We start from the raw sequence: 72089 nt of genomic DNA, 5'->3' as shown, positions 1-72089 counted from the left end.
TTCCTTAAAAATCCACACGATATTTATTTATCAAAAAAAAATCTAAAAATACGCCAATTGAAAGAAAAAGGTAACATTTAAAAATTTCTACCAAAATCCAGACAATCTAAAAAAAATAAATAAAAATTTTAAAAAAAATAAATAAAAAAAAAATATTAAAAAAAAAAAATAAATAAAAAATTTTAAAAAAAATAAATAAAAAAAAATATTAAAAAAAAAAATAAAAAAAATATTATATGAAAATTTCCCCATGATTTAATCTGTAACCAAAAATTTTTTAAATTAACATAATTATTAAAAATATTCACTGAATCTTGATTAGAATAAAAAAAATTATTAATTGAAAGAGCATTTTTTGATGAATTTTCCCCAAAAAGGTATCGATTTCATCCATCCATTCATTTGAAGGATCTGCATGTGGTTGACCCTGTATATTTTCTAAATGGGCAATTAACCTTTCTTTTAGCAACAAATTTTGTGGCAGATTAATAAAAGGCCAATTGAGCTTAAACTTTGGGTAAATTATTGATGCCAATATATTACTGTCATCATACAGTGAAGGAAATCTATATTAATAAATGATAATTAATTTATTATTAAATAAGTGTTCATTCATATAAATCAGGTATCTGCAAATGTTAGCCCTTTAGATTTTACAGTCAGGCCTGACCAATTGTATAATATTGATTAAATTTAATAATTTTTAATGCCTATTAGGCTCATTAAAATTTTACCAGATATCAGAGGCTTAGTAGACCAGACCTGTTAAAAATATTTTACTAATTTCTTTAATAAATTTTGCAGATATCTGATATCTAATAATATAAGAACTTATGAATAAAGGGTTCAACCCAAATTTTGTTAAACATACTAAGGTATATTATTATTTATAAGTGGTTAAAAAGGTCATATATAAATTCTCTTAAAATACCAAATTTACAATTTTCTTCTAATATATGATTGTTATAATTAAGATTAAGATTAACACATAGATAAATATATTAATTATTTTCATAAATAATAATAAACTTTTAGATGTCTCTTTAAATTTGAGCTACTAATCTTTGAGGAGGAAATCTTGTTTTTGCATAGATCATTGTCTGGTTACTTCCATCCGTTTCACATAGAGTAAAATACTTACGTAAATATATCTACTGTCATATCAAAAGTAGTACTAGTAGATGAATCATCTTCTAAATTTATAATGGAGGACATTATTAAAACCTAGATTTATTTATATTATAATATGATTAAATTAAATTAAATAAATAAAACTTGTATTTGTAGGCTTTAAATCATTTCCAAAGATTGAAGAAATGATATTTTTGAAATATGGTGGAATGTTGGTTGATAAAATATGATGTAGATAAATATTTTTTTTTAATAATATTTTAATTTAATTTTCAAAATTTTTATTTTATTTGTTGCTTTTTAAGTAAAAAATTAATTTTTAAAAGCCTCAATTTGAGGTCAGGATTCCGAATCCAGGAAAATTGACAAATTTAGGATCGAATCCAGGATCGGCGATCTTTTGATTCGATCCTTTAACAACTCTGCAAATAATATTAAGAAATATATAAAAACATAGTATTATAAATAAGATATAATATACAGGCATGCAGCCAGCACCCCCCCCCCTCCCCCACCGTATTAATTATATTTGGAAAATATAAAATGTTTACTGAATTTGTGAAATGCAAATTATTCTATTTCAAATAATAGTTTATACTATTTAAAATTTTAGCAAAAAGTTCAATTAATTTTTATATTTTTTTTCTATCAAAATTTGAAGCATATTTTTAAACCTTAAACACTGATGGATATAAAAAAAAAATTATCTACCAAAAATCTAAATGTAATATAATTTAATATAAAAAATATATATATAAACCTAATGCCAGAAATCATGATAGCGGATTATTTATCTTCACAATCTGATGCACAATGATTGCAAATAAAAATATTAAACAAAATGAAGAATAAAGATAGATAAAGAAGAAATAAGATTTTCAGGAAATTATCAATCATTTGTTAATAAGAATTACTTTTAAGACTTCTTGTGCCACGAGAAAAAAAACTACAAAAAAAAACATGCTCCATACGATAGAGTCTTCGACAAAAAGTTGTTAGGGCATTTTTTGTCTAAAAGAGCCTATTTCGATTCCCTCTGAAGAAATATTAGAATGGGCTAGACAGATATTTCATCTTAAGCTGGTACATTGTTAGATTCGATGGCACATCCGATTTTTTTTTCACATTGGAATATGTATTAGTAAATTATATAATTGCCTAACAATTTATGCAATATTTTTCAAAAAAAGGATATGGATTCGGCAGTGATTACACGAATTTTATTATATTATAACTTGGAAAACTATGAGATAATATCTACCAAGAATTTAATGAGATTTTTGATTATTATGGCGAAAGCAAGATTATATGATTTTGAGATTCGCAAGCCTCGATTTGCATCTAAAATAATAATTCCAATTTAACGTGGACTCAATTGAGGATTATTATAAATAACCCATATTATTCTACTTTTGGATACATTTTTTACTCAATCTATGAACGATTTGGGTTCCAAAATGCCTCTATTCAATTTACAAATACTATTACTTAGAAATAAGTCTTAGGATATATTAAATCTTGATTTGAAATTAAATATTTTGTTCAATATTTATAGGAGATAAATTTACCTGAACATCATATCTGATTGACCAATTAATTTCAAAATTTAAAATTTGGTATGAAAGATTAATTAATTAATAATCCTCCAATAAATACCATGGAAGCATTGCATACTTCAAAATAAATTTTGTAATTTTTTTAAAATATATTAAAATTACGGTATATTTTGGCAACAAAATCATTTAGTATAAATATAGATGAAAGGACCTTTTCTTCATTATGGAGAATAGAAACCAATCTCAGAAGTACGACATCTGAAATCAATTGAATTATTTAATTAGATTGTAGAGATATTAGGAACTTAAATTGTATAATATAAATCATTTTAACAAAATTAGTTAAATTATTAAAAATATTTACGCTAGATGGCGTAATTTATTTAAAAAAAAATATTTAATGCATATTTTTTTTTTAAAAAAAACTAAGCAATACCATTTTTAAATGTCAATTAGTAATACTGCTTAAATCTGTCATAGAAAATATACAGAGTCAATCATAGGATCACCTCACTATGACTTGCAAATCTTTTATAGAATGTTCATAAAAATAGAAATAGGGAGCCTGACAAACTAATTTTTAAAAATTAGCTATAGCTTCCTTATTTTTATCTTACTTACCTCCCCTGTTAAGCTATTTAGATAGGAAGAAAAGAAACTAACAAGGATTCTTAAAGTAACGGCGAGTGAAATAGGAACAAGTCCTGTGTCGATACCATTTGTAAAGAGTGGGCAAGAAATGTGGAAAAGCAATATTCGATTGCTAGAGCGTTTTTCAAGTCTGTCTATTTATATATAAATAGACACCTACAACTTTATACTATCAGTCGCCACTATCACAATTTATTAATATATAAAAGAAAGAAAGAAGTTTTAAGTACCTGGTTTAGCAAAGTTCCATTGGCACCACTAGCTTTAATTAAAGATAATATCATTTAAGTTTATAAAACTTTGTCAAATTATAAAATAGGAATTATAACTTTTCCATAAAATTAAATTGTATGCTAATATATTTTTTCAAAATCTATTTTGTAAATACAAATATTTTTCAAATTTGATATTAAAATTATTTTATATCATCTATAAAATTCTATTCGTTATTCACATATAAAAAAACTGACATCTTCGTTTTCCTGCCCATTGGAAATAAAGGAATCATATAATGACCAGACACTTAGAATGAAGAGTGTCACAAATCAACCAACAGATATGCATAAAGAATACAAAAAGATAGGGGTACACAATGAGACATTATCTTTGTTTTTCCATTGCACCAGCAATAATAAAGGAATCGTATATTTGACTCAAAAATTAGATTTGAGAATCTTATGACTCAACCAGCTGATGTGCTTGTGCATAAAGAAAAGCACGATACAGTGTATTTTTCTCCCTTTTCAGTAAACTAAAAAATGTACTTCACACGAGGGATATTGAATTCTATGATAAGGGGGGTGGGGGGTGGGGAGGGGGGATATTACAGAATTGTTATTTGAAATTTTAGGGAGATTGGTAAATTTTCCTCAAATCATTAACAAAATTAAAGCATAACTATTAGAGTTCTGCATTATGCGGGTTTTTCCACCCAATGTTTTAAAATATTTAACCTGCCCGCCCTGCCAGTTTTCAAAAAAAAACCCGCCCGCCCATTAGTCTAAAATTCCTTACCCGTCCACCAGCCCATAGCCTAAAATTTTTTACCCACATTTATAAAACATTTTTAACCCAAGCTCGATATTATCAGATTTAATTATGGCCATTCTTTCAATTTTTTTAGCATCTAATAAAAATAAATTTCAGTACTATACCTTTACAAAAAGTTTTATAATTTAGGAAATTACTATATTAAGCAAATTTAAATTATGAATAATTTATTTGATCAAATAAAATATTTATGAAAAAAAATATAAATATAAAATTAAAAAAATATATATATAAAAATTAATAATATATTAAAAATGAATTAAAATGTATATGTATAAAAGAGAAATGAGATAAAAAAAAATTGTAAATTTTGTGAAATTTGTTATTTAAATAAAGTATCTCATCCACCAATATAAAATTTATATTCTTAAATATATATTTTTAGTATATTTTGAATTTGACATAAATTTTTATTTAAATCTTGTAATTAATTTATAATTGTATAATTTATAAAATGAAAAATATAATTAGTATAATTAGTATAATTAGTAAACGATTACGAAAAAAAAATTATAATAACAAAATATATATTTAAAATTATATAAAATATTTTAAATTTATATACGTAATTATAATGCAAAAATAATAATGAATCGACATTTTCTGGATTCAAACACGTTCTACTTTGTTCTAAAAACCTTTCAGCAATGCTAAATCCTCGTTTAGAATTACAGGAATTGTCAATAGTAGCTTTGGCAAATCTCTTTCTTGTCGTTTCCACCATAGAGTTTTATATATACAAAAAAGTTTATTTATTTTAAGAAAAAAGTTTTTATGATACAAAAAAAGGACATTTTAATTTTTAATATCCAAAAAGTTCATAAGGACAAATTTTTATTAATATTTACTTAAATGATTTTTAATTTTTTTTAATCCGCCCGCCCATTGTTTAAATTTCTTAACCCATCCACCCTCCCATAGTTTAAAAAAATTTCTTGCCGCCCACTTAGATGGGCGGGCGTGGGCGGGCTGGCTGAAACCCCGCCCAACAGACCTTAATAAATATTATGTTAATGCTGGCTATTTGTAAAAACTATAATTACAAAACCGAAATAGTATTTATCAATATCCTCTCACCAATGTTGGACGACCAAAAAAAATAAACATATTAAATCTCCTCTTTTTTCCCATTTGATTTCAATATAAATAATAATATATCTTAAAAAAAAGGAGTAATACACAAAATAACTGTCAAATATTTTAATTAAAACATTGAAAAAATAAATTAATAACTTGAAGAATCAATAGCGTAAAAATATCACCAAGTTCCAAAAAAAAGGGATATAAGGAAAATGTTTTATAAAGATGAATCCTTTGTTATATGTATAGCAAACATAAAAACAGCTCACCTTATCCTTGATTGATTTAATTGTATTAATTCAAAATTTTATTTTAATACAATATATATTTTTTTTTAATTTATCGATTTTGTTAGATATTTCAAGATTTTTAAAAAGATCCTTTTTAAAAAATAAAGATATTAATCTTTAAATATATAATTTATATTTATAATTAAAAAAGTAAACTAATATTCGATTCGAAATTATTACTCAACTCTTTTTGATATATTTAAATCACCATAAAAATAAATTGAATGCCCATAATATTTGAACTAGAAGATTTGAGGGAGTATAAAAGGAGTTTCAAGATTTATGCATTGAACGGGTCCCTCAATTGTACAATTCACAGGAATTTAAAACTTAAAACACTAACCACGATGAAGGTGTTCGTATATGTAGCCCCTATCTTACTAATACTAGGGATAATTGGCAATGCTCTGGGACTCTACTGCGCCATGAGGGACAAGATAATATATATCAGGGTTTATTTAACTCGTGTGTTTCATGCCGTAAATCTGGTTAATTATATTTTTATGCTAATTTATCCCGTTATAATGTTAATTGCCAAATTCCATTTGGTTCGTTTTATAAATCAATTGCCTTGGAATATCTATTTGGTTGATTACCATTTCTCTATCGCAAAAACCCTCATTAATTTTTCTTTCGGCATTTACGTCATATTCGGTATCTCCCAAATGATGGCCATTGCCTATCCCCATTATTATAAAAGTCATTTTACTCTTCGCAAGATTAAAATTATGATAGTGATTTGTTTTTTATATTACTCTGCTTGGTACATACCCTCAGCGTGGTGGTTCCAAATTTTAAAATTTAATAATGTTTGTGGGTTAGATCCCCAAACTTTCCTTTATATACGGATATTCGCGTCCTTCACAAAAACGGAAAGAAGGGAGTGGACGATTTTCGGAATTTTTAGGGAGATTTTTACACGATTCATACCTATCGGAGCACTACTATTACTTAACTATATTTCCCTAAAGCATAAAAGATTAAAAATTAGGTGGAGATTTGATCAAGTAAACTCAAATTTACAAGTTGCCACATCAAGTAACACAAATGAAGCTGTTATATTTCCCGAATTTGAGAGAAACAGCCGAAAAGAACTTACTGTTGACAGTATTAAACCAGAATTAACAAAAAGCGAACATAATGTTTCGCTTACTACGACACCCTCAAATATTAATGATATCGCTCTTATTGATCGGATTCGTAAAAAGATTGTAGATACCATAGACATTACCAATTCAAAAACCAGTTCTAGAATAATTTCGAAACCCGATTTTAAAACTGATTCTATAGGCCAACGTAAAGTAAAACAGATGGAGTTAGAATACAAGATAAGCATTCGAATGTTAGCTATATTAATGCTTGAATTCCTAGTTTTCTTACTTCCAGTATCCATTTATCTTATCCTAGTCGATTTTTTTGATTATCTAGTAACTGCTGGGGAATCTGAAATAGCTTTTGCCAGTTGTACTTTGATGGAGTACGCGTATATATCGTCAACCTTTTATCTCAACATGATTTTTAATCCCGCATATAGACAGGATGTCTACAGAATCTTTAGAAAATCTAAATTGGGTAAATTTTATAAAAAACACAAGAAAAATTCAATAGGAGTTGAAAGATCAAATTGAACTGAATAAAATTCATATTATACAAAAATAAAATTATAATGTTAAAATTAATATATAATTTTTGTAAATAATAGAATGTATTAATTAATTTTTTTAAAAAATATATAATTATTGGATAAATTTAACAAAACTATAAAATATAATGTATTGGAGAAGAAATATATTTAAGAGATTGTTAACATTTCTATACGCTAACCTGGGTAACTAACACCGTCTAAATAGCATCATAAAAAAATTTAAAAACGGCGACAGACTTTAAGGAATTCAGAATTTTTATTTTAAAAAAATGAAATCTATTTTCACCTCCCTTTTTAAGAAATTTGGTTCAGGTTCGAGTTTAATACCGTTTAAACGGTTAAGTCCAATTTCGATTTGGATCCCTGCAACACATTGTGTTTAACAAAATTAATATTATCTTCTTTATTAAAATATCTTTTTACAATTATACTAAACGTAGTGGTGTCTAACAATCTTTATAAGCTTAAATTTTCGTATATTTATTGTCGCGAGCTTTAACATCCAGACAAAAAAAATGAGACTGTGTGAGAATAACTTGTAATAACCCAAATCACTATATATTTTGAATATTGCTTTAAAAATTTTCTAAGAGCTAAAAGCAAAATTCCCAACTTTTCGCGATTTGCAATTAGTAACTTTATTTTGATACGTTTTAAATTAATTATATACCTAATGTATTAAATTATAGTGTTTAAAAATTGAAATATCTTATGAAAGAATAATAATATAAAGCACTATAAAAATCTTATCTAGAAATATTATGCTTCGATATTATTTAGAGGAAATTGGAAGAAAATTATTACAAATAAATCTTTTGTTGCGATCTGATATAAAAAATATTTAATCTATATAATTGATAATTTGACAAATTAATAATATAAATAAAACAATTAAAATGTCTTTAAAAAAGCGTTAATTGAATTCAGTAATATTAAATAATAATATATTTTACAATTTTAATTCTTCTGCTAAGAACTGATCATTTTTGGGGTATATCTTTATATGTCTTACAGTAAAAAGAGTCTTAAATATATATTCTTGCTAATTATACATTAACGACATCACCCGGCTTTAAAGATGATTGCTAAACTATTTTGTTCCATTTAAAAATAACTATCTTAGAATCTCTATATGATTTATTATCTCTCCATCATAAGTTTTTTTTACCATTTAATAATATTCGCTATGTCCCAAATTATCGCCATTGTGCAATGATCCATACTATAGCTTAAAATATAAATTTATGATGATGATTATATTCCTTATCTTTGTACCTAACATGAATTTAGTGGTTCGATTTAAAACTTAAAAAATATATAAGGGGTTTGCAAGAATTTATTAATTTATTTCATGGGTGTCATACAATTCGGTATAGGCCACTAAGACATTCGTTCTATCTACTCATGATGGTAATTATAGTATCAAACAATTTTTGCCTAAAGCACAAATAGGCTAAGTTCAAATAAAGATCGAAGAATCCTTTTTCAAATTTATAAGAAATCATATCAGTTAGCCTAAATAAAGCGGTTGTATTTCTAGAATTAGAGAATAATAGGGCTTGTCATATCAAATTCAATGCGTAAAATAGAATTTCCTGCTAATAACATTGAAAAAATCTATGTTACACCAAGCTGATTGTATGATCAAATGGTTTATCTCCCTTCTCGTAAGGGATAAAGGAGAGCAGGCTGACATGGTAAGGGCATGTGTTGAGAACTGTAACTCAACTAACGTATATAGGCTAGTTCTCGATCTTGAAATTAAGGATTAACGAGCAAGAGTGAGGCCACGACTGACTTGAATTTCTCAAATCCGCAAGGAAATTTTGGATAAAAAAGTTGCCGTTTATATAGCCCAAAGCCGAGCCACATGGAAGAATAGGATGTGTTGTTATAACCCGAAATAGTTTGAGGATTAACAGGATAAAAAGATGAAGATGGAGTTTTGAAGCAATCGCACCATTGGCCAACTTAACCAGGGATAAGACATTTCTATTTTGATGCATACATCTTAATTATTTACTTTTATTTGCGTGTTGTCTATTAATTTACGCTTTCTCCCTATATTTTATTTAAAAATATTCAAATTAGTTTAACCAGACTCTTACCAATAGAAACATGCGCTCACTATTGCCCATTGCTTCTTGGGTAATGTGGTGGTGAAACTACATGTTGAATCTTCCATCTTTCGCAAAATTTACTAAATGTTCAACCTTAAAAAGCTGAACCACCATCTGATACTAACATCTTCATTAATTCATATTTTCCTACAAAATCTTTTATCTTATTTATGGCTACTCTTGTTGAAAAACTAGAAACCTGCTGCCAATCTATTTATTTTGAACCTGCATCTACCATGATATAGTATTTTTCCTTCTGATAAAATCTACATGAATCCTTTCGCATGGAATGCCGATCTCTGGCCATTTATCTTCTTTGTTTCTTGCTGGTACATTAGACCACTTGTTACATGTATCATAACTCTTAGCAAACTTCTTCTGTCTAGCTACATCTTAGGCCATCAAATATACTCTCATGCTTTATTCTTCATTCTTTCTATGCCGTGATGACTGGCATGCACAGCTGCTAAAATATCTTTCCTTTATTAGGTATAACTAAATTATATCCTCTCATTACACAACACAATTGTCCTCTATGTTTAATTCACTCTTGGCGTTTATGAACAATTTATCTACGCTTTTTTTTATTCTATCACCTTTCAAACATGCTTTTATTCTCATTAATTCTTTATCTTGCTTAGATACCTTATCGACTAGCTCAAAAGTTATCAGCTTTTCTCTTGAAAGATATTATGATATTATTATTTAATTTATCTTCTAAGAAAAAATGCTATAAACCACTAATTCTGGGTTCTACTGCTTCATTTTCCATTTCCTTGACAAACAGCCTTGATAAAATATCTGGTAAACAATTTAGTCTACCCGTTCTGAACCGTATTTTAGAATCGAAGCTACCTAATAATAACAACAATTTTTGCAGTCTGGGTGAAATTAACTTTATTGTATTTTTAAACAAATAAACTAACGGCTTGTAATTCATGTATAATAAAAAGGTTTTTGCAATAAAATATTCTATGCACTTTGATAACTCAATTGTTAAATAATTTCTTTCAGAGCTATTAAAGCGCCTGGATAAAAATAATATCAATGGTTTGCAAGAAGGCTCTTCCTATATCTTCATTAGATGCTTCCACTGCTAATATAATATCTAAATCCTTGTTAAAACAATTCTGAATATGTTTATCTGTTATATTTATTTTAAGTATTTTAAAACTTGCATCTTGTTCTTTTTTCCAAATTTTTCTTTAACAATTTGTTAAACGGTTTAGCTTATGAAACTATGATAACAAGTTTTAGCTCCTAAGAAAGCTTGTAATTCCATTTTATTAATCGGTGCTCTCATGCTAAGCATAATCTTATCTTTATTCTATAAAATGGGATAAATTTTATTTCCCTTTATTACATGACCTAAGGACGTTACTTACTTTACTCCAAAAACACTTTTTTTTCATATCAACTCTCAGACCATTTTCAAATATTATATCTAATACTTTAATTAATCTCTATCATGCACTTGTTCTGTTCTACCTGATATCGAATAACGTCGTCTAAATAATACATGATTACATTAATCCTTGGAACATAGCCGCTATAGTACTTTAAAATATTGGGGCTGATACTTTTAACCCAAAAGGCAATCTGCAGAATGCAAACAAATCTTTATGCATCGTAGTCGTTAATTTCTTACTTGCTTTCTCATTTACTTTTATTTGTGAGTTGGCATTAGAAAAATCTATTTTCGAAAAATTGTTGCTCCCTTTAAATTAGCCAGTAATCTATTCTAGGTAATAGATATTTCACAGTCATTATCCAAGGGTTTATAGATACCCTATATATGTATAGTCTTAAATTGTTATCCTGTTTTTTTATAAGAACCAATGGTATCGCCAATACACTATGAAATATTGGTCTTATTATAACTTCTATCACATTTGCCTAGTTCCTTATCTATTACCTCTACCCAAGAAAAACCTAATCTTCTTATGCTACAAAATTTATGCTGTAATTTTCCATTAATCTTATATCTTTCTCAAAATATTTTAGAGTACCTAATTTGTCTTTAAAAACTTCATTGTACTTATGATATATCCTATATTTTATTACTGAACCTATTCTCAACAATGTCAGGTTCTACCTTATTCTTAATTCATTGTTACTTGACTTCAATCGACGTCACCTATATTGGCCTTATATCTCTTAATAAATTGTTTTCTTCTATGTTACTTCCATATCTAATCAAAAACTCTGGTGTTTGACTTCTCAGTTTTAACAAAATCATGTTTAATTTCTAATCTAGTCTTAATGTCATTTTAACCTAAGATAGGCTTTATCTTTAATGTTGTAATTCATAATTTTATCTCCTTATTTATATCTAACAATTTTATCACATAAAAATCTAAAATCGTTACAATACTAACGTCTAATTTACCTTTTATTCTTCTTGCTATGAAATTTCATTCTGAAAAACATTTATTAAAATCTTTTAGACTCATTAAAATAATCTCGGTACCTCTATCTAATAAAAAGAATGTTATTTCTGTTAAATTCTTATCTTCCTCAGGCATTTACTTCTCTTTATTATCTCTCCTAATTCAATTTTACACACATTTTCTGTTTCCATTTCTCTTCCAATAATTTTTCCATTTTTAAAAATATCTTTAATTATTTACATATTTAAATCAAGTTTCATTTATATCTAAATTCCTATTATAGTTTTTAAAAAAAAACTCAAACATACTATTAATTTTATTATTTATAACATTCTTCTTCTTCTCATTCAGTCATTTATTACATTTCTTTTGTGAATGCCCTCCTTGTCCGCATTTTGAGCATCTCAACAAACTATTGTCAAAAAACCACTGAAATTCGTAGCTACGTGACTATTAGTACACATTTCGCGCACTTAAAAGAAAGTAATATTATCCATATGTATCTAATAATAAACCCCGAAATTTATATAAATTAATTCTTTCCAATTTGTGTAAAGCGATATTATTTTTCCAAATTTTGTAAATTTCTCGAGTTAAAAGATATTAAATAAATTTTTATTTGCATAATATACATTATGATGTGCTCAACAAAGATCTAATTAGAAATAGTTTAAATGCTGTCACAAAATTGATTGAATATAAAAAAATTAATAAACTTAACAATAATATATATGTGGAATGAGGATTCGGAATCGGTGGGGATTCGGGATCTCCTGATTTAAATCCTTTACCGAAGGGCGATTTAAAATATTTTAAAATCCGATTTAACCGGATATATATAATATATAAATTATTGTTTTTACCTTTCTTTTTATTATTTTAGAATCAATTATCCTTTATTAGACTAAAAAATTTATAGGTATAGTGTTAACTAATTCAGCACCAGTGTATTAGTTCATACAGGTTAACCAATTAATGGAACAATTTTTATTTATTAAAATTTAATTATTTATTAACTCATAAATTTATTAATTCAAAATTTATTAGAAAATACAAAACAAAAAGAAAAAAAACAATGTTCGATTATAATATTTATCCTGTCTTTTATATTTCATTTCATTTGCATAATAAACATTGTTAAATATTCAAATACTAATTTATGAAAGAAAGAAGTTCTAAGTTTTAAGTATCTTGGTTTAGCAAATACTACTAGCATTAGTAATCAAAAATAATATTTAGATATATTTTAAGTTTATAAAACTTTGTCAAATTATGAAATAAGAATTTAATCTTTTCCATAAAATTAAATTGTATGATAATATATTTTTTTAAATTTATTTATAAATATAAATATTTTTCAAATTTGATATTAAAATTATTTTATATCATCTATAAAATTCTATTCGTTATTCACATATAAAAAAACTGACATCTTCGTTTTCCTGCCCATTGGAAATAAAGGAATCATATAATGACCAGACACTTAGAATGAAGAGTGTCACAAATCAACCAACAAATATGCATAAAGAAGAAAAAAAAGATAGGGGTTCACAAGAATAGTATATTTGACTAAAAATTCGATGTGAGTATCTTATGAATCAACCAGCAGATGTGCTTTTAGTAAATTCTTTCTCAAATCATTAACAAACTTAAGGCATAACTATGATGCTAAAAAAATGTTCTAACAATGTTTCATGCTAACCATTTGTAAAAACTATAAATAAAAATCACCGAAATAGTATTGATCTTTATCCCCTACCCTATATACTTGGCCCAAAAGATTAAATGTTGGACGGCGCGAAAAAAAAATAAAAAAACTTAATTTCTTCTTTTTTTTCACACTTGATTACGATATATAAAAAACAATATATAAGGGGGGGGGGGGTTAGTATACACAAAAAGCTAATATTTTAATCAAAATATTGTAAAAATAAGTTAAGAACTACGTTAATAAAAAGTGTTAAAAATATCACAAAATTAAATCCCAAAAGAGCACGATAATTATAATTATATTACAATTATATAAGGATATGTGTTTTATAGATGAATCCTTTGTTTTATATATAGCAAACATAAAAACGGCGTACCTTATCCTTAATTGATTTAATTTCATTTATTCATATTATTTAATATAGTATATTTAATTTATATTTTTTAAGATTTATTGATTTTGGTAAATATTTCAAGATTTTTTTAAGAAAATCTTTTTTTAAAAATAAAAAATATCAATCTCTAAATATATAATTTATATTTATAATTCGAAAAAAAAGTAAACTAATATTCGATTTGAAATTAGTACTCACTCTTTTTGATTTATTTAAATCACCATAAAATAAATTGAATGCCCATAATATTTGAACTAGAAGATTTGAGGGAGTATAAAAGGAGTTTCAAGATTCTTTTGTTAAACGGGTCCCTCAATTGCACACTTCACAGGAACTTGAAACTTAAAACTATAACTACGATGAAAGTGTTCGTATATGTAGCCCCTATCTTACTAATACTAGGGATAATTGGCAATGTTCTGGGACTCTACTGCGCCATGAGGGACAAAATAATATATATCAGGGTATATTTAACTCGTGTGTTTCATGCCGTAAATCTGGTTAATTATATTTTTATGCTACTTTATCCTGTTATAACCTTAATTGCTGAATTCCGTTTGGTTCGTTTTATAAATCATCTACCTTGGAATATCTATTTGGTTGATTGCCATTTCCCCATCGCGAAAACGCTCATTAATTTTTCTTTCGGGATTTACGTCATATTCGGTATCTCTCAAATGATGGCCATTGCCTATCCTCATTATTATAAAAGTCATTTTACTCTTCACAGGATTAAAATTATGTTAGCGATTTGTTTTTTATATTACTCTGCTTGGTACATACCCTCAGCGTGGTGGTTCCACATTTTATCACTTAATAATATTTGTGGATTAGATCCCAAAATTTTCCTTTATATACGGATATTCGCCTCCTTCACAAAAACGGAAAGAAGGGAGTGGACGATTTTCGGAATTTTTAGGGAGATTTTTACACGATTCATACCTATCGGAGCACTACTAATACTTAACTATTTTTCCCTAAAGCATAAAAGATTAAACATTAAGTGGAAATCGAATCAAGTAACCATCGAATCTACAAGTTGCCATACCAAGTAACACAAATCGAGCTGCTATATCTTTGGAATTTGGAAAAAGAGGTGGAAAAGAACTTACTGTTAGCAGTATTAAACTACCAGAACTATCTAAAAGCGAACATAATGTTTCGCTTACTGCGACACCCTCAAATATTAATAATAAAGTTTTTATTGACCGGAATCGTAATAAGATTGCAGATACCATTGACATTACCAATTCAAAAACCAGTTATAGAATGATTTTAATAACCGACTCTAAAACTGCGTTAGGCCAACGCAAAGTGAAACAGATGGAATTGGAATACAAGATCAGCATTAGAATGTTAGCTATATTAATGCTTGAATTCTTAGTTTTCTTACTTCCGGTTTCCATATATCTTATCATAGTCGATTTTTTTGATTATCTAGTGACTGCCGGGGAATCTGAAATAGCCTTTGCCAGTTGTACTTTGATGGAGTACGCGTATATATCGTCAACCTTTTATCTCAACATGATTTTTAATCCCGCTTATAGACAGGATGTCTACAAAGTATTTAGAAAATCTATGTTGGGTAAATTTTATAAAAAAAACACAAGAAAAATTCAGTAGGAGTTAAAGATCGAAGGAATAAAACTTGCATTATACAAAAATAAAATTATAATGTTAAAATTATTATATAATATTTGTAAATAAAATATAATTATTGGATAATTTATCTTCTCTCAGCATTAACAAATTATATCTATACATTAGAGCCATTAGAGTAAGTCCTGGAGCAATTAATACTGATACTTATAAGCTAAACCTATTTTGGTATGTTTTAAATGTTTGATTGAATTGGTATTTTTTTTCACATTTTTCTATCACGACCTTCTTTTATTAAATATTATAATTTTCTATTAATATTTGCTCATTTATTATATAATTTGTTTCTTAATAAATTTGGTTCTTTTGGTACTTTTAGGCCAAATGACATTTTGCTAGTATTTTTGCTAATTTACTATTACGTTTGCTCATTATTATATAATATGAGATTTGCTAATAAATTTTGTCCTTTGGCACTTTTAGGTGAGAAGTGGTAATTTGCTAGTACTGTTGTTATTTGAAAGCTTCTAATTTAGTCCTTTGGCACTTTAGGCAGGTGAAACGGCATATTGCAAATTTGTTAGGTACTTTTCCTCATTTTACTACCAAATTTTCAAATTTACTATTACATTTGTTCATTTATTAGATAACTTATTTTTATAAAATTAGTCCTTTGATACTTTTTTGACTTATAGAAGAAATGGCATTTTGCTAATTTGCTATTAAATTTTCTAATACTATTACATTTGCTCATTTATTATTATAATATGATAATTATTTGATCCTTTTTTTTAGTACTAGTAGGCGAAACAGCATTTTACTGTATTTTTGCTCATTCACTATTTATTATATTTTCTAATTTTTACTTGCTGTCAACCTCACCTTAAATAAAGTTAAAATTACATTTGTTCATTTATTATATAATTTGAGTATTTGCTATTAAACTTTGTCTTTTGGCACTTTTAAGCTAATCGAATGCTTGTATTTTTGCTTATTTTATTATTAAATTTTATAATTTACTATTCTAATTTATCAGTTAATTTGAATATTTACTATTAAATTTCGTCCTTTGACACTTTTTTTGGCATTTTTTGTCACTTTTAGGTGAAATAAGTATAAGAGCCTGTACTATCAAATTGGCGTTTAATTATTATAAAATGCTAATATTGGGTTATAAAAATGTTTTAGAAAATCTTTAAAAAAACATTTAAATTTATGTTATAATACTTAATAATAATAAGAATGATTTTTGAAATAGATATTAGAGGGATGATATTAGATCTGTTATTAACAGTTTTTGACCAATATCGATAATGCCAATCCAACTGCCTCTGTCTTCAAAAAGTGTGTATCTACACCTATCTTCTACAGTTTACATATAAACTATAATTCATAATCATAGTCTGAACTTAAATGTTTATTTCATATCACCTTTGAAACCTCAGGATAAACTCTGATGAGGATGGAGTATTCTCTTACTCATAATACATAGTCAGTTTTTATTTCATAATTGAAACATTTTATATTTCAGGAGGTATAAGCGTCATTTAATTGGTTGCCAAGCCAATGATATACAGTGTCTTAACTATCAATTTGTTTCAAAATATTCATACAGGTCACAATCCATCACAATTTATTCCCCCATCAAATGGACGCCAAATTGTCCTAGGTAACATATCAGGGGATTTGAATTATGAATATAGGTTCGGTTGAGGTTTGAATACAGATAAAAAGAGCGCTAAAAAGTTCAGCGTCAGGTTCAGATAAAAAGTAACGCTTCAAGGTTCAGGTTTGGCTCTAGTGTTGCTAAACTGCTAGATCTGAGCCGATTTTTAAAACTGATAATTCAATATTTTAACCAGAAAAATGTTATGTAAGCCTGAAGATTTTGCTCATATATGGCACAAAGATTTGGAAATCTATTAGCGAAATCTCAAGGTTTAGTCAATATTTTTCGGGCTAAAAAAAATATTGATGAGCCATACTTTATTATTATAATATGATTAAATAAAACCACGTATATAAACTAATCATAAAGCAAGTATATTATATATATAAATAAGATAATTTGAATATAATTTATTATGTTATGAAAGTAAAATTTAAAAAAAGGGAAACAAATGAACTCAAAATATTTTTAAAGTGTCGCTTCTGTAAAATAATATGTAAGAAAAAATAAATTTAAGAGATTGTTAACATTTCTTAACGCTATCCTGGGCAACTAACACCGTCTAAATAGCAAGATACAAAAAAATATAAAAATGACGACAAGCTTTGAAAAATCAAAACTTGTTTCCAACGACTTTTTTAACGAAATTCGGTTCAGGTTCTAGATTAATACCGGTTAAACGGTTAGATTCATGTTCGATTTGGATACCTAACATTGTGTCTAACGAAATTAATATTTTCTTCTTTGTTAAAATATCTTTTTACAATTATACTAAACGTAGGAGTGTCTAACAATCTTTATAAACTTAAGTTTTCATAATTTTTTTTGTCGCGAGCTTTAGCATTCTGACAAAAAGTTGACCATCACTAGTCAGAATAACTTGTATGAATATTGCTTTAAAAATTTTCTAGGAGTTACAAGCGGGATTGCTAATTTTTCACCATTTTTATTGGCACGATTTACAATTAGTAATCATTTTTGTGATACGTTTTAAATTAATACTATATCTGATATATTAAATTATAGTGATTAAAAATTGACATATATAATATAAAAAACTATAAAAATATTATGCTTTAATTTATTACAAATAAATCTTTAGCTGTGATCTGATCTGTAGTTAGATGTACAATAAAACGATAAAAAAACATTTAATCTTTATAATTGATAATTCAACATTAATAATATAAATAAAATAATCAAAATTTCTTTAAAAAAATCGATATGAATTTAATATTGAATTAAAAAAAATATTTCCAAATTCAAAAAGCTAGGTAACTGATGATTTTTGGAGGAGTATTTTTATATGTCAAACAGTAAAAAGAGTCTTAAAATATTGATATTGAATTAATCGGAACCTAATCATGCACTTTATAACTACAACCCCAGAGCTAGAAACATACCATTATCATCACTGGGTGGAAAGGGGGGGGGGGGGTAGTGCAGGGGCTCGAGTCCACTGAAAAAATTGAAAAGCCCCATTAAAAATTGAATTTTTTTATACTACTAAAAAGTTAATTTTGAAAATAATTTTAAAAAAATTTTTTGAGCACCCTGAGATTGTAAAGGCTAGTGAAGTCCCTGTCATACCTCTCTTATTCGAATGTTTAGTCATTATAATATAAGACCATTATTTTCAATATATACCATGTGAGTAAATAGTTAATACTACTCATAATTGGGAATCCTGTAGGATTATATTGAGGGAGGGACAAAATCATGTGTAATATATAAGAGTGTTATATTTATGTGTTTTATTCCATTTTTTATAATTAAGCGGTAATTTAAATATTTGAACCAGAATTATGTTGTTAAATAATTATTTTCGTTTTGAATATTGTTAATCGAGTTTTCGACGATTGTAATTTAATATTTAGACATATTTGAATATTTAAGTTTTTGAAATATATAATATATGATGAACTTAAATTTACTTTCAATTTTTTTTTTGCATATTAAAAATTTATATAAATACACAAAAAATTTTAAATAAAGTAGTGTTTTTTGATTTAGTAAATTTTTAGTGTAAATTGTTGAAACCTCGTGAATAAAATCTTTTTGGTGTTAATTGTTGAAATCTCTCGTGAATAAAGTCATACAATAAGTTCGATAATTTGCCTTGGAGCTTTTAGTTAGTCTCCCTTAAATCCTTCGATAAATATATTACAAATATACGGAATTGTAACAGGTTCCTTGTTAATTATACTTCACCGACAGCACCCGGCTTTAAATATGATTGCTAAACTTTATTTTGTTTCATTTTAAATTGGACTATCTTAGAATCTCTATATGATTCAATATCTTTCCATAATAAGTTGTTTTTTTTTCACCATTTAATAATATTCTCTATGTCCCAAATTATAGCCATTGTGTAATGATCCATACTAATATAGCATCATTTTTACTAAGAGCTTAAAATATAAATTTATGATCGGGCTTATATTCCTTATCTTGGTACCTAACATCAATAGATTTAAAAATTAAAAAACATATACAGGGATATTCAAGAATATATCAATTTATTCCATAACCTTAGGTGCCATACAATTTAGAAGAGGAGAGGTATGGTTAGATTGTTTAGGCCACTACATTTACGTTCTATCTACCCATGATGGTAATTATAATATCAAACAATTTTTGCCTAAATCACTTGTGAGTTAAGCTCAAATGGAGATCGAAGAATCCACTTACAAATTTATAAGAAATCATATCAGTTAGCCTAAATAGAGCAGTTATATTTCCAGAATTAGAGAAAAATAGGCTTGTGGTATCAAAATCAATTGAAGAACCAGGTTACAGTAAGCAGGATTGCATGATCAATGATAGCTCGAGAAAGAAGAATGGTACAGCTCTATTCTCGGAAAAGATAAAGGAGAGCAGACTGACATGGTAAGGCATGTACTGAGAACTGTAACTGAACTAAAATGAATAAACTAGTTCTCGATCTTGAAATTAAGGACTAACGAGCAAAAGGCAGGCCACGGCTAACTTGAATTTCTCAAATCCGCAGGAAAATATTTGATAAGAAAATTTCTGGTGATAGCCCAAAGCCGAGCCATTTGGAAGAATAGGACGTGTTTTAATAGTTTGGGGATTAACAGGATAAAGTAGAGGAATACGGAGTGTTGGGGCAATCACACCATTTAAAAGCGAATTTAACCAGAAGCCAGACTTTCCGATTTTGGCGCATACCTCTCTTTACTCTTATTTGCGCCAAAATACGTCGTCTCTTAATTTACGTTTTCTTCCTATATTTTATTTTAAAATATTCAAATTAGTTTAACCAGAAACTCACAACTCACACTGCCATTTTTTATTTTTAATTTACATATAAAACCTCTTTTTTTTAGAAAAAACGGAAATCTTAGAATAGTCATATTAATTTTTTAGAATTTCATTCCAATTTAGTATATAATAATATTTAATATCTTTTAATTTAAAAAAGAATTATTATGATAAATCAAATAATAATTTCTCCTTCTTATTCCTGTTGATGAAAATGATTCTTACGTAAATGTGAAGAGAGTATTTAATATAATTTTTGAAATTCAATCTACATAAAATGATCTTTTTGAATTTTAAAGTAATTCTGCATTAAAATTTTATATTTTTTATTAGTTAAGTAAGTAAAGCTATCTCCCTGCTAGAAATTTTATTTCTTTTTCAATTTTTTTCCATTTAATTTAAATATATATAAATTGCAGAGATTTTTTTAAAAAAAGCGTTAAATAGTAATATCTTATTACCTGGAATTTCACTTATTTGTAGAGAAGATAAAGAAAATAATTTCAAAACAAAATAGCTAGAAGTCCATAATGCAAAAACACTCTAAAATGATATTTAATTGCATTTTTATGTTATTTAAAAAAAATTTTAAATATTACTTATAATGGCTATTATCACTTAAATTTTTTAATATTTAGTGTATAATTCTCAAATAATTTAAGGCAGATTAAATGAAACAAGAAATATTTTTAGCCTTTTAAATTTCATTCCTTGAAACATCAATAAATAATTGTTATAGTTTTATGAAATTTAGAAAGAATAATTTTTAAAAATAAATAATATCATCTCCAAATCTAAGAAATTCATCTATTTGATTAGCATCTTTTAGTTATATATCAAAGAAAAAATATGAAAAATTGTTTTATATCCTATTTGGCTATAAAAAATGTAACCAAGTACCTGATAAAAAATTTTGGATAGAAGACCAACATCAGTAATTTTAGATGTTTAAAAATCATTATATTTTTTTCCAGTTAAATTGCTGTTATAAAAATAACGAATATTTTTTATTAATTATATTATCATTTACAATATAACAATATAAATAAGTAATATATTATAATTTTTTCTATAAAAATAAACATTTAATGAAATTCATATAGTATATCTATGAATAAAATAACCAACGCGATGTGGTTATACATAAAAATTAGACGCGCTATCTCTTGTGACTTGATGTTTTATTTGACGCTTTAGTGTAAGGAGGGGAGGGTTTAAGTGGGTCGAATCGTGATACTAGAGCTTCTCTTGGGTGGGGGTTTTAAGTTTTTATAAAAAATAAACGACTTCTACACTACATAACTACCCCGCCCCCACAGTTTTGATTTATTTATAATTTGATTTTTTTTTCAAAATTAGCGACCAAAAAATAAATTTGGGATACATTTTTTTAAATTAAGAATATCCACAATCGCAACAAAATACGACAGCCCTTTCTTCGAAAATCCATTTTTCCTCAAATTCATTTTGTAATTTATCATCACCGAGGAAAGTATTGTAATCGACTACTTCGTCTTCTATCGTTAGCTTATATTGGACCTCGTAATGACTCTCATCCTGAGTCAAATCTATGCAGGAAAACCCGGCTAGCTCTTTCCTATCTCTTTTGAGTATTTTTACGGTGAACGCCTTAGGGACGCAATTGTAAAAGGAGTAAAAGCATTTTTTGGACGTGCACTCGATGGTTCTCAGGTATCGGGGAAAGTAGTCCGGGCCCAAGTCTTTCCAAATCACTTTGGATTTACATTCCCAAGGCTTGAAACTTGCGCTCTTGGGTAAAGAAAATATGGGTGAGTGCTTGTAACGTCTCCCGCGAGTTTTGTTGGCTGTTTGATAATGGGAACGCTTGTTTCGCTTAGGACGCCTCGTCGATTCGTTGTTATAAGATAAAGATTGAGCTAATTTCGATAAAGATATAATCGTCGAGTTAGTTTGGGCTTTTTTATGGGTAGATAGGGAGAAGGCGGAAGATGTATCTCTTTTGATTTCCTTCTTATTAGAAACCCGAGCCAAATCCTTTGTGTAATGCGAACTGACCACGAAAGGTAAAAAATCATCCTGATCCTCGTCTGTTAACCGAAACTCTCCGTCATTGACAAAGTCTTTGATTGAGGACTTTGAAGGTACTATAGGATTCGATTTGGCTTTCATGTACATGGATGGTTTATTGATTGACATGTAACGGGGGTTGAAAGCGGATCCTAGCATTATGGTTAAATCTTTCAGGGAACTTGTTTTACAGTACACCTTTTTAGGGACAAACTGTTCTAAAGGTAATTCGGGTTGCAATCGCGCGTGTGATTTGTGACGTATTCTGTGTGTTTGATCGATGCTAGGAAAAATTTGAGGAGAACTGGCTTTGAGTAGGATCATTAAAAGGACTAACAACGGATTTGTTCGCTCCCATCTCAGGAATATTATATCTAAGGAGTTGATTTTTAGTCGCATTATTTTATCTTTTAATATTATTTATCAAATATAGATTTTGTCGCCCTACAAATAATTTTTTTTTTTTTTAAAATAATTCATATATAGTTTATACTTATAAAACCTTAAATTAGCAGTCACATGGCTTTGTAAGATAAGAAGGGGGGAGAAGATTGAGAGGTTGCTTCACCCATTAAAAAAATTTACCTCAAGGCTATCTAATTATATTTATCATAATGAATGGTTAAATGTGATTTATTTGATAAAAATTTCATTTGAGGATATTCTTTGTTATATGATCAATAGTTTCTGAATGGATGCGCAAATAATAGGTATGCAAGTGGGTAAAAAATAAAGGTATGAAAAACAAGCGGGTGGGTGGGGCTTTAAATATTTTACAAACGGAATGATCAATAGGGGGCTTAAAATTATTAAAAAAATAATTATTTATAAGTTTTTTGAGTTATAAAAAAGGAACTAAATCAACCAAATAATATTTAACATAAGTCATGTTTAAATTTTTTCGTCAAAAAGCGCGGATAGGGGTTACACATCCGCCAGTTGCAAAACCTCTAGTCCCTCATGCCCTATTTTTGTTCTTACCAAAAAATATAGAATGTTTGAGCAAAATAATTTTTTTTGATGCACCGACTAAATGATATGAGCTTACGCCACCTATGCAAATTGATATAGATCCTATGTGAAATAATTTATTCAAATAATGAATGATCAGAGATTTCTAGAATATCGAATGATAAAATATTCGTATTTGAATCGTAAATTTCGAATGAAAAAATTTGGTATTTTAGTAAACGAACAAAAAAAAATATTCCAACATTTTGGTGGATAATTCAGAATCCAAAAATAACTATTTTAAAAACATTCTTACAGTAATTGTGATTTTAGTTTTTGTAGTGTTAAACGGCTCAATTTTAAAAACAGCTAACCCCATATTTTAGTAAAGAATTAGACAAATCCTGGAAATTTTGCTCATAGAAGATAGAAATGTTTGGACATCTATTAACAAAAACTCGAGACTTGTGTTTTATTTTTGGCCAAAATAGTTGGTTAGCCGTTTATAAAAATCGAACCATTTAACAACACTATAAAAGTCACCATCATAATATTAAAAAAATATATTCAATAATGCAGCTGCTGGGAAATATAATAAATCAGTGTCTTTTAAATTAAAAAAATAAAATAAATTACCAATATTTGTAAAATTCAGAGATTATGTTAAAAAGTCCGATTTGGGTCTATTATTAACAACGGACCGAATAAGATTCAACCAAAACAATAATATGTAAGCCCGGAGATTATGCTCATAGGTTGCAGATAAGTATATCGACATCTCTTTGCCAAATCTCAAGGCTTATATTTTTTTTTTGGCTATGATCTTAATCGAGCCAACTACTAATTCGATAATTTTAGTTAAAATTTAACGAATAATTGAAATTTTTTTTATTTGTATATAAATTTTGGATTCATTTTCGATAGGTGAGCTAAAGCTTACTTAGACTTAAAATTAAATCAATAATTTTTTCTAAAAAAATTTCTATAGTTAATTTTATTTCATTAAAAGATTATCCTTCCATTATGCTAAATTTTATTTTATTTATAATTAATAATATTTTTTTAAAAAAAATAAAAATTAGATAATTTACCAAAAATAAAATTTACCTTTATCTTTATTTAATATTTTTTTTAAATACGCATAATTTTTCAAAGCGACGACAACAGAATAAAATAGAATGATGAAAGATAATGATGCGGCGATTTTTGAATCAATATTATTTTTTTTTGAGTTTTTATTTTCGAATAGGAATGAGAAATATCAGGTTAAGGAAAGAACTTATAAGATACAGAATCTTCAACAAATACTTGTATTTTAATAGTAAGATGTTAAATTTAACAGATTGTTATCAAATCAAATACTAAAAAAAAAATTAATTAAATTATTAATTTTTGGGTATAGAAATTGACCATTTATTAAAAAATATTATGTAAAATGTAAATGATAAAAATTGAATGGCTATTTTTTTTTGTTATAAAATAAAACTTATTTTGTATGTCTTTTTTTAACATGATAATGACAAAAATGATAAATACTATACTTTAAAATATAATTTTGTATTGTTTCTTAAAGTTGTTTTTTTCTTTCAGGTATTGAGGTGGGTGAGATGTAAGTAAAATTTAGCAAAAATTATTAATTTTTATAATATGATTTCTCAATAGTTTTTTTATACAATTAATTTTTATTACATTGTCCTTGTTTAGTTAGCGTAACAAAAACCATCATTATTTTTATTTTCTTGCAAGAATGTAATAATATCTTACTTTTGCTTCTTAACTCTCTATTAATTAGTGGAGAAATTCATTTTAACTTTTAAATATTTGTTAAATCTAATACACAAATGCAAAACATAATTTAAGAACCTTATTTTTATTTTGTTTGTTTTTAAGCAACCTCCGAAAAATTTGCTAAAAATTACTTAAATTTAAACCAATTAAAAAAAATATTATTTGTTGTTGTGAATAATTTATTGGTAAATAATATATATTTATAAATAAATAACAAATTATAATTTATCAAAAATAAACGACATCATTTTGTTTCGCGCTAAAACCCCATTCATTAAAAAATGGCGAATAAATTAAAAATGTTTTTATAAGTAAGATCATTTGGGATTTGTCTTGACGTGAAGTGCATGGTGGGGGATTAATTTGTTTGTCGGATGAAGTTTAGGAATTACAGCTCTAATCGCTTTTTCAACTTTCAAATTAAAAAATGACTGATTTTTTTTAGGGATATCATAAACCTAAAATTTTACGCGTGTAATATTGTTTTCTTTCTATTTTTAAACGTAAAAAGGTTTTGTCGATTTAGAAGTTCGTAACCTGCTAACATAATTTTTGAGCGACATCTTGTCAATAAGATTCAGCGTTAAAATATGAGTTAGTTTGACAAATTTGCGGGCGTTCGTAATATGTTCTTTCGTAGATTCGTTCAATCCGTTTTTAAAATTGACTGGAGGTTGAGAAATTATAACATTAACGTTCGGTTCTTTGTGCCTTACCAATACCCAAATATAGAAAGTTACAATGATCAGCGACATCGTTAAAAACACGATAACGAATGTCTCCATTATTATATTTCTTTTTAGGCATTTTATATTGATATCGGTGTTCGGTAATGTGTTCTCGTATCTTCTAGGCGCACTTCTCTTACGTTTAGTAGATATCTCGATCTTTAAGCTGTCATCTATCAATTTTGAGATATAATGGTTGTCATCATTTTCGATCACGTTAGATAATGACGTTTCATCGAATTTATAACGATTGATATCCAAGGCTAATATATCGGTCTCTGTTACCGCTACAACTAAGTACTTGGGATTCGTGTCCTTTGTGTCTCCCTTTTCGCAATACTCATTTAAAGTTGTCTGTTAATCATAAATAGATTTTTTTAAAAATATTTATACTCAGTATAAAAGTAAATAAAATAACAATATGTTAAATTTCGATTAGTGTTGTTAAACGGTTAAATATGAGCCGATTTTTACAAACGGCTAACTTATAATATTTTACCAGAAAAATATTATGCAAGCCTGAAGATTTTGCTTTTAGATAGCACAAAGAGATGGACATCTATTAGCAAAATCTCAAAGCTTAGGGCAATATTTTTCTCGCTAAAGCATTAAGTTAGTTTTAAAATCGGTTAAATCTAGCCGTTTAACAACACTAATGTAGATACCATTTTAAATAATCAAATTAATTTTAAAAAAAATTTTTTTAATTTACTAAGAGAAAAAAAAACCTGTTCTACTTCTTCCCATTTCCGGAAATTTTTCCGAAACACGATGTACACTATGGATTTTGCTGATTCCTCTATAAGATTCCAATGAAGGCACTGCGAATTATTGTGAGAATATTTCTTAGATTCGAATTCAATTTTTAACGCGCCATTTTTATAATTCCGTCCATCGATAAATTTTAACGGATTTAATTTAGTGTGTTTTGATACGAAATCACAAGATGTGTGGCAACCAGAAAACTGTATAAAAAAAAGAAAAAATGTATAAAATATAGATTAATTTTTTTTTTAATTAAAATGGTTATATAATTTTCTTACACAAATAGATGATTCTATGCAAACGTTTTTCCATATTGGTTGAATATATAACATTTCACAAAAATCCCAGCACTATAAATTAACAAAATAAATATAAATATACAAGCGTTAAGTTAATTTTTTTTTACCATCATCATATTGTCATGATGTGAGTCGTTGCCAATGCTAGTAGAAAGCTAAAATATATTTATGTAACAAATATATTATAATATAAATATAAGTAGATGTCGATTTTTTTAAAAAAAGACCCTTTTAAAATTTTTTAGCAAAAATGATATTATCTAAGCTTCGAGATATGGCGAATAGAGGTCCAAACATTTCTGCCATATATTAGCAAAATCTTCAGGCTTACATAAATATTATTTTTTGTCTAAAATCTTAATCTAGCCGTTTTTAAAAAAATCGGACTGTTTATAACAACACTAAATAAAAAAAAGTAATAATTATTATATATTTATATAATAATTATGATATTTTTTATAAAATGCCTTAATTTTCATTATATTTTAAACCTAACTTTTGTTTTAAAATAGGGTTTTCACCAAAAAAAACTATAAGAGGTGCGTTCAAAGTCGAAATGATTCAGGCATTTTTACATTATGCGACATAAATAATAAATTAAATGATATTTTTTTAAAAATAAAATTTTGACTTCCACCCTAAATTGTACCTTAAAAACCTTGTAATATCTTTTGTTATAAATTTTTTACAAAAATTATTTAACCTGATTCAAACAATGAGAGCGACATTTGCCGATTTCAATGCGGTTTACATCCAAGTTGCGTAAAAGAATTTTATCGGTTTTCGGATTTGTGAATTTTTTATCCTTGCAGATAATGGATTTTGTAAGCGATAAGAAAAGAATGATCAATGATATAACGAATATTCCTAAACTGGATCTTGGATTCATAATTTTTTTTTCTTTTATATACAAAATATATAATTTTTTTTCCCTCTTTTCTCCAGAATTTTAACAGAATCAAGGGTATCGCGCTATAGGTTATTTTTAAATAAAAAATTTTAATTAATCGTTGCAAAGAATTAAGAAAAAAATTATTTTATCTATAATATATATACGTTAAAATTTGTTAAATATTGAATTTTATTTTCTTAATACATACATATTTTTTGTGACACAATCGTGCGACATTTCTTTTGTTGTAATTACATAAGGTATAAGGGGTTTGTATTATTTTATTTTATATTTAAATTTCCGGCGGAATAAAAAAAAAATGAATAAACAATTTAAAATATTTTTTAATTGTCCGGGTTTTTTTAATACGTAAATTTTTATTTTATTTATGTTACCTCATATAGATGAAAAGTTAAAAACAAAAAAATTGACCGGATATTCATCACTTATTACTTTCTAATCCCTGAATTATTTCAATCAATTTTCCAGAGAGGAATGAGAGAATTATGATAAAGAATTTCGAATAAGGAATTTGTCTCTTTCTTCTTTTTTTTTCAAAAAAGATTTATATAAATTTTTTGCAAAAAAAAATAAATAAATATTTATTTGTTTAAAATTACAGAAAAATGTGGTCCAACTATATATATTTATCTTGAAAGAGTAAACAAAATATCCTAGTTTTTGCAGTGTGATTATAGTTTATTAATGGCATAATAATTCCTTTTTTTTGCTTTTACAATTAATATTGTATGTAGTAGTAACATATTCGAAATGTATTATCATAAAATGATGATATATATATTTTTTTAAAAAAGCATGTGTTTTTTAATGATAAAAAGATTTTTTTTTGATATATATTTTAATAACTGTAATTTTGTACAAGAAAGACATTAAAATAAAACCATACTTTAAAAGTTTTCAAATACTTAGGTAAAAAGGTCAGAGATTAAGAAGAACAGGTATTTTTTTCAATTGCTAAATGATTTTAATAATGTAAAACGTATTTTCATTTTCATGATTTTCACAGAACCAATATGGAGGTGTAAAGAAAATTGGAACTTAATGATACCCTCCCCATTACTCTTTTAATATTTCGAAATACAAAAATTTGGGAAAATTTTTTATGGGAAAGTCAAAACTCAAATTTCCCTTTGACTTCATCATAAATAAACTACTGAAAGAGTTAGCAGTTTAAGGTACGATGTTAATAATTATATGTACAAGCCAAAATATTTTCTTTTACAGAGATTAAACAAATAATTATAAAAAGCGAGATATTTTTTAAAAAAAATTAATAATATAAAATAAAATAGAGGTTCACAAAATTTGGGACAAGTTGTCTGGTCAGATCCCGCCCAAATTTTTTGCGACATAGCCAGTTATAGTTTTTTAGAAAATTTGCCCGGGCTCATTCCATCTTATGAAAAATTTACGAAATGACCAGCCCGTACCATCCCACTAAAATTTTGCGAAAAGTCCCCAGCGGCCTGTTAAATTTTTTTTTACACCAGTTTTCCGGACCATCACATTTCTAATATCTATATCCAATTTTTTTTCCAATGTCAATTTGGGCTTCTTATATATCTATCCTCTATGGTTATCTATTTCTATAACAACGTTTTTATAAATCAATTGTGCTTGTATCTGTATTGGGCAATTGTAAATGTATCGTATCATAGATAAATTGCCCAATTATTTTGTGAATATAGTATATTATTTATAGATATAATATATAGACAGCTCCTAAAATACAAAGAAATAAGCATAGGGTAATTTATTTTCAAATAGTATTAATCAAAATAAAACATATCAAAATTTTAGTGACCAGGCTGACCTGTTAAAATTACAAAAAATCAGAGATTTACGATGTTTGATATTTTATGTATAAATTGTCTGACCAGAAATTTTTTTGCATGTCTGGCCATTAAATTTGTAGAGCCCGACCCGACAAATTTCCCGCTCCACGGTTCGAACCTTGCGGATTTTTAATATAAAATATGATTTAAGAGAAGAAGAGAACGTTTAACGATGGATGGCGTGCAACTGTAGACTAGAGAGATATTTAGCGCCAAAGGGCCTGGGTAAAAATATTTTGTTATGGTCTCCTTATGTAATCATGTCTTTGCTTGTTCAAAAGTTATTCGTATTATTAGCATAAAAATTATTTAAAAAATATATATAATAAAAGAGATGACGCTAAATATTTTATTAACAAAATTGAAAATTAAATGCGATTTGAATTATCTTTAAATTAAAAAAGATGTAAAATAAGGTAAAATAAACATGTTTTATTTAATAAATGTAAATAGGTACGAGAAAAATTAGCTCCTATTTGATGCCTTATTAAAATAAAATCATAACCGACTAATATTTGGATTAAATAAATATTATATAAAAATATATAAAAAAAATATTATTTTGGTTAAAGAGGATTTACGGTACCTCTTGAATAAGCTAGAAAAAAATGCTTTTGTATTTTTCTTAATTTTTTAAATTACTCACGCAAATTTTCAAATAGATGGAGAAATTTGATGGTCTCCGTAAAGTTATAATTTCTTACTTTGTAGTGGAAGTCAATGCATTGATCCGAAAATAAACGACAAAATTCTAATTTATAAAAATATATAAACTGAAAACAAAAACCGATCCTTATTTTCCAACTTTTTTTCAAAATGATTATTTATAAATTAAAAACGTTAAAATGTTGAAAATTTTAATGCTGAAAAAATTTTAAAATTTTAGGAGATTTTTGGCGGGAAATTTCCAATAAGGGGAGTTTTGCGGGATGGAGATTTCTGCGTTTATAATAAAAATTGTGTGTGTTTTCCATTGTGGGGGAGGACATGGAAACTCGTCTAAATCTGAGTGGAAGGAATAAGGGGTTAATTTTTTTTAACTCAATATATTTCTTAACCTGATTTTTTAGTCTTCGTATTTTTGTTTTATTTTTCAAAAATCTCATAATTAGATAATAGATGGCGTTAAATAATTGTATGTTAAAATGGAAAATAAAGGCTGCGATTTAAATTATTTTTAAATTAAATATGTTTAATTAAAACATTTATCAAACATATTTTAATTAGAAAATATTATTAGGCAAAGAAAAAATAACTTATAAATGATGTACTGCTATAATAAATTCATTATAAACTAAAATTTGAACTAAATAAAGATATTATATAAAATAAATAGATACACCTATTTAAACCATTGCCTATACTTATTTTGGCAATTTCTGTCATCCAACTTGTTACTTTTCTTAATCCTTTTCTTATGATTGGAAGAATATGTTTTTAATGTTAAAATTTTTATTTTAAAAATTGTAAGAATTTTGTGATATAATTGCTCAATTTCATTTGCATCGCAAGTGCAAACACTTTCCTAATAGAACAGGTGATGTAAATAAAGTGGAAGAATTTCCTACAAATGAAGTTTTCAAGAATAAAAAATTTAAATTATATAGAAAGAATCTATAATTGGAAATATAATTGATATAAGTTAATGAATTCATATTTTGACAAAAGTTGTTTCCAAATCCTAGTTTATGGATAAAAGTGATGAACAAAAAGTAATAGTAAAGATAATATTTCGATTTAAGATAAACCAGGTCAAATTTAAAAATTTCCTTGAGACTTTAGGGAAGGAGAAGCTCTTCTTGGATTGACATTATTATAATTATAAATAAACAATTTGACATTATACAACATTTTTTAAATATTCTAAAATCCTTATTATTTCAAAATTCCGATCTAATTTATTCCGATCTAATTTATTCCAATTCAAAATTATTCCGATACATTGATAATAATAAAAATGATAATACAAATAATAATGAATAAATAAAACTACCAACAAGCTAACAGAGAATGGATAAATAACAAATTAGACAACAGCTTTTAACGACAACCGCGCACTTCAAATACAGCGAGGAGAACTCCAAAAAAAACAGGATTGTTAAAATATTAGATATTTAATTTAATAATACAAAATATTATTTAGTTATATTTAAGAATAATTTTTATACCATTTGTGGATATGTATAATATTCAAAAATTTAAGAAGTATTCAAATTTTAGTAATCTCACTTATATTTTGTTAATTAAAGTTTTGTATAGAAGTATCATAATGTAATATAAAAATAAATTTGTTTTTGTAAAAAAAAAATTGCGTTACCTTTTTATTAAATGTTAATTTTATCAAATTTCTGCATATCTTTTTATGGTGGTAGATGAAACTGTAAAGGCTAATAAAATATAATTAAATTCTATTTTAAAATAAAAATTTTAGATATAAAATTGAAACAACTAGATAATTTGAGGAGATGATACTTATATAATGGATAGTAGACACGACAAGATAAAGAAGCTTTGATACTTTCTTAGTCTTAATTCTTTTGGTTGGAATTTCGTAATCTTTACATTGGGTAAGATTCTTGTTAATTATTAATATTCAAACAAAAGCTTGTAAAAATTTTGACTGTCATTAATATATATAATTTATATTATATAATCAACAATATTTCGAGGTTCCGCGGCATGCCACCCCTTTATGGGCTAGAAGAATGCCAAGATTATTATATTATAACCAAAATATACGTTAAAAATATATTATAATGATATACACTAATTATACAAAGTAAAAAATAAAAATAATTTTCAACAAAAATTTATTTTTTTTATTCAAGGCAATAATCATTTTACCTAATATAATAGAATACAATAATTGTAATAATTGGTCTTCCCAGAGCATGTCTATTGTGGTTACTATTGGAGTGTTTGTCATTTTTTCCCCCTGATCGATGATTACAGGCTTCACATGATAACGCTCCCTGGTGTTTGGTTGAGACACGGAGGGTCTCTGTGCATATTGTCTACGAACTCCCGAGCGAAACGTTTGGTTGATACCCGGTTATTAGAATTCATGGACACGTGGGTATCGATTTTATTTTCGTTGGATAAGCGGATGTTGGGTTTCATTTTTTTGGTGGATAGTGGCATTGCTCAATCATGTCCTTAAATTAACAATTGTAACATCCTTTTTTTATAACATCATTTGTCGCTTCTCTATGTATGAAATTTCTGGATCTCGATCCTGGCTGGGAATCATTGTCAACTGATATAATGGGAGCCAAAATTCACAAGATACGACTGGGTTTGCATCGCATTAATTCCACAAATTGTGTTAGACATAAATTAAATTCAATTAATATAAAAAATATATATTAGTTTAATTATTAAGTTGTACGATTGGTGTGTGTTTCTTACAATAAAATTTTAATTATTAATTTATACAATAATAATGTGAGTTGTTACTATTATAACAAAAATATATTTATGGGCGAAAAAATTTTGGTAATCACTGATCATACAATAAATATTATCATACAATTACAAAATAAATAAATTGCATTTTGTTTAATTTTGAATTAATAGTGAAGCACGATTGCGATTTAGCCGCTATATCGCAGCGACCGATCAGCTGGATCGATTGCAGCAATTTTCTTTCATAGTGCAAAGCGATTTTATTAATTCATAAAATCATATTAGTCAAATTATTATTTTTATAAAAAATCATCATGGGGGCAAATTTTTTAATTATATGAGAATGACCAAAGTGTTTATTAATTCTATTTTATCTTTAATTCTATATTGTACAGGAAACTTTTAATCACATTTCTAAAACATGTGTAAAATCATTTTATACACAACACCAACAAATTTTATTAAATATCCTATAACCATTGAAGAAAAACTTATGGCTTCTCTTAGATAATAATAAAGTACTTTATTATTTAAATAAATTTTTTATCTAAGTATTTAGCCCTGACTCTAGGTATCCTACTTTAGCCTATTCCTTCAAAATTCAATCATTCTAAAAAAATATTTAAAAAGCCTAGCTATTTGGCAAACCTTAGATAGTATTCATTATTCATATGCCACCACTTGCTCTCATTGACTTTGTGAGATTAGCAAAGGTGTAATATAGTGTTAGTGTTGTTAAACGACTTAGCCGAATTGGCTTAACTATGATTCAAGTCAAGTTTTTAGTCAAAAATCGGCCTCAAGTTGTTACTTGAGTTTTGAACTTGAGTCGTGAACTCCATAAATAGGTTAATTTAAATTTTATGAAACTCGATAACTTATATAAGTGTTATTTATTGGTTGGTTGTGTATAACACAGATCTGGTGGGTTTGGGTCTAAAAATCGACTAAACTAGCTATGAGCACGAACCACGAGCACAGACCAGTGGTTCAGACCAATATATTTTAAGTTGTTATTTCTTTACCTTATTAAGGTATATAAATATATGGTTATTAGAGGTATCAATCGATAGAATTAGAACTATTGAATAATTAACAAACCAAGCGCCACTTCTCGATGGCTATTACTACGAAGGTCAGGAATATTTTTATCAGCACCAAATATTGATATGATGATGAATGGGTATCAAATAAGTCTAGTTCTACCTTAATGTGGTAAGTTTTACCTGGGAGCGGTAGTAAAATATAAATACAGTTACTCATATATTTGCTCGTGAAAAATTTTTTTTGACCATCGCATTTCTCTTAATGGGCATCTCTAGATCTTAACATTTTATTTTTAACTTTTGTACTATATTAAGAGAAAAATATCTGCTAGATTGCCATATTAGGGTTTAATTCGGGTTCAGGAATTTTAAACTCTATTTACCGAAATTTTGATAACATGAACTTAATCGAAAAAATCAACCCCTAAAATTATTATTCTTTGTTTGGAAATAAAGAGAATTCCTCGTAACATTACACAAAAGCGTTTAAAAAAACCTTATGTATGGAAATTATCTTATTTATTATTGACTAAGCTGTTTCCTGATTTAAATATGGAAGATTATAATCTTCAAGAATAGTTTTAGACATAATCAATTTAAGTTGAGGATTAGTTTAATCAAACTCCTAGAATTTATGGGCCACAAACTATTTTTCTCCTGAAATAGTGTCCTGAATTTGTTTAAGAATTTTAGTAATTTATTTATTTCTTCAAAACAAGGTACAGGAATTCGAATCCTTATTTTTTTCAAAGCTAAGTTTTGGTCGCAAGGAACCGAGGATCAAGTCCCTGAGATGCCTCTACCCGTGGTGCAAACATTTCCAGCTAGACGAGGGCGTAACCCACTTTTGTCAGGCCACGGACCAAGGAGACAAGTAAAGAGATATGTGAGGCCATCTGTACGTGATATTCGGGTGACACAGGCGCCATTATTGCGAAGGAGAGACTACTGCTATCTCGGGGATACAAATAGGAGACGGAAGTGGCAAATCTAGATAAGATGGAATTTGACATTTTCAAGGGGAGTGCCTATCGTAAAATGAGAAATAGTCAATATGATTTTATTATAAATTTTATTCGATAAATAGATATTTATTATGATTATTAATGATATTATTATTATCGATTTTCTTTTTCTGTTAATAGTTAGATACAAAATTTTCATTTTCATTATTATTATAATTTTTTGATTTGATAAAAATTAGAGAAAAGAATTTATCGTAAATTTCTCTCTTAAGAAGGTAATTAATTAAGAAAAATAAAGGAAAATTCAGATAGTTTGAGACATTATATATGTATATTATAAGATTTAATGTTGATATATATATATATAGTTGCAGATGTTTAATTAAAGAGAAAAATAAAAAATGTTTATTTATTTTCAAGAAATGTCAATCAGATTATTATTCTTTTATAATATGCTTTTATTGAAAAAATAATATTTATTCTTCAGTCGAAAAATTTATGGAATTAAGAACATGAATTTCTGTCATGATTATTTATGATTATTGGAATATTATATCGATTTTTATATAGATTTGTAAAGTGTTATATTTTTTGTGATTTAATAAAAGTGATTTTATAAAATATTTCTGTGTATGATTAACATATTAAGATTTAATATATTGGAAAAGCGTAGGTTAAGAGTAAGAAATAAAAACATTAGTTAAATGTTAGAAATAAAATAATTATAACTGAAAAATAATTTTAACTTTTAAAATATTAATAAATATATATCCAAAAGAGGGCGCTAAATAAAATATTATATAATAAAGCCCGATATTTATCACTTTTTGCATATTTGAGCGTAGATACATTCGGAAAACTTAAAATAAAAATTATAGGTGTCTCTGAATTTCTAATTTATAAATAAGTTAAGAATCGAAAAATAATCGTAAATTTATAAGGCGCTTTCTGGCGTTATTAATCGAAATCTCTTCATTTTTGCTTTCAAAGCTTATATTTACGTTGTAAAACATTATCCCAAAAATATTTTTAAAATATTGTGATTTGACAAATTGCCGTCTCAAACCCAGCTGATGAGACACTGCATTGCTGGTGATATCTTTTGAAAAATGTTCATTTTTATTTTATGTCACTATATTTACGTGTAAAACATTATTCCAAAAAAATATTTTAAAAATACTGTGATTTGATCGATAACCGACCCCAGCGTCTACATGACAGTATTTTAACTGGATGCAAACCCCACTCAAAAACGTATGACTACCCCCCTAAAAAATCTAGATTTGGTCGATGATCAGTAATATTATTGTATAATAATACGTCTATAATAATAGTATTAATTTTTACAGTAATATTCTTTGTCCTATTTCATCTCAAAATTTAGAATCCCCCCCACCAAAAAAAATTATCCTCCTCCATTAGAGTCGCCTACCCCTTACCCCCTCAAGAAAAATTGGATGTAAACTGTTCCTATCCTCCCCCGCTCAATGACTACTTATTGCTTTGCTGGTGTTGTCCATATTGAAAAATCTTCATTTTTTGTTTTCTATGCGTATATTTATTTGTTAAATATTATTCCAAATTGTCCATTAAAAAATATTTATTGTTGTTTTCTATACACATATTTATGTTAAGTATTATTCTAAAGAATATTTTTAAAATATTGTGATATGGGTGAATGCCAACTCCTAACTGACAGCTTACTAAATATTTAATTGACCAATGCTAGCAATATTGAAAAAGGTTCATTTTTGTTTTATGAGACTATAATTTAAAACATTATCCCAAAAAAATATTTCAAAAATATGGTAGTTTGACCGACAATCGACTTATACACTACCCTGTGACTAGCTGGGATTATCAATGGAAAAATGTCCATTTTTGTTTTCTATGCATATATTTACGTGTTAAGCATTATTTTAAAAAATATTTTTAAAATATTGTGATTTGACCGATAACTGACTCATAACCAACTCTATCTTTATCCATTGAAAAATATTTATTGTTGTTTTCTATACATATATTTATGTTAAGTATTATTCTAAAGAATTTTTTTAAATTTTGTGATATGGGTGAATGCCAACTCCTAACTGACAGCTTACTAAATATTTAATTGACCAATGCTAGCAATATTGAAAAAGGTTCCTTTTTGTTTTATGAGACTATAATTTAAAACATTATCCCAAAAAAATATTTCAAAAATATGGTATTTTGACCGACAATTGACTTATACACTACCCTGTGACTAGCTGGGATTATCAATGGAAAAATGCCATTTTTGTTTTCTATGCATATATTTAAGTTTAAGCATTATTTAAAAAAATATTTTTAAAATATTGTGATAAGACCGATTGCCGATTCAAAACAGACTTCTTAATATTTAATTGACCAACATTGCTAGTAATATCCGAAAAATGTTCATTTTTGTTTTATGAGGCTAAAATTCAAAACATTATTCCAAAAAATATTTTAAAAAGATTGTGATATAACCGATAACCGATTCATAACCATATTTTAATAAATCATTTTTTTTTCTATAAAGTTTTATTTTTAATATTATATTTGGTTGCTGATTCTTTTTTTTTATTAATGTTATTTTTTTATGCATTTTTTAAAAAAAAATATTAATATTGGATTGGTTCTTTTTCTGATTGGTTAATATTTTTTATTAAGATTACCATTGGCTATCTTTTATTTATTTATCTATCATATGATATTTTGAATTTTATTTATTTTATGATATTTTTTTGATTAATGATTTATTATCGAAACAATTGGTTGTTAATTTTTGCACATTATTTTTAAAGGAATTTTTTAAATTAAAATTTTTTTTAAAATGAAATATTTAAATTTTAATAATTTTTTTAATAGTGAGAATAAATGTTTAAAATATTTATTTGAAATTAATATTTTTTGTGAACCTGGTTAATAGAAGTATAAATACCCAGTCAATAGAGCGTCTTTAACTCGACCTCAAAATATGTTAAATCTGGGAGGTCTCAGTTTATGGAAGATTACATAGCAGCATAAATTAGAGAAAAAATATAAATCTATTGAATATCTTAAAAAATGTTTTCGAAGATATTTATTTCAAACATTCTCTATTATAAATATATAGAATACTAGCTAATAACCCGTCAAGATTGGCGGGGTTGAGGGGTAATTAGTTAGTTTTTCTCCCTACTTTTATGATAGTTGTTACCTGTTATTTGAAAATAATATCTTTTTATTCTTTATAACCCCCTCCCCCCTTCAGGACAGGTCCCCAGGCCTGCAAAAAATTTTAGGTCAATGTCTGATCCATAGTTGGTAATAGAATTCCCAAGCGTTCAAGCTGATAATAATTTTGAAAAATTTTCCCTAAGCCCAGTTCAATATAATTCATAAAAATATTTTTCAAGCCCAGCCCAGCCCCATCCATAATAATTTTAAAAAATTTTTCTCAAACCTCCAACGCGTAATAATATTGAATTTTTTTTCTCAAGCCTGGAGATAGTAAATCTCTAAAAACCATATTCATTTTTTATTCTTTTTAATCCCCCTCAATCCTACTTCAGACCAAGACCAACTCATTAGGATTAATAGTGAATAATATTTTTGTAAAAATATATTTAAATTAGCTTTTACCTGAGACCCACATAAATATTATGCCTAATATCTAATATAAAAAAATTCCCAACAGTTTAATGCTAATAATCATGTTGAGAAAATTTTCTCAAGCCCGCCCAAGACCATAATAGTATTTAAGAACTGAAATAAAATATGTAAAAGACATAACTCATTTAAAAATACAATCAGAATAAGAAAGTTCATGAGCCTTGGTTTTTTGATCAGGCCTAGCTATGTCTGCAAAAAAAAATTTGGCCAATGTCTAGCCCATATTTAAAATTCAAAAATCTTCAAGCATCTCTATTTTAATTATCCAATATGATTTCCATCACAAATTTAAATTTTGATATTTCTAATACTCTTATGTATTGCAACAATTTTACCTCTTTTTCTCCTAAATTTTAATATTTTTATAAAATTTATTAATAAAATATATTTAGTACCATACACACTAACTAAATAATTACCCTTCAACACCGTCAGCTAGTTATGGTAATAAACGGCAAAATTTTAAAAATATCAGCTATTAATTAATATTTTAAATTTAATTATATTCAAGTTGGTGCATGCGCAAAACATACGCCTTTGAAACGGGAGGTTTGTGGTTCGACTCTCGTAGATAGCAAAAAATTAACAATAAATTATATAGTCTCCTTAAATTTTAAATACATTAGGGAGATATGAAAACGATCGTGTTTTGATTATGGAGATTATATATGTTAGATATATTTTGTTCTACGTTTTTATATTTTAAAATTGAAAAATAAAGAATCAAGTAATTGAATGCTCAGATAATATGTAATTCAAAAAAATAACTTATATGTAATGTTATAATAAGTGACCATTGAAAAAGAATAATCCGTTAAAAAAATTTATAATTCATAAAAGTATGGAATCAATGTAAAAAAAACAACTGGAAAAAGTATCTAAATTACACATCTGCACGGCATCTGTATTATCCACAAAGACTTTTTCAACTAAATTTGTCCTGCCCTTTATTTAAATTTTATTCTGTTCATCTCGTTTTTATTTAGCTTTTTACAATTAATGGCTAAATAATTTTACATAATAAAAATCAGAGATCTGCAGAGGTACCATTTACACCGCCCGGCCCGGCCCGGTTTTAAATTTTTTAGGCCCGGCCCGGCCCGGATTTAAAAATTTCAGGCCCGGCTCGGAATTTTTTAAAATTATATTCGACCTGGTATATACAAAAATTCACCTATGAGGTATTTTACCATATTTTTCAGCGAGTATTATCGCTTATTATTTAAAAAATACATGTAAAAAGCTAATATTTTGAGAATATTATATTGAATTTATAAAAATTATAAAACTGTTATTTATAAAAATGGATATTTTGAGCATATACTATATTTTATATTGCATTTATAAAAATAAAACTAATATTCATAAAAATGGTAATAATATTTTGAGCATATATACTATATTTTATATTGCATTTAAAAAAAATAAAACTAATATTTAATTTATAAAAATGAAAAATATTTTGAGAATATAATATATTATATTTAATTTATTATTTAATTTATAAAATAAAAATAAATCGCTATTTAAAAAAATGCATGTATAAAAAATTTAAATAGTATTTTGAAAATATAATCTAATTGCACAATATTAATATAATTTATTTTATAATATAAATTTTTAACAAAAGAAGATAATTGTATTATATAATATTGTAAAAAAAAATTATTAAAATTGTTGGATTAAAAACTTTCATTACGGTAAATATAATAAATGCAATAAATATTTGACAGTTTGCAAAGTAAAAAACCAGCATGATTGACGAAACCCTATACTCAAGAAAGATATTAAAAATTCACAAAATATTATGAAGAAAGAGAAGCATATCTACCTTTTCAGGTTGAAGATTGCTTCTTCTTTCTTCAAGAATTCTCCCAGTAGTGGAAAAATTCCGCTCACAGCTTGCACTTGAAGCAGGAATTGCCAATACCCGTTTTGCCAATTTTGCTAAAATTGGAAATTCGCTTTGATGAGCCGCCCACCACTCTAACAAATTATCCACCTTAAATGTTTCATCTATTTTTTTATTTATGTAATTATAATATTCATCATCGGGTATTGACATATTACCAGAATTACTATTGCCCCATTTGTCATAAAACGATTCAGTTTGTTTAACAACAGTCGTAATTTACCTGGTCTATGGTATTTCATTTACTTCCTGAGCCTCTTGTAATTTAATATAATCTTTTATATAGTTTTCCGTCATCTTGCGATCTGTCCCTGACAACATACGTAATTGCTTGAATTTGGGACAGAGAAAAAGAGAAATAAAATGATACCAAATTTTTCAATTAAAAAATGCTTTATATTAAGTAAAATCAATTTTATTTCTCCTTTTTCGCTTTGAAAGGTATTACAAACTTCAAGAAGTGATATTCCTTTATTTGATTGTTTTGGTAAAATATATTCTAAAAATTTAGATATGAATTATAAAAAAATATATTAATAATACTTGAATATTGGGGCTTATAGTAATTATTCAAAAGAGAGGTTAAGAGTTAATTATCGGTCAAATTACAAAAATATTTTTTGGGATAAGGTTTTACACTTGAAACAAAAATGAACATTTATCAATGGATATTATTAGCAATGTAATCAAATATTTAGTGAGAGATCGGCTTGATGCGGCAATCAAAGGGAATGCATCAACAAGAAGTCCATTTAGGCAACCTTTTATTTAATCTTGGTATTCATTCCTATAAAGATAAAAATTTAATGTTCATATGAGTATAATGGTATATCTAGACAAAGTATTTTATGCGGCGATTTTTTTTAATCATCTAGTAATGGCCTATCATTAACTTTAAATAAATCCGAAATTTGCTTCCTTAGACTTCAATCGTTTACGACATTACCTCTTAAGGTTATTGAATATAGTAGTTCATCAGCGACTACATAAACGGTGGAAGTAGGAGCGACGTTCTTCCAAATATTTTAAACTGGGGTAAGGGGCAGCCATTATGGGAGTAGGATGAATTTATTGGGGGGAATCCCTATTACATAAGGCAATTTATTATGTGACAATTAGCAATATATTTTTTAAAAATTTACTATCATTTTATATTATAATTTTTTACCTTTCGTAAATATACTACAAATTTTTTTTGTTTATAAATTAAATTTATATTTTAATTTTTTCTAATAAAATAAATAGAATATTACAATATATTACTTACATTTCCACTTTATTAATTGAGAGACGCCTACATCTCTTCAATCATTCGTTTTGGCGACTTATGTATCCGCCCTCGTCTTGGCGTCTCATCCCATATGATAATTTTATTAATTTCTGAAAATGTTTAAGGTCATTATAATTATAAACTCAGTAACGAAACTTTTTATAGGGGTAAGTATGGTTATGGAGAAATTTTTTGTCAAGACGCTGATAGTCCATAATGCTCTGGTAACCAATCGGCGAATCAAATTTTCTCCAAATTTTTCAATAACATATTAGGAGAGACCTTATACGAATCTAGGTAGTATACCAATCAAAATATGAAAAAGAAGGGAAGCCACATCATCTTGAAAATATTATGGAGAATTTATTACGATACGTAAAAGATTCCAACGCTTGGTTCAGTTTCAAAATAGTTAAAAACCTCTAGTTAGATCCACAAAGAATTATCTCATTAAATTGACTTTAAAAAACATGTGATCTATATTAGTGCGCAAAAGCAATAGCCCTGATAAACGATACATTTTTATTTTTAATTAGATTTGAAAAGGAAAAGGAGGAGAAGTTTTTTTAGCGAGCATCTTACCATATACCCCTTATTAGCTTATTATGGGAGTACCTCACTCATTTTCTTGCGCGGATTATTGTATTACCTCTGAAAGCGGTTATGCAAGCTAGCCACGAGTCATTAATTTTTTTTAGTCGATGCTGAAGTCCTCTTCCAAAAAAAAACAAAAAATTATGTGAACAATGAATTTAAAGTTATATTTAATTATAACGATTTATAAATATAAAACGAACTATATGGTGATGATATTTTTGTGAGCAAATAATATATATTTTTAAAAGAACACTTAAATACGAGCTCACAGGTTGAAAAAACTGATATGCTTATTTTAAATATACCTTTTCGTCCTATCTCGGTATTTACAATTACATTAGGGAACCAATATAACTAATGAAAATATAAGGACAATTACTTAGAGGTGTGTACAGGATGCACTACCACTTACCAGGCTACTCTCACAGCAGCCACTCTCCCCCCTCCGCTAATTAAAATATTCTGGGTTAGATATATATAAGTAATTATAAAATTATCCAGAGGTCAATTTATCCCATAAGCCAGGGCCGGATTTTTCAAATTTTATTTTGCCCCAGCTCGGAGTATGCAGGCGTTATTTACATGATTTAATTTTAATTATTTTATTTAAAAAAAAAAATTTTCGAGCATTTTTATTTCGTTATTATGATTCAAACCAGCTGATTTTCATTTGTATATGAAATAAAAATCTTTGACTCAAAATTCTTATTTATATGAATGGCTGATTAATAAATATCTCTAGTAGAAAAGTTAAAAAGGTGAGATTGTTTTTCTGTCCAATCAGTTAGCCAAAAGTTTTGTTCCAGATATTTGTTAAAGTGTTTATTTATGGATGGCTGCTATATGCTCTCGTAAAACGTGGGATCTAAAAGCATTTTTGCATTCCTGTTTCTGTCCAATCAGTTTGCTAAGAATTTCATTCCAGATATTTTTTTAGAATTAAATTAATTAATAATCATTTTATTTTATAAATAACAAAATAAATGAAAAATATCTTTTTTTCATTAAAATATTTTAATGTGTTACGTCATTTTTTAATCATCATAAAACGGTATCTTATTTGAGAATTCAATTTAAAATTTAAAAAAATATCGTCTGGTTTTATTTTCTCGAAGAAAATGTCCAAAGCTAAAGTAAATATTGATGTTTATTTTACATTTTTTTTATAATAAGGTATATTTGTTATAATGAAACTTTATATAAGGAAATATTAGAAGAATGTTTACCCATAATATCGAAATCGATAAAAAATATAGTGCTTTTTAGCCCAAATAGCGAATTTCGCAAAAGCTGCTACGAGCTTTTAAAGGTAATTAATAATTTTATACGATTTAAACAAAAAAATTATATTTATATTAATTTTTTTAAAAGTATAGACAGATGTTATAACTGCTGATTTCCTGTAATTTGTAAGGGGGGTGTTTAACCTTTCATTTACATTATTATATAAATTATATTTTCTTAATATTGTATTAAAAATTTTTAACAATCGAACAACAAAAGTGTCAATATAAGATAACCAAAAATAACCAACAGTATATCATCTATAATTTAAGAAATTATCTAATTTTATATAATTTGATTATGAGCTAAAAAACGAGAATTCATATTAACCCCTCCTCATAATTTGGCTTCGATTCTGTATCTGTATAAAAAAGCATATGTCTGTCAAGTCTCTGTTTAAAATTCTAAGGCCTATCACATTTAATTCTTCAGACCAATAGTCCTTCTCCTTAATATTTAATTTCGTTAATATTACATAATATCGATGTATGGAATCGCCCCAAATCACGTGATATAACCTAAAATTTAATGCCAGAAATATTTAATATCAATTATTTAACTAAAAATATGGTGGTTTTATTAGAAAAGTGGAAACGCATACTAAGATTGTATATATGTAATGTATAATTTTAAAAAAAATTGTTTATTTAACATTTTAAAGGTAGATAACATAACTTGGTTTGAATCAAATATCAAAGAAATTTTGCAAAAGACTACCGAAAGTTTGTATAGAGTTCAACTAGAATTTCCCAATAACAATCTAATATCTTTAAGTAACGCGGTATTTTTTTTGAAAATAATATTTGCTTGATTTTTTGATTAATTAAAAAGTTTTAATCTGAGAAGAAGCAAAAATAAAAATTATAAGCATATATATTAATTAAAATTAACCGAACTCAGTTAATTTTAGAGTGCTGCAAATGGCAAAAAATTTCAGGCCCGGCCCGGATAGCTTTCCGAGTTTTTAAAATTTTTTTTTGTCAATTAGATCTGACCATGTTTAAGGATATATATATGTACAAAAATTCGATTTTAAAACAAATAAAAAAAATAATAAAATATAGTTATAAAATACATTTTATTTAATAGCTGACAATTTTGTGTCAGATTCCGTTACTTTTTTTCGAGGCCACCCAAATAAAAAAAAATTGCGGCAGGGCGGGCATTGCAGAACTTTAATTTAAATACAGTTCCTTATATTTCTTATTTATAGAGGGACAATATTAAGATATATATATAGTTTAATAAAATTTAATTCTTGGCCTCAGGCTAAGAAATCCAAAAATTATTTACTTATATATAAATAAATATTTGTTTTGTTGTGTGCAGAGCCAAAGAGAAGATGATTTCAATTATTTGTCAAAATTTGCTAAAGAAGATAAGATAAGACTTTCTTCGAAAAATATAAATATCGAGGTCGAAACCAACGATGTCGCTTGTGATATTAGTGACGCACAACGAGAAAATATACATGAAAATCACGCAACGATGAATCATACTCATGATTCAGAGATCCAAGATTGGGAAAGAGCAATTATAATGAATTCGTTAAATTCTAATTGTTCATATTCTAATATATAATTTATTTTTATATTTTTTCCATTCCACAAGTTTCTCGTTCGTATTTGCAATTGTAAACAAAATTTTAGTTTTTTTTTTGATTTTCATATTTTAAAAAATCTTAAATTTCTGGCAAAGAATTTTCTTATTATTTTGCGAGAGAAAAAAAAATAAAAATTCAAGTTAAAAAGAATACCAATAAATTTAAATTTAATATCTGATATAGTAATCGCAGTAAATTAGAGCTACAGATTTATTAAATTCTTTGGCCGGGCAAAAAAAACATTAAGGGATTGGTAGGAATAGTGTTGTTTTAAAAATGGCCCGATTAAGATTTTAGCCGAAATAATATTATATAAGCCCCGAGATTTGGCAAATAGAGGTCCAAAAGCTTTCTGCCATCTAGAGCAAAATCTCCAGGATTGCAAAATATTATTTTGTCTAAAATTTATAAAAATCAACCCAAAAATCGGGCCGTTTATCAACACTAGGTAGGAAAATAAACTTTATATTAAAATTTTATGATTTATTATATTATACTTCTTTATTTTTATATTTTCTTGGTCAAAAGCATTTATAAAATGTTAATGAATTAAATTGCCCTTAATAGTGCTCACAAATTGAGCAGAATTTTAGTTTAGCCCTATGTTGAGCAGAATTTTAGTTTAGAGTTATGTTTTTCCTTGGAAAAACGCTTGAGGTTTACATTACTTAAAAAAAATGGTGAAAAACAATATATTTTGCGTTTTTTTTAATTAAAAAAACGTTTACCAATCAATTTAGATGTTACCATTTAAAATACATCTAATTGATAAAACGCAAAAAAAGAAAAGGCTTTAATTTAAAAGCACTTTAATACTCTTAAAAGTACGGGTTCCCAAATTAGATAATTTAATTTTTACGGTATTCTCAAATTTACTAAAACAGTTGTCTCCACTCTTAGAAGAACTAAGAGTACCCCTAATCCTAAAGGATGGGAGATATACCCTAATACCAGTGTATATATGTACGTAATATAAGTGTAATTATATTTTATTAATATTTTAATATGAAATTGTTGTACAATATAAAATAAATTACTTTAACATAAATATTAAATAAGAATTATGACTAAAAATTTAATAGCACCTTTTTGCTTTGCTTTTGACAATTATAAAAAAAATGACTAGATATTTCGTTTCGAAAAGATTAAGAGTGGGGGGGGGGGGGTAGTAGAAAAATGAATTGGTATAACAAAGATTGATTACCAGTTTAATAACAATATAAATATTCAGCAATAAATAAATTCATTTGGTATTTTTGGCATATTTCCACGTATCAAGATGTGCCCGACCTTATGGTTGAACTAGAGGATGATCGAGAACTTGAACCACTACTACTGCTAGAAGAGGATGAAGAACTTTTATTTGAATAAGGCGCAGAACCCCTCAACGATGAATTCTTATCGCGATTTATGTTTGGGGCAGTTTTGGGTATATGATTTTTGACGTTATTAAACTGATCTACCAAAGTGGCAGTCGATGATTTTCGGCGTTGGTTTGTTTCTGAAGCGAGAATCGAAGCGTCCGACTTAGTGTTAACTGTTAATTTGTCATGCACATCGGCGCCTGGCTTATTTTTTGGGTTTGTGATATCGGATTTAACTAAGTTCGCAGATATATCGCGCTCAGATATGATAGAAGTTTTATGTTCTGGCATATACCAGGGTTTCTTAGTATTATTTGGTGTAACGGAATTTTCAATATTAGACTGATGAATTGATTTAGTGGATTGAATTGATAACTTTTTATCGGGACTGGGTGATCTTTCGATCATCCTACTCTCCAATTTACTTCTCCTCGAGGATGAAGGTTTAATATACGTAACACAACGGGGTTTATCGGTGTCCTTACCATCGAAGTTATTGAATTGATCTATATTATCGTGAATAGACTTTTTACGCGTTTCGACTATAGAATTTCTGATCCCGAATTTTCTAAACATGGCATCCTCCTCGCTTTCTCCGTCCCCTCCTTTTGTGTCCTGCAATTTGTTGTCATTAATTTTATTGGGTTGATTATCTCTAACTACTATTTCTTTCTTAACTTTTGCTTCAGTTCCTTTCTTTTTTGCTAGCTTCTTCGCTATGTCTTTTTCGCCAATAAAGGAAGAGCTCACAGTATTATCCTGAATTGATTGATTATTATTTAATGACGTAGAATTAGCGTCGGATGGAGATTTATATACGGGGAGATGAGCGATGTCCTTGTGTTTATCAAAATTATCGCGTAACGACTTTTTCCGAGTCTCGACGATTGAGTTTCGAATGCCTAGCTTTCTCAACTTCGCTTCTTCTTCGCCATTGTTATTAATTTGCAACTTTGGTTCTGTAAAATAAGGCTCTTTAATCTCTTGCCTTGTATCCGTTTCCTTAGCCTTTCCTTTTTTATTATTATTATCGCTATTTGTTGGTTCCTTAGCTATATCATTATTTCCTTTAAAGGAATATACTAACTCTTCCTTCTTAAATACGATTGATTCCTTTTTACCTCCTGCCATATGGGGCTGGCTACCATCTCGCGAAATATTGTTACTTATCGACTGAGTGTCATCAAACACAGGGTCATAGTAGAGCAAATATATGGGTTGTTCCTCATCCCTCCTTTGGTAGAGCATCTCCCCCTGGAAGGCCACTAAACCCTGTTTCCTGGCTCTTAGCAAAATTCCCACTAATTTATCGCTTATATGGGCGTAAAGTTTAAATAAATCGCCGAATTTTACGCATTTTAAACCGTTCCTTTCATCCGTCGTGCCTTTGCGATTTATCATGGCCGTCAAAAGTTCCACTTCTCTCTGGATATGTTTTTGGGCCTCGTGAGCTCTCATTTCAGTTTTAGATCCCTGAATTGGATGCCCATAATTCTGGGAATCGTTTTTGTCGGGCAGGCATGCTGTGGCAAAGTCGGGGTCGTAAGAAGAGGAAAATGGATTCAACAATTGACTCCTTGCGTGAACTTGAATGTCTTTATTGAATTTGCCTACTATATCGCTTATACCAAATCCACTTTTCCGGCCTTTGTTACTTCCGTTTAGCATTTTATTTATTTTTTATATAAACAAGTATTAGGAGTTTATGAAGTGTTTAGGGCATCGTCTTTCAAAAGAAAAATTGATTGATTTTAAGTAAAATTAAAAAAAAAATTGATTAAATTTTTGTGCCTTTTTTTTATTTTATTAGTTCAAGTTTAAAATTATTATTTTTAATATTACGTAAACAAACATTGATATTGATTTGAATAAAAATAATAAATATTTGGAATTTTTTTAATATTTTTTTATATTAAATTTAAAATGAATAATATTATTATAAATTATTATTTTAATTTTTATCAATTAGAAATCCCCCAAATTCCTTTCCGTATAGCTTATAATAAATTATATTAAATTTTGTTGTTTTGGCAACACAACTTATGCTTTTATATTTAATTCATTGATCTATTTTAATTTCAAAGATTTTGATGAATTTTCGTAGTTTTTTTTCTTTTTTTTTTAAATTACTAGTAATTTTAAGATCCTAATTGATATAGACTAAAATTTCCCAGTAATTTTTTTTTCTTTAAATTGTCGTCATCAAAAAATTTATTTTGGCTAGAATCTTAGAAGAGGAAACATATTTATTATTAACATTTTTTATTGATTCCTATCAAACAGATGTAATAAATTAAATTTTTTTAAAAATTATGAAAAATAATATGAAATTGTATCATACGCAAAAAAAACAATACACTACTCCAATCTTTTGAAATTATTACATTTCCTGAGTCACGTATTGACGTATATATTGAAAATTTCAAAGTGCCGATAAATAAATTTATATTATCGATCTCTCTGAATGAGTACCTGTCCTTTAATTATTTACTAACTTTAAAAAATCATGTAGAAAATCTCACATCCCTCAATAATTTAAAAAATTTGCAAATGTCATCTTATTAAGAGTCAAAATACAGAAATAGGCATATGTTGTATTGTGATATTTACGAAGGGCAATTTTTAAATTTAAATGCGAAATTCAGACAATTTTCTAAAATTTTTGAAATATTCTTGAGTTATATCAAATTTTTTAAAGATTTTTTATATGTATATATTTTAAAAAAAATATAACACAAAAGTTAATTGTCCGAAATTTATAGGGTATGTATTTTAGGTATTCTAACACATTTTGGAATAAATTTACCTGTCAAATCAAATTTTTCAATTAAAAATCTGCCTTAGATTATTATATAAAATTGACAGTTCCCGTGGATTCCATATCACAATACATATATAATAATATCTCCCCGGCGAAAATAGGAAATACTTCCCATATAGTCAATGTCTAATCAAAATACGCACTTTTTTAAGAAAAAAATCGATAAAGTTTAGCTTTATTTTTCGCCAATTTTTTTTCCCGGGGACTCAAAATATCGGCATATGCTTAAAGTTAAAAGTAATTTATATATATAAATATATTTTCACATGTTTAGAAAACTCTATTCTAAGATTTTAAGATAATCTTTTTTATCATTAACTTTTTTTTTGAACTTAATATATTAGTTTCCTATATTTTTTTTATACAAATTATAAATAACTAAAAAAAAGTTACGAAATTCGTAAAATAGGTCCTAAGTGATTAGCTTTTCCTCTCTGTCGTTGAAGGTTCAACAGATACGCTAAGTATTCCTCATCTCTATCTAACTGGAATAAATTAAGTTCGATGAAAAATTAAAATGAGGTACACGAACACGTGTGGGTAAGGCGCACAACAGTCCGAAAACTGTCGTTTAAACGTCCATAGGCTAAGATATAAAGAATTGGGGCAAAGCCATAACCTATATCCGAAAATTGCGCGTTTATTTAATTACTTTATGGGGTAAAGGAAGGGCTGATTAATTTTAAATGTGTAAAAAATTTATCTTTTAGTAAAGAACAACGATAGAAAAATTATATATTATATTTTTATAATTATTAAATAAATATATAAACAGAGTTGTTTAAAGTATCTATATACAAAAATGTGATAACTGAATCTAAATCTTTTTTAAAAAATATCTGTATCTAGATATATTTTAAGAGGTAACTGTTTTTTAAGTGTTTTTATATTTAAAAAAATAAGAATTTAAATAATTATAAATTATATTACAAAAACAAACCAGATAAATCATATTTTCAGCAATAAATGACAATATGGTAAATTTTAGTTGATAAGTTCAAGCGCGTAGCCAGGAAACCCGGGTTGGAATATTTTTTTTAATATTTAAAATGATATTTTTTGGGACTTTAAAAATTGATTAAAACTAATCATCATATAAAATTTATTATAATCCATGATATTTTAAAAAAATACAGTAAAATATAGGGAAATAAAAAATATTTAAGAGCGAACATTGTTAAAAAATAGTATAGCTATATAAACCGGTGTGTATAAATTACAAACCAATTTTTCAATAATTTGTTCTCCACTGGGGATTAAATCTCGATGTATAATAAGTAAAGCTCATTCTGTATATTTTCTGTTGTCTTACTTCTGAGAATTTTTTTCTTCGCAATGAAGAAAAGTTCCTCTTGTTGCTAAAATAGACAATAATTTTAATATATTTGGAAAAAAACTATAAAATATATTTCAAATCATGCAATGCCTCATGTTTCTTGTAAGATTATCTACCAAAATTAATCTTTTATACCAGTATTTAAATTTGGAAATTAATTAGCATTCAGATACATTTATATCCTCTGAATAAAATTGAGATAAATAATTAATTTTTTTCTATATCAAGATTTAATATATCCTCAATAGATTTTTAGGTATAATCTTATTTGTAAATTAGATAGATCCACTAGATAAATAACAAATAGTTCATTGAATTAAATCAAAAATGTATTCAAAAGTGGAATAGTAAAGGTTATAATATAGTATAATCCTCAATTGAATTCACGTTAATATGGAACCTTTTTTTTATTTAGCTAATTAATATTTTTTATAGGTAACTAAAATGCGTTACTTATTTATCGATTTAAAAAGTATTTCTTTAATATTTTAAAATGCTGAATGTAATTTATTTTTTTTATTAGATAAATTTTGAACTTTTTTTTGCATTCATTGATTCATTTATATAAAACTATATATAGAAAAATTAGTGGAATACGATAATAAAAGATCTAATTTGTAAATTGGGTTGAAAGGGCTATGTATTTCCTCAGGTCAGGCTCGGCATTAGGAACAAAATTAAGTAAAAAGGATTACATCTCCCGTTTCAAGAGATTTTTTTTGATGATATTTACGAAGAAAATAATCATATTCATAATTATGATATAATTATAAATATTTTTTGTCAGAGTTGTTAAAGGAACAAGATCAAAGTATCGATGATCCTGGATTCGATCCTAATTTTGGCAATTTACCCGGATTTATGATTTTCTTTTTAATTAAGGATCGTGATCATTTTGTTTAATATTAAATACTTCATTTTTTATTTTTACTTAAAAAGTATATTATAAATAAAATAATTTCAAATAAAATTAAAATATTATTTTTTTGAAAAAGATATATCCCCAACCCCATCATATTTTATTATCACCCGACATATTTTAAATAAAATAATTTCAAATAAAATTAAAATATTATTTTAAAAAAGATATATCCCCGTCATATTTTATCATCACCCGCCATATTTTATATTTTTCTAATAAATTTTATCAAGACAACATTTACGCATTTTATTTATAAAACCTACGAGTTTTATTTATTGAATATATATATTATCTTTAGGTATTTACTAACGTCTATTATAGATTTAGAGAATAATTTACACAGAGTTATTGAATTGCCAAATATAAATGATCTTTTAGTTTTTCCTCAGCACTGTGTAATAATGTTCATAATTTGGTAATATAGATTTTCTTCAATGGGGCTTATTAGTAGCAGCAATAATTCACTTAAAATTTAAGCTTAATTGGCCTCATATCAAACTGCTATAAAATCTGTTGGTAAAAAATAATTTCATTTGGAAAACCTGCAGGATCAACCATACGCTGATGCTTATTGAAATTATTGTGAATTAAATTGATACTTTCGTTGGGAAAATTTATTCACAATATGCATTTTCCCGTAATAATTTCTTTTATTTAAATAATTAAATTAATATTTTAGTACTTTGCTATCTAGCGCTCATGAGGAGCGCTTGTTTAGTAAAGCATGTTCTTATTGAAAGATGTGGATGTTTGAATGATAATAATTTAGTTTTCATTATTAAGGGCTTAACAAACTTGAATATGGTTATGCAGCAAATTTTTTTTGAGATCATCAATGTCAGACTCTGACATTCCTCTTTTAATAAAATATAATTAACCCTATATCCCATCTAGTTCTCCCCGCCGTATATTTAAAGTATCCTCCTTATAACTACTTTTTATAAAATATAATACATCAATCCCCTTATAGTTCTCCCGCACACCACATGGTTTAATAAAAAGTTTTAAACATCCTCAAAAAAAAATTCCGATGCTAAAAATTTTTTTTTATTGAGTTTGAAAGTTGACAATCTTTTATCTAATAGCAGAATGTTTATGGTTCCCTAAGGAAAATTATTTATAATCACATGACCTGTCAGATTTGATAAGTTATTAATAAAAATGATTTAATTTAATTATAAACCATTTATATCTTAACGCTAGACCAAATCTCTCAAATCTTTAATTAACCCATATCTCTCAAAATTTTGATCCTAGATACTTATCACCCAATTAAAAAATTTCCTTGAATTGGTTTACTATCATACAAAATATTTAATTAAATGATAGTTAAATTTTTATAATACATAATACAATATAATAATCAAATAATTTATAAATAATAATTGTTAGATTTCAGTAATAGAACGTTCTAAAATATATAATCGTTATCTGTAATAACATTTTTATCCAAACTAAAAACTCCCTTTAGCGGGGGTAGATTGGTGCTATACTTTAAGAAAAAAATATGATATTAAATTAATTGCTTCTTCATTTTATCGATCTACAATAAGTTGGAAAACTTTAAATATTTAATCAACTAAAATTTAAAAGCATGTTGTCGTCATCCATTGCTTAAAATAAAAATTGTTTGTTGTTTTTGGAATCATATTTTTATAAATATATACGGGTCCGACTGTGAACCCGAAAAATTAAAAAAAAATGATTGACTGACAAAAAAAATGCAATTTTTAAATAAAATATAATTGAAAGCCTATCGACCTTGAGAAAATTCTTAGGGTGGGGCTCAGAGACCCTAGAGTTTAAATAAAAACGTTATTACTTAAAATCTTGTATGACGGTTTAGATTTTTTTAAAACTTAATAATTTTGACTAAACATGGGTATTCAAAATGTAATTTACTCTTGATGAGTGCTCTTTGAGATATCAAGGATTTTTTAATCAATTTTATTAGCTCAAATTTTTATACATGAAATTTTTATACATGCTTATAATACTATAAATGGAATTTTGGGCTAAGATGATGGTAAAAAAATTATAATTTAATTTTATGTTTTAAACCTATTTAATTGCGCATATCTTATTTAAGAAACGCACACCATATGAAAAAACTTTATAAATGTGTAGGTAAAATATTTTAAGAGATATTTCAAAGGTGATATTATAAAGAACATATTATATATCAATATAAAATGTGAATCAATTATCCATGATTAATATTTAAATATTTATCCACATTTATGAATTGTGTTTTTTCAAAAATCGTTATTTATTTTTTAAAAAAATGTTTTATTAATAACTGCTATGCACTACAAAATAATGAAAAATTAATCACAAAAATTATTTTTTTGCTTATAGTTTAGTTTTAAAAAGGAGTAGGAAAATATAAGCTTTGATCAATAACTGTTCTTTTTTGAAATAGTAAGCAATACCCATATTCCTTGCATGGATAGGAGTATAATAAAATAATTTTACATTTTGTAGAAGTATGCCTCCACCCAGATAAATATTTAAAAAACAAGATTCCCTCCACAGCCGAGTTTGAGAAAATGCCTCACTGCCTGAATTCCCGAATTCGATCGGATAGGACAGATCCATCCAAGACTCAACTATAATCCCTTAATCCTCATTCAGTTAGCGCTAATTTGCGGCGAAGAATAGAAAAATGCAGCATATATTGTAAAATTCGCCACGAATTTGCTTATATTTAATATACATCGCTGTGAATTTGCGCTAACTATGATCCTAAAGTCAAAATATAAACAAATAAGAAATGAGGCGAAATGAAACTCCGTAAATCATTAAATATATAATTTATCAAAAACATATTAATGATTTATTTGACTTAAAAAAAATCGTCAAAATAAATGTAAGAATTCTGTGATTATGATATAATAATATAATTTCCGTTTAAAAAAATACCGTTTAATTATAACTGTAAAATTGAAAAATGTCATGAAGAAATTAAATGTATGGAGTTTTAAATTTATAATTAGTACTAGAGTTGTTAAAAAGCCTGATTCGGGTCGATTTTTATAAATGACCAGATTAATATCTTAGCAAAAATAACGATGTCGGAATTGGACCTCTATTCGCCAAATCTTCTTTCTTTCTTTCTTTCTTTCTTTCTTTCTTTCTTTCTTTCTTTCGTATATAATACTATTAGAGTCGTTTTAAAAAACTGACCCGAATCGGGCATTTTTTTAAAAAAACCCTAATTAATACTGAAGAATAAAGATAAACAATGGTCAAAACATACTATCAGAAAATAAACAAAATTATATAAATTGAAACCGATAAAATTTTAAAATAAATTAACACAATTAGTTAAAATATTGGCACAAAAGTTCATAAAGAGATTGGCGCATTAGGATTATTAAATATTATATTTTCTTTAAAATGATAAAACATGGTTGTTTACTAGTTTAATTAGAAAACGATGTTGAAATTATTTTTTTAGTATTAAAAAAATAAAAATAATTGTAATTCTTGTTTTTTTTAAACTAAATAAAATAATATAAAGAGCAAAAAAACAGAAAAATTTTGAGCAAAATAAAACTAGTTTTAAATTGAGTTGGATCAGCTGATAGTTCTATATAATCGTAAAACAATTACACTAAAAAAATGGGCGTCAAAATCCGCGAAATGTAACGAGAAATGTTTATACGACAAAAATGTTTTAAAAATTATTGGAAGAAAAAGCAAAATTTTTTGGGATGGTGAAGTTATAAAGATCTATCGTCAAATCTGACGACCAATCCCTGTCAAATAATTGCTCCAATTGACTCCTAAAATCGTCGGTGACGTGTAAATTTTCGTAATTCTGCGTGGTGCCGTTAATCAAAGGTTTTATAATTATGCCCACCCCGCCAGTCCATAAAAAGTAATCAGCGCTCCAATTCGAAGTCCCTATTATTAATTTATTTATTTTAAATATATATATATATATAGTATATAAATACATTTATATTAAAAATGAATAATGAATTTATTAAAAAAAAAAATTTTTTACCAATGTATGCGGCCGAATCAGTGACCATTATTTTATTATGATTGACTCTAGCGTAGGGGATTTTCTTTTGTTTGTCGTTGAATGATGGTATCACCAAAATCCTCTTAATTAACGATGAAAAAATTAAAACGAAAACATTTTTTATTTTAAAATTTTCCGATTAAAATTTGAGAGGTTTTGCAATCGGCAAAATTCTCATGCCCAGCCGGGTGAGAATTTAGTTTTTGCCCAGCCTGATTTCAATTTTTTTTACTAAGGTTGGCTGGCCTGGTTTTTAAATATTTTTTTCTTTAAGTACAAGGCCTTAAACCAAAAATATATGTTGTTGAACACTCAAAAATAAACAATTCATAATCTTGGGAAGTGTGGTTAAATTAACGGATTCTCAATTTCCAAAAATATCAGAATTCATCAAATATATATAAAAAAATTTGCCAGATTTTAATTAACCCAGCTCATTATAATTTTTTTGTTTCAGAAGTGGTAATGGGCCGGCTTTGCAGATTTCTGTTTTAAATATAAAATCCAATCTGCTTAATTAGATTTATAAAATAATGCTATATTATGGGATTTTTGGAGGATAAGAATCAGACCAGGCTAAAATTATTATGAATAGTAAATAACACATATATTTTTTTAAACTATTTGTATATCGGCTAATCCGGTAAAAGTCAATTCGTAAAGCGATTTTAAGAAATGGAGAGTCTTGGGATTAGAATGTTCCCACCAACTGATTAGCATTCTTATTTTGATACCCCTGTTAAGAGCGGCCTCTCTTAAAGCGTTGTCTATTATCGGCCAGTATCTTAAAAGATAGGAAAGAAAGGAAAAAGTAAAATGATTTTAAAAATAAAGATTCAGGAGTCCATTGAAGGAAAGCTCTAAGTGAAATTCCACATTCACAAGTATGTAATATATTTTTTTAAATGGTTATAAATTCATATTTATTATAAATATCTTCAACTGTAATGTAATAAATAAAATTAAAATGAAGAACTTTGGTGGTGTGGTAGATCTGAATTAGAAACTCGACTTAAATTATTTTATAAAATTTAAAAAAATTATAATTATAATAAAATATATTTTTTCCCATATTTTTTAAGAAAATATTTACGTGCGTTATCGATAATCAAAAAAAGAAACGCGTTACACGTTACTTTATAAAATAAGTTAAGAATGGTGTTTCTTTTCCTCAAAAAAAAAAGGAACGCAGTTAGTAATGATGTTACTTTACAGCACTAGCCTTATTATTTCGGCAATTCGATTATAGAAAGGATGATGAATATCCTTATTAACTTATTTATTCAAATTAAACTATAAATTTAAAAAATAAATTAGTCCAGTATATTTTCTCGTCAAGTACCTGAAAATGACATTGTTCAAATAGGATAAAGGTTGAGATAAGTCAAATTAAATGAAATTTTGGTCTGTAGTTACATAATTATGTAAGAAATGAATTAATATTTACTGGAAGGATGGAAGATACAATGTTCCTGGCATGTATTCCATGACAGATATGTGGACATACTTTTGAGCATTATTTATAACGTCCAGTATTCCGTCTATATCATTCGAACGATCTTTACCATTCAAAATCGGGGGAGAACTCTAAGAATACGGAATTTTGGTTAAAAAAATTATGGCCTATTGCTAAAAAGAAGGAAATAGCAAGAGGATGAATATTAATGCTGGAACATTAAAATTTATTATATATCTATCCGTATAATAATGGTTTTATAAACTAATGGGTAGGTAAAAGAATTTTTCCTAAAACCATGGGTATGCGAAAGGGCTAAAACTTAAAAATGACGGAAGTGGGGAATTGTAGTCTAAAACCTGCTAATTGTAGACTCTAAAACCATATAATAATTCAAAGATAAGCAAAAATTATTATAATTTTATAAGTTATTAAAAAACCATACCGAAATATAGACGTTATACATCGTTCCATCTATGCTGCTGATGACAGCCGGCTGAGTTACGTTATACGAAGCAGTCATATTGTCCGGCCAAGGTGGCAAGATAGTCGCCTGATTACGTGTCAATAGATTTTCCTGATTATTTGTCGCTAGAGGCAGTTCGCGTGATGCACTAACCAACCAATAGGATTCGAATATTTTTCGAACATCTCGGGCTAAGCATGCACAATCACGGGCTAGGACCCCGACTTCTTTTACCTTTTAAAACAAATATATTTATAGTGAAAGGTGTAGGGAATCAACTCCCAGGGATAAAAATATGTTTTGATCTAGGCTTTGATGTCAGGCTGTCTCAATATACCTCCTACGGCTAAAGCTAAGTGATTTACACTTTTTTAAATATTTCTAACAAGTCACGTCGTTAAGAGGATGCATAGACTTAACTCCTTAAAACTTTAAACTAGAGGTCGGCATTGGGCGGGGTTTCAGTCCGCCCCTTCATCTAAGTGGGCGGACGGATGGGCGGGTAAAAAAATTTTCAAGAATGGGCAGGTGGGCGGGTTAAAAAAATTTTGAAACTATGGGCGGGTTAAGAAATTTTAACAATGGGCGGGCGGGTTAAAGAAATTTAAAATTTTTGTTCAAAAACAAACTAAAGAAAAATCATAATTAATTAAATTATCAATAATAATATTTCTTTTTTTATAATACCAATCGTTTTTTTTAAGTGAAGAACACTTTACTAGTTTTTCTACATTTTTATCTAATTGTTCCCAACATATATAATGTCTCATAATGGATTTCATTGATGTAATACCCTGATTTCCCGTATGCTATATATGTAAAACTCTTTTTTGAAGTGAGTACGGAATGATTAATCTGCCATTACAAAATAAAATACCGTCATCATTTTCTATTTCATCTATTCTTGTTCTAAAAGCTAGTAATTCTGGTGCTTGATTTTGTATATTTGTACCATTTCTTAATATTTTTACTTTCTTAAAATTGGATCTTTTGCGGTTTCCTCTCTAAGTTCTTTTCTTGATAGAGTTAATGTGTCATAAGTAAGATTTCTTATATATTTCACTGTTTTATTTTCGCTTGTTATTCTATCATCATTTTTCTCTATTGGGTTTGGCGATAAAGCATCTGCAATTATATTATTAGCGTCATTTTTGCACATTATATCATAATCATATGCAGATATTATAGGACCAACGTAATAATCTTTGGCTTGTTAATGAGCTTAAATCTCTGCTATTACCAGGTTTGTGGTCTGTTCGTATTTTAAATTTTGGTTCATACAAATAGTTATGAAATTTTTCTACGCCGTTTATTATTGCTTTTGCTTCTTTGTCTATTGTAGAATAATTCTTTTCAGCGTCTTGTAAAATTCTTGAGTGTAAGCTATTGGAAATTCGTTACCATTATCATATTTTTACATGTGTACAGCTCCAAATCCTTGGTTAGATGCTCCTGTTACTAATATTAACTCGAGGTCCGATTTATAAAACTAATTTTTGTTCTGTTCCGAATAGCATGAAAACGATTAGAAAAATAGCACGGTATTTTATTTTGAAATGGCAAATTAATCATTCCGTATACTTCAAAAAAGAGTTTTACATATATTGCATACGGGACATCCGGTCTCACTTGAGGAAGAGGATATACTTCAAACGGATATTCTACTTTGGTGGAAACGACAAGAAAGAGATTTGCCAATGTTAAGATTAGCAAGAAAATTATTGGCAATTCCTGCAACTAGTGCTGGTCCAAAAACCCGTCCAATGCAGACCTCTACTTTAAACCCTCCCCCTACAAGAAATTTTAAACTATTAGATATAAATTGTTATCTTTCTTTTTGCCCCCCCCCATCCCCGACAGGTGACAGTCATATAAATCATATTAAACTTCAAACAAAGATAAATTTTAATTCCTTTAAAAAAAAAATAATTCTTGGATAAATAATATTTCACTTGAGTAAGGGATCGCCAATCCATGTTAGCGCTGCCTATGTAAAAATGGGTATCGTCGAATATCCACAGCTTGGTGTGAAGGATACCGTAGTTAGAAAATTTACGGAAATCAAGCTTCCTCACCTTGGCGTTCGCTAAATATTATTTTATTTTTTTCGTGGATCACAAAATTAAAATTACTTGTTAATCATATTTTTTTTAAAAATATTTTCTTTTTCTTGATTTCTTTTTTTCTTCTTTTTTAAATAAAAATGTTTTAAAAGTTATACCCGCTTGAGCTAATATAGAAGTGTCCGGAGTCTCGCGAGCATAATTCTGAACAATCCTCAAATCTATCGCTCTATTCAGACTTGCGTCATATAAAGAATCGAATATAGATTGGCCCTTGAAAAAAAAATAATGTATGAAAATATATCTTTCTTAATATTTGGTGAGTTTTAAAAATGATAATTAATATTCAACGAGGATTTCAATTCACAGATTTAGCAAAATAAATTTATATTATATTCCAATCGTTTCGCGTAATATTTATGATTTGTCTCAAATATATCATTGTCGAATTTTAAAATGAGACATTTGGGAATTCCTGAGGTCCAATTAATTGGATAAAATTTGAATTTCAAATCGTTCTTTGTTTCTTTCGTCGAGGTAAGCTTTCCCCGTTTTTGACATTTTACCCGATGACCAGAAGGGTAATAGATATCCCCACGGCGGTATGCGGGAGACATATACATTTTTTTAGAGATACAGGAGCCTCAGGGGAGGGACTCCATAAGAATTGTTCTTTTTAGAGCAGGGCTCCAAGATTTTTGCGATGAGCCTTTGCCAATTTAGCCCAACAATATTGTTAAACGGCTCGATTTTTTAAAAAAGGATCAACACAATATTTTAGTCAAAAAATGTTACGCCAGCCTGGAGATTTTGCTCAAGGAGGAGGAAGGGTTTGGAGATTTATTGCCGAAATCTAGAGAATTGCGCAATATTATTTTGGTTTAAATCTTCCTTTAATATTGGCTAAATCGAGTCGTTTAACAACACTAATCCCGACGATGTCGATTTATTTTATAACGCGCCCCTACCTCCTACCACTAAATCAATTTTAGTCTTTTGTCATACTTCATAAATGTCTCTACATAAAACTGAAAAATATAATATATTGGATTTTTTCTCCCCATTTATAAAATAATAAGAAAAAAATGTCCAATAAATTAAATATTTCCCACTTGTCAACGACCAAAAAAAAAGAATTAATTATTTTTTTCTTATATATTATGATGATTGATGTGTAATATGTTTTCCTCAATTTTTGGACGATAAAAATGAGACCAGAGTCCCGTCGTAATTGGGCGCTTGGTAGTCACCATATCATAAAAAGACAATAGGATTGGTGTAACTAATATTGAGAATATAATGCGTAATCTAAAAATGAGTGTCTGCCCATGAAGGCAAGATGTCGGCCTGGTCACGTGCCAAAAAGTTTGGCAGGTTAAATTTTTATACTAATAAGAATTTGCGTTAAAATGGGAAAAATATGGTAAGATTCATGAGAATAAATTATATTGATTTTTCCTCCTCCACATTTTTTTTTGTCTTGTGGATAGTTTTGAATAATTTAATTTTCTAACAAAAATGGATTTGATATTTTTTTGTATATATATATATATACTTTTTTTTCCAATTATAAAAATAGAGAACAGACAAGGAGGGACAATAAATCACCACCAAATTTTAAAGAATCGTCCACTAAAAACTTTACACTGTAGGGGAGACCGGGGTAAAACGATAGGCATTTTGCATATTTACCATAAAAATTTTAAACAAGAGTCAAACACAACAAATTATAGATCAATGTGTAGCCCCATCTCTCTTCTACAAGATAAAAAAAAGTGTAGCCCTCTACCTATAATATTTTAGGAGCTATGATTAGTTATGTAAAACTACTCATTTTCGCCATTTTACCCTGGGTACAGGGTAAAATGGATAAGCACTAGGGTAAAGTGGTTAAAATAATATTTGACACATATTGTTTTATTTAACAAATATTACAAATTTAAGATTTATTTATGATTTTTATTTAAAAACTAATCGATACAATAAGGACATGTAAAATAATTATCATAATTAGCACATTTAGAGTGTGCCCATTCAAGGCACATTGTACATTTTAGCCATTCATCGCCCTCGCGACTATTTTTATAGTTTTTATTACAAATAACACATAAACAATTATTTTTTGATATCTTTTTTTTTCTCTGAATTAATAATTTTTTTTTATAAGGTGTAGATGTTAATATTTCTGAATTCTTTTTTTTAGATATTTTATCCGATGAAATATTGAATAATTTTGGAATAGGTATTATAGATGAAGGATTGAATACTTTATTATAATTTTTTGAGCATGATGGTAACATATCATGATAAGGTTCATCAATATCATCTGGAACATTTTCGTTCAATAATATAGATAAATCACTATCATTATTTTGAGTCACTGTAATATTTTCATCATTATTTTCAAATTCAATATTTGAGTTAGCATTTGAATTATTACAGCAGATATAATCTTGTTCTGTAAATATATTTGGGTTTAAAGGAAATATGTCACATGCTAAGAATCCATTTAATATATTATTTGATGTCACTGCCCTTGGTATTTCATTTTTTAACACTCCTGGATTATCATAAATCTGAAATTGTTGCCCCACATGATTTTTAGATTGAGCATTATTAAAATTATGAAATACAATATAATTTCAATTGAGCATTTTTATTAAAGTTACCAAATTAATAATATTTAGATTGAGCATTATTAAAATTATGAAATAAAATATAATTTCAATTGAGCATTTTTATTAAAGTTACCAAATTAATATTGATATTTAGATTGAGCATTATTATAATTATGAAATACAATATAATTTCAATTGAGCATTTTTATTAAAGTTACCAAATTAATATTGATATTTAAATTGAGTTATTAAAATTATGAAATACAATATAATACAAACAATATAATTTAATTACTTGTTTAAGCGTTAATCCCATAAATGACCTACTTGCTTCTAATATGTAGTCACACAATCTAGATTCTTCTTTATTTGTAAATATTTGTTTATGATGATCTGAACTTTTAATACCAATTTTACATCTCCTTCTCAACGTTGTATAAGGTATGTTAAATTTTTAAGCAGACAAATTTAATGAAGTATTATTTGTTATTTTATATTTTATGGCTTCATTTATTATATTTACATCTCTGTATATGGTTTTTCTTTTATAATTTCTCATTATTTGATTGATACAATAAAAATTATAATAAATGAATTAATGAAAAATTAATGAAAAATTAATGTGAATAATTTTATATTTTAACCGTTTTACCCATAACAGCTTTACCCCTAGGTGACATATATTATAAATATCGTTATTGCGTGACTTCTAATATAGCTAAAGATGTCAGATAAATTTTATTTTATAGCTAATACATTAAGGAACATGTGTGCCAAATTTTGAATCCTGAGGATATGTAAATTTTACTAAAAGCAAAATATACTAGAGAATGAATTTTATATTTTTTGGGTAAAAAACAGTTTTTTGACAAAATATATAAAACCAGGTAAGTTTCTTAAAAGATGAACATAGGTAAGAAATTAGATATAAAAATACATCTTCACACCAAATTTAAGGTCTTTATACTCAATGGTTAAAAAGTTATTCGCGTTAACATTGTTAACCCGTCAATCGCTTTACCCCGGTCTCCCCTACTTCAAACGATAATTGCGAATAAATTTAGTAAAAGCATATCAAGTATGTCTATTCGTATTGTTAGAAATCATTTAACTTTTATTTACATTCTTTTAAAGTAGCATATCTAGAATTATACATCAGGTAGAGGAGAGGGGGTCAAAAATTATAGGAGTTTAAATTACCAGTGTAGGGTATTCATAATTTTAAGAAAATCTGATTTTATTTTAAATTAAGATTTCGCTATTTTTTTTAAATGGAAATCGTATGTTAAATCATTTTTTGAAATTTTTTAGAATTATATTTTGGACAAGTTTTTATTTTTATATTTAAAATAGTTTATTTATTTATTTTCATTTAAAGTTTCGAAAGTTTGTGAATTTAATTTTTGATGTTTTGGAGAGTGCATAACTCCTCATTATTAATTAGCTTGAATTCGCGGCGTATCATACAAAATATGTTGTGCTTTGGTATTATCCGCCACGAATTCGTGATATGTGAATGCAGGGTAAGGAAGATAAAAAAAAAGGGGGTATTACAAAGATAAAATAGATTGATTTGTTTTAATGGTTCAGATAAACGTATTTAAATCCCATTTATAAATATATAGTTTATTTCGGAGAAGGGGGGGGGGGCAAGAATTATGTGATCATAATAAATTTTCATATTAAGTGGCCAACATCAAATATATATTTTCATTTTCAAATGTCCGACTGACACTCCCCTTAAATAAGCCAATGGCAGTATCAAAAATCAAAATCGTATATCAAAACTTACCTTTTAATGTAGAGATAAATTTTTTTAATACAAGCTTATTTACTCAAATGAATTATAATCTATGTAAATCCGAGCGAGTTATTAAAGTATCTAGATACAAAGATGTTGTATCGATCTCTTGCCAGCTTGGATAAAAGTGACCTCGTGGGTCATCCAAGGATAACAATCTCGTGGCCAGTTCTAGGATAATGGTGACCTCATGGGCCATTCAAGCACAATGTCGACCAATCTACAATGGATTAGATAACGATTCTCAGGTGGGAGAATACAGTGGCTTCGATAAGGATACTCAGCAGGGAGATCAAATATACAACGGCCTCAATATCGATACTTCGATGGGAGATTAAGCATACAATGGAATAAATAATAATACTCCAGATGGGAAATTAATCAACAATAGAATTGATATGAGTACTCTAGAGGGAGATCCATCGATATTGATGCACTGATGAGAGATCAATCAATAAGGGAAACGATATTTATATGAGATCAATCAACAAAGGAAACGATATTGAGTGATCTGCATTGGGCCTAATTTTTTAAGCCCCCGGCTAGGCCCAAAATTTTTTTAAAAAATTTTTGCCAGCCTGATATTCTAAATTTTTTTTTTAAAAATTTACTAGCCTGGCCCTTATTTTAATATAGAAATTAATTTTTATAATTACTCAAAATAAATTATATATGTTACATCTAATTTCTATAAATAAAATTAAATATTTTTATTTTACATAAAAATTCAACATACAATTGATAAATTTAGATAAATTAAAATAATTTCCAAAACTCAACCTGACCCAACCCATATTTTTTAAAAAATATTAGGCCCAGCCCAGTTCAAACTCGATTTCTTTTTTAAAAAATAGAGGTACAGGCCAGGCCTACTTTTGCATATATTTAATTGATAGTCTATGAAAGATCCGTACCAATTCTTAAGACAAAGATTTTTTAGGAGAAACTAAGTCATGGATGCCTCTAGGAGATGTAGGCTTCCTTTCTATTAATGAGGGGATAAGTAGTAATGTAGAAATATATTTTAATATATATACATTATGAATTATTAAATTTGAGATATAATTATATATATATTTATGATTTAATATAATATTGGGTGATATTAAACTAACACCCGTATCATCTATTATGATGTAATATACAGATTATTATTCTATTTATTATAGCATCTTCCATAAATGGGCTCTATTTAGAATAACTGACAAAAATACAAAATGTATTCACACATTGCAAAAAAATATTTTAATAACTATATTTCAGCCAAAATATGAAATATATACTAATAGATATTAATCGATATTTCTATTGTATTATAAATGGTGCATTATATTATAAAATTTTTAAAAAATAGCGCTTTCCATCCACAAATCTGTGAACAGAATGAATCCTGTCTAAAAATGACAGTTTGCTCCTTTATTTATAATTAACAATAATATGGAATAAAACAATAAGAACACTAAAAATTTAATCATAATTTACCTCCCAACTCGAATTATCATTAAAAACATTACTGCTTCTTAATGTCCAATATGATGAAGCTATACATATATTTTTTTTTGAATCATCAATTAGTTTTTTCCATACATCATAAGTTAAATTTGAATGAAGAGTTGAATTAAAATTAATTCCTTCTGGAATACTTTCTACCAATGTAAAACTTTATATTAAACAGAAATTGTGAAATAATATTTGATTTTATACCTGCAGTGATCTTTACAATGTTCTATATGAACATTTTTAGGAGATTCTTTTTGTAGAAATGGGAATAACAGCAAAATAGTAAGTAAGGCTATGCAAACGAATATTGAAACACATGATGGCCTTGGAAATTTTCCTTTTACAATGTAGAGAAACCTACATATCGTGGGTTTTTCCAATTCTTTATAAATAATGTAGGTTCTGTCATCCATATGATTTTAGTAACGAATGACAATAAGGGTACCTTCAGACAGACAGATGTTTGGTATTTTATATGTATAAAAATATTTATAAAATAATATTGTACTAATGTCTAAGTTTTAAATTGCCATATATTAAAATGGGAAAACAATATTTATACATAATGTCTACTAATCAGGTTTTTTCTATATTATTTTTCTTACGTTTGGATTTGTAACATTGGTGTATATTTGATATTGATTATATTATTTGTAAAACCCATGATGAATGATGTTTAATTTATTTAAAAGAATTATATATCAATATTATTTTGATTTTTATTGTTTTTTATTTATCATATAAAAAGGTTGAAATTTGCCTAATAATATATATTTTCATTTATTTATATTAAAAATAGAACTTATAGAAAAAAGTGTAGAGTATTTATTAAATAAAATTATTCTCCAAGAATATAAAGGCGATAAAACCATTATAGTAAATAGATCATATACTCTCCATTTTAAAAAAAAGATTTTATTAATATTTTCACTTTTTTGCATACTTTTTAATTGAATGTAGATCTTGATTTCTGAATCTTTCCGGCTGGGCTGGGTATATTAAACCCTAAAAATTCAAAATATAGTTGATCTTTAAATATGTTTAATAAGTAAATTTTGCAAATAGAGGATTATTACAATTATATAGATTGTACGAATTGTTAAATTAATTTGGAAATCGTGGTCAATTTACCACAGCAGTCATAGGCGAGCCGAGCGAGGGGGGGGGACAAGGGGAAATCCCCCTAACTTTAAAAATTTATCACTTTTTGTGAATATCCTTTTAAGCTAATTAATAATATCCCCTTTAGTCGTCCCCCTACAACCTGACCCCCAAAAATGTATGCATATATCTTAAACAATAATTTGAGAAAGAATGTAAAAGTTGATATTTTTTTAAACCAAAACTATTCATCATAATTTATACATTTTCGGAAAAAAGCATTTATATATAAAAAAAGTGAACCAAAATGTTTGTAAAGAAATGGAATATAAGCTAAAGATAAGTCTTAAGACAAAAGTGAAATGTATTATAATTATATCAATAAATCCATCTTCAAATAACTAAATAATATAATATATCAAATATAATTTTTTATAAAGTGAGTAATTGTAATTTATTTATCCTAATAAAAGTAAAATATAATTATAAAACTATTGATAAAATTAAATCATAAATTAAATAAAAAAATTAGAGCACAATACAAACAGTGGAATATTATATGTCGCATATTTACAGTATATCTAATTTTATCAATTATCATATGACAATCAAGTAATTTTTACCAATATAGCTAATTATATATTTTACAGAAAACAATAAAGTATTGATGAGGACATCAGAAAATATCTTTTAAAACATTGTGGGATGAATAATATGAAGATTAATTTTAAATATCATTTTTTATCTAAAATAAATATATGGCGTTAAATATTTGTATGCATATTGTTGCTATATTTATTATCAGGAGCATTGATTAGTAAAATTTGTTAAAATATTAACTGTAATATATTCTCTAACTGTCAAATATGTCTGTAAAAATGGAATTTTACCTAGTATTTTGTAACCAATTCTATATAATAGAGGAATATCAACTATTTGTCTACTTACTTTTTATAAATAAATTTCGAATACTTGTTTGGAATAATTATTACCATGCTTTTATATTTATGTATATACAAGTAATTTATTATATTTTATATAAACTAACAAAAATATATTTTATATTTGTTCCAGGCTTATTTTTATTATTAAAATTATCCTCCTATCTTATGAAAATTATTTTAGACTATATAAAGACTAACGTAACTCGGCCGAAGGCTGAGCAAAAAATCCTCCCCCCCCCTTAGGAAAATCCTGGCTACGCCTATGAAGCAGTCGTTCTATAATACTATACTGATTAATTTTATTTAAAATTTATATCTGACTCGGTTCAAGCTTTTTTTAAAACATATTAGACCTGACTTAGGATCACCAATGTCTATCCACCTGTTTTTTTACATGTCTAAATATTAAGATTTCCTTTATTTTTATTTTGAAAATTTGAAAAAATCACTATATATTTTAATCGAACAATTTAAGAACGATTTTAGCCACATGACCAATATCTAAAGTGCAAAATCTAATGGAACAGAGTGCATATCCCAGTCTAGGAATACTTACAAATATAAGGAAGTATGATATCGATCTGTAAAAAATTAAAGATACAAAAGTTGCATAGTTATATTCTATTTCCAATTTTTGATAATAGACTTATTTTCAATATAATATACTTTATATCATGTTAAAGGGCTATTATGGAACTATTTAATTTAATTGTGGTTTTAGATTTATATTATTAATTTGTTAGTTTTGATATATTATAAATATTTACTATTTATTACTTTTAATTTCTTTTGAGAATAAAAAAAATAGAGAAAATATAAAATATTATTTAAATAAGAATTTTCATATAATAGAGTATGAATATTAAAAAAAATATACAACAATTTAGTATGGCCAATTAAAACATTTATTATTTAAACAAGCGTTGTCATATAATAGAATATGAATTTAAATATTAAGAAAAATTAACAAAGATTTAGTAAGGGTAATTAAAACACTAAAGTTGACCATATCTCAGAAAGTAAACTGATTTGGGGATTAAAATTTTAGATTTTCACTAGTTAGTGTATAATATGTATATACTACCATCATACAAATTTTAAAAAAATTGAAGGGGATTGGGTTAAATCTTCAGTTAATTTGATATGAATAAAAAATATCTATATAATATTTATATTAATATTAATATTTTATGTTTTGTTTATATTTAAATTTATTTATATATTTATATTTATCAGACTTGTTAAAATGGATTATAAATCTATCTAAAAAATATATATCTTCTAAAAATGGTCCTAAATACAGGTGCCGATACATCCTCTGAAAAATATCCAGATGCAGATACAATTATAAAAATGTATCTGTAAACAGATACAATTTTAATCATATATAGAATTAGCCGTTATTCTCATACAAAAACTCATATTATGAGAGCACAAAATACGTTAACAACATTTTTATATTATGGTTTCAATTCTAACACGATATAAAAGAATAATAAAAATTTGTCAATGTCCCTTATTTTACCGTCATTCAAAACAATTCTCATTTAAATTGAGCATTTAGTTTAAAAACATTTTTTACATTAAAATTATAATTATTCTTTTAATGTTAGCGGAATATCTATAAAATTATTTTCATATGTTTTAGTTAATTTAACTGCTAAAAATAATTTTATTCATCAATGGTATTGTCTATAATCAATGAGCGTAATGGCTAAGCAAAGCAATAATTTATATATTCCTTTACATGTCAAGAAAACAATTAATAATCAACAATAGTATCTTATAATTTAATATTACCTCAATTTCATCCTTATATCAATATAAAGACATTTCAGATAAATACAAAATATGTTTAAATACACAACATGTTCTGTCTGTTCTAAAAACATTTCTGTTACCAAAAATGGGAAAATAGCGACCCATGGCCCTCGGAAAAATAGATGTCCTCTCTCAGGTGTCTCACTATCAATAGCCCAAATAGACCTCCCTTCATACAGCTACCCTGTTTTAAATAATGATATGATACACTCTCCCAACCTCTGGAATGCTCTACCAATAATTCTCCAATCCCATTTATATAACACACTACCCTTGATTTCTAGGATTCCCTAAGGAGTTAGAACACTCACAGCCAATAAACTTAATATGACTATTTAATCATTCAACAATAATATCACCAATGCTGACAACTGGAAAAAACTCTTTGACTTTTGTTTTACCCACTTGAAGGCTCCATCAACAAAATTGAACTTAACAAAACAAATTAAGTGTCAATTAAACAACCCAATCCCTAACAGCAATGCCTCTTGCTCAAGACCTAACTATAATCGTAACATCCCAAATTTAAAGGCTAAACTTATCAGCCGTAAAATTAACGCATGTAATATTAAAGCAGCTTTAAATTTAGCAGTGTCCGAAGACACCATATCCCCTGACAATTTGGACACTATACTCTTATTACCTATACATCCCCAAGATTTTAATGAATTACCACCACCACCTCTATCCATTCCTACTCCTCCTTTAACTGTCATAGAAGTTACTAAGGCAATAGTCTCTTTCAGAAAAGACTCCTCAAGAGGACTTGACGGTTTTAGAGCTATATACCTTCAGGACCTTACCAAATCAACAACCACCAACATTGAACTTATACACAACATAACATCTCTACTTAATCATATTTTAAACGACAACATACCTTCTACAGTACAACCTCTTATTCACGGTGCACGCTTAATAGCCTTAAACAAAAAAGATGGCGGCAATCGCCGTCGGCCCTATTTTCCGTTGAATTATATCTAAAATTATTTGTACGCGCATTAAAAGCAAGCTCACCGAGCGATTAGTTCCCCATCAGCTTGGCTTCAACATACCTTCGGGTTGTGAAGCAGCCTCCCAAGCCATACGTATCCAACTTCACTCCACTAAAAACTGCATACTAAAAGTGGATTTTAAAAACGCCTTTAACTCTTTAAAACGAGAACACTTACTCCCTATTTTCTGCGACGCTTATCCAGAATATTCTCCATATCTTTTTGCCTCTTATAAAAATTCATCCTACCTTAAATTCAACAATACAATAATTGAATCAAGGCAAGGCATTCAACAGGGTGATCCCCTTGAACCCGCCCTTTTTTGCCTAGGTATCCAGTCAATCATTGAATCGATAAATCGTGAGAAAATAGCGCCTATAATAAATAATCTAACCAATATTACAGGGTTGTCTCTTTATAACAACAAATGCGAATTTTATTCACCAGATGAAACCTTTATCGTTCCTCATAACTTCACATCCATTAAACTATCCGGGTTCACACATCTTGGATCTCCAATAGGCGGCAATAAAGCAATCGAATATTTCAAAACAAAATTTCTCCGTAATTTCCACCTTTTACATAAAATCCTTCAAGTCCTTCACTCCCATCAAGCTTTCTTCCTTCTCAAAAACTTTATCAATCAAAAATCCAACACGCCTTCCGCTCTGCCCCACTTTTCTTATACCCGGAAATTCTCACCCAAATAGAATCAACAATCAAAGACTCTTTAGAAGGCATTCTTAATATAAAATTCAGCCCTAATTCTTGGATGCAGGCCTCCTTACCCTCGAAATTTGGGGGTCTTGGCTTAAGATCACTCGCGAAACTCAGCCTTGCTGCCTTTTTAGCCTCAGAATCAAGCTCCCGTTTAATTATTCTATCACTTAAAAATAACCCCACAGACCCCCATCTTCCCCACGCCCTAGCAATCTGGAAAGAGAATTCCTTCTCCGCTCCAATCCCCACATCATGAAAGCAACATGAGTGGGATCTTCCCTTAATACGCCACTCCGTTGAATATCTAATATCGAGTGCTGCTTCTAAGGGATCCCCATCAATCCTTTCACATTTATTATCTCCCATTACAGTTGATGAATCCTTAACAGTTAATTATCTCTCTCTCCCACAACTGCAAGTTCCACAACTTTTGCCTTCCCTATCGGGCTATGAATTGGTTAGAAGCTTTGCCCAGCTCAAACTTAAGACT

General features: G+C 27.1%; 5 protein-coding genes across 5 annotated transcripts; 1 reads left to right on the top strand and 4 right to left on the bottom strand.

Annotated features, from left to right (window-relative positions):
- Positions 1-21966: 21966 nt before the first annotated feature.
- On the bottom strand, positions 21967-23019 carry LOC135930840 (protein trunk-like). Its single transcript, XM_065467628.1, has one exon. The coding sequence runs from the start codon at positions 23017-23019 to the stop codon at positions 21967-21969; it is 1053 nt and encodes a 350-aa protein (XP_065323700.1).
- Positions 23020-25517: 2498 nt separating this feature from the next.
- On the bottom strand, positions 25518-28596 carry LOC135931256 (uncharacterized). Its single transcript, XM_065468230.1, has 5 exons — positions 27855-28596; positions 27259-27306; positions 27131-27202; positions 26816-27052; positions 25518-26441 (listed from the first exon to the last, which is right to left on the bottom strand). Exons 1-5 carry the CDS (start codon positions 28038-28040, stop codon positions 25857-25859), a joined length of 1128 nt encoding a protein of 375 aa, XP_065324302.1. The 5' UTR covers positions 28041-28596; the 3' UTR covers positions 25518-25856.
- Positions 28597-43782: 15186 nt separating this feature from the next.
- LOC135932081 (uncharacterized) lies at positions 43783-45762 on the top strand. Its single transcript, XM_065469427.1, has 4 exons — positions 43783-43884; positions 43956-44060; positions 44697-44816; positions 45365-45762. The coding sequence occupies exons 1-4, from the start codon at positions 43870-43872 to the stop codon at positions 45614-45616; spliced, it is 492 nt and encodes a 163-aa protein (XP_065325499.1). The 5' UTR covers positions 43783-43869; the 3' UTR covers positions 45617-45762.
- Positions 45763-46657: 895 nt separating this feature from the next.
- On the bottom strand, positions 46658-48808 carry LOC135931325 (uncharacterized protein DDB_G0271670-like). Its single transcript, XM_065468359.1, has one exon. The coding sequence runs from the start codon at positions 48668-48670 to the stop codon at positions 46913-46915; it is 1758 nt and encodes a 585-aa protein (XP_065324431.1). The 5' UTR covers positions 48671-48808; the 3' UTR covers positions 46658-46912.
- Positions 48809-55235: 6427 nt separating this feature from the next.
- Positions 55236-66431, bottom strand: LOC135927920 (5'-3' exonuclease PLD3-like). The gene is made up of 9 exons (XM_065464193.1): positions 66223-66431; positions 66001-66178; positions 60258-60372; positions 59989-60122; positions 58016-58270; positions 57562-57701; positions 56736-56898; positions 56094-56196; positions 55236-55990 (listed from the first exon to the last, which is right to left on the bottom strand). Exons 1-9 carry the CDS (start codon positions 66429-66431, stop codon positions 55761-55763), a joined length of 1527 nt encoding a protein of 508 aa, XP_065320265.1. The 3' UTR covers positions 55236-55760.
- Between the last annotated feature and the right edge of the window lie 5658 nt (positions 66432-72089).

Source organism: Gordionus sp. m RMFG-2023, chromosome 1, assembly GCF_954871325.1.
Source record: "Gordionus sp. m RMFG-2023 chromosome 1, tfGorSpeb1-WG-v2, whole genome shotgun sequence".
Classification (NCBI taxonomy): domain Eukaryota; kingdom Metazoa; phylum Nematomorpha; class Gordioida; order Chordodea; family Parachordodidae; genus Gordionus; species Gordionus sp. m RMFG-2023.
This window is presented reverse-complemented; position numbering and strand designations above follow the sequence as displayed.

What these genes read in the sequence shown, in the direction of transcription:
- LOC135932081 (XM_065469427.1), top strand. An exon ending in GCTGCTACGAGCTTTTAAAG is followed by an intron (nt 44,061 to 44,696) that starts GTAATTAATAAT and finishes AACATTTTAAAG; the next exon opens with GTAGATAACATAACTTGGTT. An exon ending in TAATATCTTTAAGTAACGCG is followed by an intron (nt 44,817 to 45,364) that starts GTATTTTTTTTG and finishes TGTTGTGTGCAG; the next exon opens with AGCCAAAGAGAAGATGATTT.
- LOC135931325 (XM_065468359.1), bottom strand. Translation starts at nt 48,670, where the DNA reads ATGCTAAACGGAAGTAACAAAGGCCGGAAAAGTGGATTTGGTATAAGC.
- LOC135931256 (XM_065468230.1), bottom strand. Translation starts at nt 28,040, where the DNA reads ATGAATCCAAGATCCAGTTTAGGAATATTCGTTATATCATTGATCATT. An exon ending in GCTCTCATTGTTTGAATCAG is followed by an intron (nt 27,307 to 27,854) that starts GTTAAATAATTT and finishes AATATATTTTAG; the next exon opens with CTTTCTACTAGCATTGGCAA. An exon ending in GCATAGAATCATCTATTTGT is followed by an intron (nt 27,053 to 27,130) that starts GTAAGAAAATTA and finishes TTTTTTATACAG; the next exon opens with TTTTCTGGTTGCCACACATC.
- LOC135927920 (XM_065464193.1), bottom strand. Translation starts at nt 66,431, where the DNA reads ATGGATGACAGAACCTACATTATTTATAAAGAATTGGAAAAACCCACG. An exon ending in ATTGGCGATCCCTTACTCAA is followed by an intron (nt 58,271 to 59,988) that starts GTGAAATATTAT and finishes TTGTTTTAAAAG; the next exon opens with GTAAAAGAAGTCGGGGTCCT. An exon ending in TGATTCGGCCGCATACATTG is followed by an intron (nt 55,991 to 56,093) that starts GTAAAAAATTTT and finishes AATTAATAATAG; the next exon opens with GGACTTCGAATTGGAGCGCT.
- LOC135930840 (XM_065467628.1), bottom strand. Translation starts at nt 23,019, where the DNA reads ATGCGACTAAAAATCAACTCCTTAGATATAATATTCCTGAGATGGGAG.